Source organism: Schistocerca serialis, chromosome 5 (assembly GCF_023864345.2).
Source record: "Schistocerca serialis cubense isolate TAMUIC-IGC-003099 chromosome 5, iqSchSeri2.2, whole genome shotgun sequence".
NCBI lineage: Eukaryota > Metazoa > Arthropoda > Insecta > Orthoptera > Acrididae > Schistocerca > Schistocerca serialis.
Window position 1 is genome coordinate 115,833,022 of NC_064642.1, and position 72,089 is coordinate 115,905,110.

The following is a 72,089-nucleotide window of genomic DNA, read 5'->3' on the forward strand; positions in this document are numbered from 1 at the left end:
ACCAAAAACGGAATCGTGTGAAGTGTTGCAGCTATTCAGGAAGAATCCGAAGGGCTTCAAGCGTCGTTTCGGCACTGTGGATGAAACACGGATACATTACTATACTCTTGAGGCCAAAAAACAATCCAAACAATGGGTTACCAAGGGAGAATCTGCACCAAAAAAGGCGAAGGCCATTCCTTCTGCCGGAAAGGTTACGGCGACTGTCTTTTGGCATTCGTAGGGGATAATCCTCATCGACTACCTGGAAAAGGGTAAAACTATTACAGCTGCATATTATTCATCGTTATTGGACATTTGAAAACCGAGCTGCAAGAAAAACGCCGGCGATTCGACCGCAAAAAAGTCCATTTGCATCACACCTCAGCAGGTGCGGTCGCAAAATTAATGGAAATAGGTTTCCAACTCGTTTCACATCCCCTCTACTCTCCAGACTTGGCTCCCTCGGATTGCTATTTGTTCCCAAATTTGAAGAAATGGCTGGTGGGACAAAGATTTTATTCAAACGAGGAGGTGATTGCAGCAACTAGTAGCTATTTTGCAGTCTTGGAAAACTCCTAGTATTCGGAAGGGATCAACAAATTAAAACAGCGTTGGATGAAGTGCATAGGTCTAAAAGGAGACTATGTCGAAAAAAAAGGATTTACTCCAAACACGTAAGTAGTTTTATTTTTGCACGAACTTTTCAAACGCCCCTCGTATTTGCACGTTGGAGGCAGGTTGTGGAGAAAATGTACAATAGAAATTAGCTATGATGTTCGATCTAGAAGGCACAGAAAATCGTCATTGGAAGAGAGATGCTTGGTAAAGTCGACATCTTTATACACTGTCAAGTCACATTAACGTGACTACCTGTCAGAAGCCTTAATAACCACCTTTTGTAGCACTACGGACTGCTGCAAGACATGTAGGAAGGGAGTCGGTGAGAGCCTGCAAGGTATCGACAGGGATGTTGAGTCATGTCGGCTCCAATGCTGTGGCCAGCTGCGCTAGGTTTCTCGGTTGAGGATCCGTGGTGGTCCAACAAGGTGTCAACTGGCTTTTAATCCGGAAAGTTTGATAGCTAGGGGAGTACGATAATCTGATAGTAGTGCTCTTTGAGTCGCACACATACACTGCGAGCTGTGTGATACATTGCATTGTCCTGCTGGTAGGTGCCAACGTGCTGAGGAAAAACAAACTGGCATAGGGGTGGACATGGTCCCCAAGGATAGATGAATAATTCTGTTGATCCACTGTGCCTTGCAGAATGATGAGATCATCCAGGGAAACATTCCCCAGACCATTACGTTCCCTCCTCCGCGTGGACCGCTTTACCTTCAGATGTTATACACTGTACACGCAAACAGCCATCTGTCCGATGGAGCATAAAACGTGAGTGAGTGGACGTACAGTTGCGGTACTTGCGTGCAAATACCAGCCTTTGCCGCCGATGAGTGGCAGCCAGCATGGGTGTACGAACCAGACGCCTGTTGCGGAGACCCATACGCCCACATGTCCGCTGAACGGTCGTTGGGGAGACCCCGTTGGTAGCCCCTTGGTTCATCTGGACGGTCAGTTGCTCAACAGTTGCACGTCTATTTTCCCGTACACACCTCTGTTGCCGTCATTCACCCCTACCATCGATTGCTCGTGGTGTACCATAGTTACCTCGGCGCCGGATTTGGTCAGCGCCATGGTGTACTTTAACCACGGCGGTACGTGAACAGTTCACAAACTTTGCCGTTTCGGAAATGATTCCACTCTTGGCCTGAAAGCCAATAGTCATGACTTTTTGGAAGTCGGATAAATCGCTCCCTTCACGCATTACGACAACTGCACTGTTACCGCAATCCCTTAAACGCTTTATATTCCCTTCATTGCTGATGCTAACACCTGTTTTCTGTGAGTGGTTATTGCAGGTTGACGTCGAACGTAGGCTGCGGTTACGTTAATGTGTTTGCACCGTTATATCTTAATAGCGTTTTAGATAAAAAACATGGATACAACAGTTAAAATTTGCACACAAGTTACCCGACTCTGCGTGATCTATGAGAAAATTGTTCCGCTCGAGGGAGTTACTTTGGACAGTCGGAGTTGGCAAGGAAGTAACAGAGAGGAGATGAAGACTGGCCGCAGCCCATCTATTACCCCCGACAGGTTTCGGCAAAAACGACCGCCTCCTCTACTCTTTGAATAAACCCATTGGAGGAATACGTACAAAAAAGATGGTATATCCAAAGAGACAATGGAGACATGCATTGCCTCGAATGTCAGTACAGTAAAAGATATCGGCTGTGAAAATCAGTTGAGACGGAAGAAGGGACGCGAATTGTTTACCGGAAACTTTCACATACACAAAGCGATAGCTCGACAAGAACGTATACTCAATGAACAGACAAGCATCTGCTTCGGTTGTCGAAAGCTTTAGAAGGCGACTGACGTAACCAAATAAACCACGTTTCAGGCACTCGCCACCCTGCTTCTAACAAAACACAAACAGCACTCAGCAGCCCGTCAGAGCCACCAAAACACTAATGAAGCACAACACTTGTCTACCGTTTTACTTATACACACAAAATTGACAAGGAAATAAGTACGCAGTTGTAGATACATAAATGGACAGAAACGAAGCACTCAAATCACTTAATAAAAATACATGAGTGCTATCGAGAGTGGGATAAGCAAGCACCTCGATAACGATGAAGTACCTATGTGAATTATTTCTCATAGCGGTTATATTTGTTTACAGTACCTGACGATGCGGTTAGCCGACACATGTCATACGGAATTTAAAAAAAATCACTAAGCGATCTAGACGAAAAGAAGTTGTTAGAAACATCTTCAATTTCTGTAGTCCTGTCGTCATCAGTTACTTTTAATATTACGGTATGCTGATAATTTTTACTTTCGCACCGTGTAATCCCAACTGAATGAAACACAGTTTTCGTATTTATTCTTTGTAAGCCAGCTTCAGTGGCAGGTTACGTGCGTATAATTCTACATGCGTTTTTTTTTCATTTTTGAAGCTGTTCTCCTTCTTATAATTGCCATTTGAGTTATTGTTTTCCAGACTCACAGCACTACAAACTGAACACTTGTTTTGATGCTACGACCTGACTGGTACTGCTGACAGTCGCCAACACCAACCAGGACGTAGCATCAAAAAAAAGTGTTCGGCTCCTAGTGCAGTGAGTGTGGACAACAACAACTCAAATGGCAATTATAAGATGACGAACAGCGTCAAAAATGGAACAAAAACACAACATGTGTACTCGTACATGCACGGAACCTGCTACTGAAGATGGCTTACAGGGAATAAAGGCGAGACGCGTATTGAACGAATATTGTGTTTCATTCACTTGGGATTCGATGGTCCGAGAGTAAAAATTATCAACATACCGTAAATTTATTACAAGTTTTAAAATTGCCACAGACTCAGTCCTGGAATATTCTCACTTTAGGAATAAATGTGAATTTTCCAGGGTGTACGACTACTGAAATACTCTCGTATTTCCAACCAGCTGTCAGCGTTGAAATTCTACGACAATGTGGAAAATATCATAACTTCATGTTCTGGTGAAGTGACAGGTACGATACAGTACAAAATGTAGAGGGAGTTGTACGCTGACAGCCGAATGGAAGCCCGGGAGCCCTTCATCGATAACAACGCTATATGAAATTTCCTGGCAGATTAAAGCTGTGTGCTGGACCGAGACTCGAACTTGGGACCTTTGCCTTTCGCGGGTAAGTGCTCTACCAGTTTCCCGCGAAAGGCATAGGTCCCGAGTTCGAGTCTCGGTCCGGCAGACTGTTTTAATGTGCCAGGAAGTTTCATATCAGCGCACACTCCGCTGCAGAGTGAAAATCTCATTCTGGAAACGCTATACAACTTCTAAATTTGTCACTACAATCCCACTGACCATCTTTTGGTAAGAAAAGGAAAGGGAAACGTATCTGCTGAATGAAGGAAACATGAAAGCAGATACTTCTGGACATCGTTATGCTGCTGTGGTACTTCGAAACAATGGAATATGCGACTGACTATCTCTGATGCTAAAGTTTTACATATGCTATTACTGAGAATCAATGCGGTATGATATGACCGAGAATTAATGTGAAACACCATTTACAAGTCATCGCTCGTGGTCTCGCGGTATCGATCTCGCTTCCCGAGCACGGGGTCCGGGTTCGATTCCCGGCGGGGCCAGGGACTTTCACCTGCCCCGAGATGACTGGGTGTTGTTGTGTCGTCTTCATCGCCATAATTCAGCCACATTGCGGTCGGAGGAAGGCCACGGCAAACAACCTCCATTAGGACCTTGACTAGTACGGCGGTGCGGGTATCCCGCATCGTTTCCCTACGCTCTATCACGAAGCATGGGACTTCATTTCCACCATATACAAAAGTGGATAATCTTACCGAGCGAGATATTGCATTGTCTAATCCAGATTTAGGTTTATTTGCCGAAATTGCTGAAGGTAAACACCTGGATGATTCCTCTGAAAAGGTTACAACCATCCCCAGCATTCTCCAGTCCGTGTTTGTGCTTCGTCTCTAATGACAACCCCGTTGACATGAAATCATAATATTACTTCCTTGCCGGCCGGTGTGGCCGTGCGGTTCTAGGCAGTTCAGTCTGGAACCGCGTGACCACTACGGTCGCAGGTTCGAATCCTGTCTCGGGCACGGATGTGTGTGATGTCCTCATGTTAGTTAGGTTTAAGTAGTTCTAAGTCTAGGAGACTGATGACCTCTGATGTTAAGTCCCATAGTGCTTAGAGCCATTTGAGCCATTTTGAACAGCGACATTCTGTCAGTGAAGACATAACTGTCGATCTGTATACGCCAGTGTGTCTTCGGAGTGTTCCGTCGTTACTCTTCAGAACAATTTCATATTTTAAACGGTTGGCACTTGATCCTCAACATAAACAAATATAATGTAAACATATTCAACTTTTGCAGCTCTGTCGTCCTCAGTTGCGTGTAACATTACGGTACGTCGATAATTTTTGCTTTTGGACTGTCCAACTACAACTAAATGAAACACAGTATTCGTACCATACAAGTTTCGCCTTTGTTCTTTGAAAGGTATCTTCAGCGGCCTGAACTATGTACAGATTTTTAATACTTAGTTTACATTTTCGGACCGTGTATACAAATAGGTAATAAACAGTTCTAGTGGTTCACACACACACACACACACACACACACACACACACATGCATACACACACAAACAGATCACAGATATCCCAAAAATTATAGTCGAAAGTTCGCAATAACATTCGATCTTTGACAATAACATCCGACAGTCCTCAACACAAACCAAAACATAGAAATCAAAACAATTGTTCAGTTACTAGTGCTGTGAAGTTTGGAAAACTAAAACCTAATCGGCAATTATAGGAAGAAGAAAAAAATAGAACAAAAGCACGACTTGTAGAACATCTTCCACGAATCCTGTAAGTAGAATTTAAAATATTACCACACCACACAAAAGCCACCCACCAGAATTGTCTATAACCTATATACAGGGTGGTCCATTGATCGTGATCAGGCCAAATATCTCACGAAATAAGCGCCAAACGTAAAAACTACAAAGAACGAAACTTGTCTAGCTTGAAGGGGGAAACCAGATGGCGCTATGGTTGGCCCGCTAGATGGAGCTGCCAAAGGTCAAACGGATATCAACTGCGTTTTCTTAAATAGGAACCCCCATTTTTATTACAAAAAAATGGCTCTGAGAACTATGGGACTTAACATCTGTGGTCATCAGTCTCCTAGAACTTAGAACTACTTAAACCTAACTAACCTAAGGACATCACACACATCCATGCCCGAGGCAGGATTCGAACCTGCGACACGCGGTTCCAGACTGAAGCTCCTAGAACCGCACGACCACAACGGCCGGCTTTTATTACATATTTGTGTGGTACGTAAAGAAATATGAATGTTTTAGTTGGACCACTTTTTTCACTTTGTGATAGATGGCGCTGTAATAGTCACAAACATATGGCTCGCAATTCAACAGTTGGTAACAGGTAGGCTTTTTAAATTAAAATACAGAACGTAGGTACGTTTGAACATTTTATTTCGGTTGTTCCAATGTGATACATGTACCTTTGTGAACTTATCATTTCTAAGAACGCATGCAGTTACAGAGTGACTACCTGTAAATACCACATTACAGAGGCCACAATTGTAGAACTAGAACGCCATTGGGAAACTCTGAATACTTCGAAATAAGACAAGGACTTAAGCAAGGAAGTATTCTATCTCCTGCGCTTTTTGATGTTGTGATGGAGGGAATGAATAGGGCAGTTAAAGACATAGTAAAAGAAAAAGACAAAAAGATGATTTTTGCAGATGATATGGTAATATGGGGTGATAAAGAGGTAGATGTACAGTTACAGCTTGATACGTGGAAGGAAATAATGAAAAGGTATGGATTAAAAATAAATAAAGATAAGAGTGAAGTAATGGTATTTGGAAGAGAGAAAGGAATCAACGGAAATATTACCTTGAATGGAGAACCCCTCAAAGTGGTAGAAAGTTTCACTTATTTAGGGAGTGAAATATCTAGGGATGGAAGAATAACTAACGAAATTAATAGGAGGTTACAGAAGGGAGGCAATTTCTACCAAACAATAAAACATCTGATTTGGAATAATGAAGTTTCAGAAAGAGCAGAACTCCTTATGTATAAGAATTATTACATCCCTATTGTCACCTATGGTGGATAAACATGGACAATGACAGAAAGGGACTGGAGCAGACTGCAAGCAGGGGAAATGAAATTTCTTAGAGCAGTTAAGGGAAAAATATGAATGGACAGAGTAAGGAATGTAGAGATTAGAAAGGACCTCAAACAAGAAAGTATGAGAGAAGAAATTGAAAGAAAGAGATTAAGATGGTATGGGCATGTTAAGAGGATGCATCGGCAGAGACTCCCCAAAATTATGGAAGAACTTAAGATGAATGGGAAAAGACCTAGAGGGCGCCCAAGAACGCGGTGGAAAATGGGAGTGAGAATATCTGTTGAAAGGAGAGGTGTGACCTGGCAGCAAGTGGAGGAAGAAAAGTGGTGGGAGGGCCGAGCCAAATGGAGAGGACTCGTCAGCACCCAAACCCGGCAGCAGCTGGAGCGGGATTCGGATATAGATAGATAGATGGACCACATTAATGCAAGAAATGCTCCAAAATGATGTCCGTCAACCTCAATGCATTTGGCAATACGTGTAACGACATTCCTCTCAACAGCGAGTAGTTCGCCTTCCGTAACGTTTGGACATGCATTGACATTGCGCTGACGCATGTTGTCAGGCGTTGTTGGCGGATCACGATAGCAAATATCCTTCAACTTTCCCCACAGAAAGAAATCCGGGGACCCCAGATCCGGTGAACGTGCGGGCCATGGTATGGTGCTTCGACGACCAATCCACCTGTCATGAAATATGCTATTCAATACCGCTTCAACCGCACGCGAGCTATGTGCCGGACGTCCATCATGTTGGAACTACATCGCCATTCTGTCATGCAGTGAAACATCTTGTAGTAACATCGGTAGAACATTACGTAGGAAATCAGCATACACTGCACCATTTAGATTTCCATCGATAAAATGGGGGCCAATTATCCATCCTCCGATAATGCCGCATCATACATTAACCCGACAAGGTCGCTGATGTTCCACTTGTCGTAGCCATCGTAGATTTTCCTTGCCCAGTAGTGCATATTATGACGGTTCACGTTACCACTGTTGGTGAATGACGCTTCGTCGCTAAATAGAACGTGTGCAAAAAATCTGTCTTCGTCCCGTAATTTCTCTTGTGCCCAGTGGCAGAACTGTACACGGCGTTCAACGACGTCGCCATGCAATTCCTGGTGCATAGAAATATGGTACGGGTACAATCGATGTTGATGTACCATTCTCAACACCGACGTTTTTGAGATTCCCGATTCTAGCGCAATTTGTGTGCTACTGATGTGCGGATTAGCCACGACAGCAGCTAAAACACCTACTATGGCATCATCATTTGTTGCAGGTCGTGGTTGACTTTTCACATGTGGCTGAACACTTCCCGTTTCCTTAAATAACGTAACTATCCGGCGAACGGTCCGTACACTTGGATGATGTCGTCCAGGATACCAAGCAGCATACATAGCACACGCCAGTTGGGCATCTTGATCACAATAGCCACACAGCAACACGATATCGACCTTTTCCGCAATTGGTAAACGGTCCATTTTAACACGGGTAATGTATTACGTAGCAAATACCGTCCGCATTGGCGAAATGTTACGTGATACCACGTACTTATACGTTTGTGACTATTACAGCGCCATCTATCACAACGCGAAAAAAGTGGTCCAACTAAAACATTCAAATTTCTTTACGTACCACACGAATATTTAATAAAAAATTGGGGTTCCTATTTTAAAAAACGCAGTTAATATCTGTTTGACCTATGGTAGCGCCATTTAGCGCGCCAACCATAGCACCATCTGGTTTCCCCCTTCAAGCTAGACGAGTTTCGTTCTTTGTAGGTAGGTAGGGGGGGGGGGGGGCGTGTGAATGGAAAAACAAGACTCCCGAAGTGGAGAAATGACACGCCAGTGTGCTATTTCTTCACATCCGCATTTTTCAAAAGCATCTTCTGAGAATAATGAAGAAAAATCTAAATGATATTGGTCTTTATGGTGGCGGAAACGTGTTAGGGGAAATGCTGACGTAATCGGCGCTCGGCGCTACAACAGAAACTGCTATGTTTAGCTTCACCATGCAGTTTGACACTACAACTGCTATGTCGTTGGCACAAATAAATTAAAAAAAAACTTGAATGTCGACATGTAGTGTTCCGGACAAATCCGACATGTGACGAAAACGAACATGCAATTACCATTTTTAGCAATACAGTTATCGCCATGCGTGGACGTGAATATTTTTCCTTTCAGTTCTTACTCTGAGGGGGCAGGCAGGCTGCTAGCTTGTTGATGTACAGAATATCCAACAATGAATCAATACTTAACCGTACAGCTCTAAAACCGGCAATATACTTGCAAGGTGCAACTGATATTTTTATAAGCATGTAAGTCGATATTTTATCCGTTGATATCGATACATTTGTTCAATATATCGAGAGCCTCTACTGATCTCCCTTTTAAAATATAGATATATCGGATTCCCGATGATTTTAAAAATATGAACAGTCCTAGGTTTTCAGAAAAGACACACACACACTGACCGTTATTCTAACCACTACTAAAGACATAAAAGAGGGTTGATTAAAACAGTAATAGATAGGGCGCACAAAATATGTGAACCAGCTCACTTAGATGATGAGATTGAACATCTTAGAGTGACCTTCTAGGAGAATGGGTATTCCAACAGAGAGATAGATCGTGGACTACGCCCTAGACTGACAACCAGGACGGACGAGGATCGACACGAACCCAAGGAGAAAGTGTTCTTACCATTCATCAGTAAGGTCACTGATCGCATTGGAAAAATTTTAAGTTAGTACGATGTGGAAACTATTTTTAGACCCACCAAGAAAATAAAAGAATGTTTAAAGTCCGCATAAGATAAACGACATACTCTAGCTGCATCAGATCTCTATAAATTTCCGTGCAGTTGTGGAAAGGTCTATATAGGCACAACAAAAAGAAGTGTCAACACCTGTCTGGGTGAACATAAAAGGAACTGCCGCCTCGGACATGTTGATAAATCGGTTGTAGCGGAACATGTGTTTCATGGAGGTGATCATGAAACAAAGTGAGGCGACCGTCATAGCAAAGACGTCCCATTATTATGCGTGAATGTACAGAGAGGCCATTGAGATTGCCAAACACTGCAATAATTTTAATAGAAAAGATGAAGGCATTAAGTTGGATAAGATATGGCTGTCAACATCGCAGCAACAGCGTGACAATCGATTAATTTCAATTGAGGAAGTTGGCAATATCAGAGTACATAGCACATCCGACGTCTCGTGATTGACAGCGGCGCCCTCTGGATGGCTTATATATACGGCGCTCACTCGTGCTCTCAATCCAGTTCGCCGATTGTCCTCGGAGGATGCCTTCCGCAGTCGAAGGCGAAACGTCAGGGGAGAGTCTTATGTATGGACCACAGAATCTTAGCCCGGAAGTGCTAAGTGATGACAACACCTGTCGTGAAGGCCTTCATTCTATGATCAGTCGTTCTTAGTTTAATGTTAAAATTTCGACATCACACGATCCCAGAAGAGTCAACAAATATATTGGTTCTTCTTAGGTATAGCTCGCGAAAAGACCATAAAGGCAAAATTAGAGAGATTTGATGTCTCACGGAACCCTACTAGCAATCGCGACTGGAAAAGACAAGGGGGGAGTGACAGTTGTACACAAACTACCGTCCACGACACACCACTGCAGCAAGGTCTGTCTGAACTGTACCTGTTCCTGCAGTTGGGAGCTGGGAAGTACACGTATCACCGATATGCACATGAATAGCAGGAGAAAGGACACATTAGCTGAGCATACTACAGAATGTATGAGGAGGTCCACAAGCACCCAAGGTAAAACCATTGTGTTCACTTGAGCCGCAGTGGTACAGTTTTTATGTTGGAGCCAAGTTATAGACATTCTTGAAAGAAGACATGAAAGGAAGTGCAGACGCTGGCTACGAGTGGGTATTATTTGAAAATTTGTGCCGGACCGGGAGTCTAACCCGGGTCTCCTGCACACTACGATAGTAGTCCGTGGATAAGTTGAGAATTTAGGTCTGACAGGAGGCGTAATAGGATGGTCCGTGCAGTTGCAATGACCACTGTGTCTGGATGACTTACTAGTCAGAGCATATGCCTAGTAAGCAAGAGATCCGGGTTCGAATCCCAATCCAGAACAAATTTTCAACTTTTCCCATTGATTTCAATCAGTGTCCACTCCCAGCCATTGTCTATAATCCCTTTGTGTCTCAATTTATGGCTACTGGATCAAAATATGGAGTCTGCTCTTTTGGTCATGTCCGAAAGAAAAGACACCACATATATATAGTCTCGAAAGAAATTAGAACAGAATAGGACCGGAATATACGCAACAGTTTTCATAAAAGGAAAACTATTTTGTTTCGTGAAAACATCAGGTGGCTGGAAAACGAGACAGTTGAGCTTCTATTATGTTTAAAAGATGTGGAAAATTCCTGTCATAGGTATCCTGCGTTTTTCTGCATGTTATGTAACCACAGGGTTAGAGGTAAGACATCCTTTTGTGTACAGTTAACGTGGAGAAAAAGTAGTTGCAACGTATGTAAAAGTTGGACACGAAGTTCAAAATATTTGAACAAGCAGTTTTTATGTAGGTCAGAACTTAAAAGCATGGTCCTGTGAGTTGTTACTGCACAATACTTCGTTTTCAATGTTATAACAGTGTACATTCTCCTCTAAGAAGCATTCAGCTGTTTATGAGAAATATTGAGGCATTATTGAGCTTCCTGTCAGAAAAGAAGAAGTAGTTAGTAGTTTGTGTAGATTTCAATGAGTATTTATAAAATATTCTGACAGAAAAAAATGAACTGTGATCATTATTTTACCGTTTCAGATTTCAGAAAGGAATTTTACAATTCTTGTGGGCAATATAAGAAGACTGTCATTAATAGTATTTCTAGAGACAGTGCTCAGGCTGCAACAACTAATGTGTACCCAATTGGACTACCTGATCATAATGCACAGTTCATGTAAATAAACAATCTAGCAGCCTCCAGCTCTGAGGCATGTTCATACAAAGCGCTGAGGATTATCAAAGAGACCAGAATACAATGTTTTAAGAATAATTTGAAACAGGTTGTATGGGATGTGGTACTAGTAGATATAGAAGTAGATGGATTTGAAAGTAGCTTTCCTAATAAGTGAAACAGAAAGTGTATTAAACAATAAGTAAGTCGTGTATAACTAAAGGAATTAAAATTTCATGTAAGGGGATAAGGAAAATTCACATAAAAGCCAAAAACATGCACTTACTGGCGTAAATTATAATGCAGACAATAAAATTGAAAGCATATGAGACATTGTGAAGTGAGAGACAGGTCAACCTGACAGCGCACAAAATACCTTCGCTATTTAACTAATGCCTATCTTGTGACCGATATTTCACAAACTGAAAGTATTTTTAGCGGTCACTAGCCAAATGTAGCAGCAAAAATAGGATTAAATGATTCAGTTGAAGGGGCAAGAGAATATTTTTAAAAATTCATTTCACGAAACTTAAAGCAGCTAGAAATAGCACCTTCGTCCTTCACTGAAAGTAACAGAACTATAAAAGTTCTACAAAACAAAAGCTCATTTAATTTGATGGAATTTCAAATAGAATTTTGAAAGTTGTACTAAATTTCTTAGCGATATCTGTAATGTATCACTGGCATAGAAAATTCTTCCACAGAGATTGAAACATGCTGTTGTTAAATCTATAAAAAAGGCGACAAGACAGATTTAAACAATTATTGTCCACATTTACAGATTTCCAGCCTGCCGGAGGTGAAATGGGTCCGCAACATTATATTTAATGAAAGAAACGATTGGAATACCGTCGTAAAATGCATTAAGAATTCGACTCTATTTACTGATGGTGACTAGTTTCGCACTTGCGTCCATTCTCGAACCATCCGTTCTCGTAAACGACTGCATACAGTTGTGTGTCGATGCGTGGAACAACCATAGCAAATAATCCACACAGTAGTACTCGTACTTTGGCATGCAGAAGACAAGTCACAAAGAACAGTGCGAAGAGACAACGTTATGTTCTAACTATGATTGATCATTTTACTCGCTGGCCGGGAGCAGTGCCAGTTTATAACATCTCCACAGAAATATTAGCCTCCGTTTTCGTTTCAAGGTGGCTTTCTCGATTCAGTTGCTCCCTAAACGTCACAACAGATCGCGACCGCTGATTCGAATCAGACCTGTTTGCTCAGCTCAGCAACTTCTGCGACACTGTTCACCACAAGATCATAAGCTACCATCCGGGGAGTAACGGTATAACAGAACGCTGGGACCGCTCTCCAAAGGCAGCACTCACGTGTCTCGGAACAAACTGAACCACAGCTCTGTCAGTGGTTTTACTTGGTCTGAGAAGTACTTCCAACCCAATCCTAGATTCGTCGTCAACGGAACTAGTTTACGGCGAATGGCCGTGGCTTCCAGGAGAGTTTGTAGAGGCGCAGTCCTTCCAGCTTACTGACCACAACTTTTGCGATTTCATTCGTCAGTTAACTGAGCAGATTCCACGGGTTCGCCTTCGCCAAGCCTCGAGACATGGCTCATTACCAGCTATGTAAATCGTGCCGTGGAAACATATACACGCATCACGCTTCGTATGGCGTCAAACCCTCACTTCAGGCACCGTGCACAGGTTCACACCCAGTCCTACAACGAGGAGCACGCACTCTGGACGTATTAGTAAACAGCTAGGCCTCTACCGTCTCTATCATGTCAGACCTGCATATGTTTTCCAGAAAGTATTAGTGAGGGATGCGCCACGGCTACAACCTCCTTCGCCGGAACCAACACCCCCACCGCCACCAGCATCTGCACCGCCCACCACAGACCGTCTTCCAGAACGTACGACACGATCAAGACGACGTAACTTACGCATTTTCCGCCACGCTTGCTGGACGTCGCTCCGCTTCCCGCGATGTTTTGTAGTGTCGCGTGCTGCTGTGTAGCGCGCGCGCATGCCCGCATATGTGTGTGCGTGTGTGTCTGTGTGTATTTGCTCCGCGGCTGTCAAAACATTTTTCGTGCCAGCCGCCAGAGGCGCTGTTTTCTTCTTGAGGAATATGCTTATCCTTAGGCTGGTTCACCATCGTTTTCCGATAACACAAGGATCACTCCAAAAGAAATGCACACTATTTTTGTAAAAATACAGTTTTCATTCTGCATGAGTGGAAGTTTTACAGTGTGTAGGTACATCCTTCCCGCTTGTTTTCAAACTTAGTTCAACCTGTTCCCGTGAGTGGCGCCGTCACAGTATGTCTTCAAGATGGCTGCTACACTTGACGTTCGTCACAAGCGACGTGCTGTCATAGAATTCCTGTGCTGTGCAAACGAAACAGTGGGAAACATCCACAAGAGGTTGAAAAAGGTGTATGGAGATGCTGCTGTCGATCGCAGTACAGTTAGTCGGTGGACAAGTAGGTTACATGATGAAAGCGGGCACGGCAATATTGAGGATTGTGCAGAGAGTTAACGAATTGGTGACTGCTGACAGACGCATCACAGTGAACGAATTGTCACGCTACATTGGGATAGGGGAAGGAAGTGTTTGCAGAATACTGAAAGTGTTGGCTTAAAAAAGGTTTGTGCCAGGTGGGTTCCCAGGATGTTGACAGAGGCTCACAAAGAAACAAGAAAAACGGTATGCAGCGAACTTTTGGAACAGTACAAGAATGGTGGAGATGAGTTTGTCGGAAGAATTGTGACAGGTGATGAAACATGGCTCCATCATTTTTCACCAGAGACGAATAGGCAATCAGTGGAGTGGCATCATGCAAATTCACCCAAGAAAAAAAATTGTAAACCACACCTTCTGCTGGAAAAGTTGTGGCTACGGTGTTTCCCGATTCCGAAGGACTCTTGGTCGTGGACATCATGCCAAGTGGAACCACCATAAATTTTGATGCATATGTGACGACACTGAAGAAACTTCAAGCTCGACTGAGTCGTGTTCGACCATATCGGCAAAAGCAGGATGTTTTGCTGTTGCACGACAATACACGGCCACATGTCAGTCAAAAAACCATGGAAGCGATCACAAAACTCGGATGTACAACACTGAGACACCCGCCTTACAGTTCTGACCTGGCTCCATGTGACTATCATCTCTTTGGGAAACTGAAAGACTCTCTTCGTGGAACAACGTTTGAAGATGATGACTCCCTTGTGCACGCTGCCAAACAGTGGCTCCAACCGATTGGTCCAGAATTTTACCATGCGGGTATACAGGCACTGGTTCCAAGATGTCATAAGGCGGTTGACGGGGATGGAAAGTATGTGGAGAAATGAAAATGTTGTTCCTAAAGGATGTATCTACACAATGTAAAACTTTCAGACTTGTAGAATAAAAGATGAATTTTAAGAAAAATAGTGTGCCTTTCATTTGGAGTGACCCTCGTATATTACTTTACTTGGTTGGTTACGAACTAAATAGAATGTTTCGTGTTGTTACTCAAGAGAAGATTCTACTTTTCTGAAACTTCTCCAAAGCTGGTAAGTCTCAGTAATATCCTTCCTGTTTAAGCAATAAAGTATTTTTCGTTGCTGTGCGAGAGTTTATATTTCGTACGCCAGCCAGGCTAGATCTCGACATGCGAAACTTGTACGGTCGGACAACAGATTCAGCAACCAACCAGCCGTCGACTATATAGTCGCTAAGAAACCGGCTATTCTCGTCAAAGACAGCACACCCCTGTTGATGAACGACTTAGGAGAGTACGGTGCAGTTGAAACGTGTTACAAAACTAGCATTGCCATGTAACTACGAAAGCATGCAAAATATGAGGAAGTGAGTACTTTAGAAATTCTTCCAATCCATCTGTGGCATGAATCAGCAAACTGGTGTTTAGTCGTATTGGTTGCAATTTTAGTTTTTTTATTTATCACCTTCTTTAGGCACCTTCAGGCTGATCTACACAGAAAACAGAGAACAAATACACCTATTTAAGGATCGCGATCGCGTTGTGCAGACATGGATAACCTAAAAGCTTGTGTAAACAGATCAAATACTGCGAGAGCAAATACCTTAATTTGGTATTTCTTAGGACGACCCTTTAGACAGTGTAGCTAAAAGGCATCGTCGAGTACTTCTGTGTATCATTTCTTGTGATGTGTGTGTGTGTGTGTGTGTGTGTGTGTGTGTGTGTGTGTGTGTGTGTGTGTGTGTATGTGCGTGTGTGCGCTCGCGCGCGTGTGTGTGTGTGTATGTATGTGTGTGTGTGTGTGTGTGTGTGTGTGTGTGTTTGTGTGTCTGTGTGTATGAGAGAGAGAGAGAGAGAGAGAATTTTCGGGAGAAGTTCAGTAACGTAAAAGAAAGCCCGCGCAGCAAGCCGCGCGTTCGAAGTGGCTGCTACCCAAGCGGGAAGGCGTGCCGGTCCCCGGCACGAATCCGCCCGGCCTATTAGTGTCGAGGTCCGGTGTGCCAGCCAGAATGTGTATGGTTTTTAAGAAGGTTTTCCATCTACCTCGAAGAATACGGGCTGGTTCCCCTAATTCCGCATCAGCTACGCTGTGTCGGCGATTGCTGCGCAAACACCGTTTCCACACACGGGTACACCGTAATTATTCTAGCACACAAACATTTGGGGTTACACTCGTCTGTTATTAGACGTTCCGGAGTGGGGGTTTCCACTGAGGGGCGAACCGCACAATAACCTTGGGTTCGGTGAGGGGCGGTGGTGGGGTAGGTGGACTGCTGTGGCCTGTTGTGGGGTTGTGAACCACTGAGGGCTATGGCGGGACGAAGCCTCTCCGTCGTTTCTAGGTACAAATGGTTCAAATGGCTCTGAGCACTGTGGGACTAACTTCTGAGGTCATCAGTCCAAATTCAAATGTTCAAATGTGTGTGAAATCTTATGGGACTGCTAAGGTCATCAGTCCCTAAGCTTACACACTACTTAAGCTAAATTATCCTAAGGACCAACACACACACATCCATGCCCCAGGGAGGACTCGAACCTCCGCCGGGACCAGCGGCACAGTCCATGACTGCAGCGGCGCAGACCGCTCGGCTAATCCCGCGCGGTGTCATCAGTCCCCTAGAACTTAGAACTACTTAAACCTAACTAACCTAAGGACATCACACACATCCATGCCCGAGGTAGGATTCGAACCTGCGACCGCAGCGGTAGCGCGGTTCCAGACTGTAGCGCCTAGAACCGCTCGGCCACCCCGGCCGGCTTCGTTCCTAGGCCCCCGGTTTAAAACATGCATATATTGTAACCTCCCCTCAAAAAATTTTAAAGAATGACAATATTATTTAAGAATGGTAATGGACATTGCGCTAAGTGTAACCTCTCCACTGAAATTTTAAAGACAGTTTTTAATAGAAATGGAGCCAAGAAGCATAACCTCCCTGCAATGAAATATACTAACAAAGGCAACAAAAATGTGAAATTCGCAATCTGACTCTGGTGTAAGCTCTTCACAAAAAAATTAAAGTCAATTCAGCGACAACAAAATCTCACCGATAATGTTAATTCAATTACACCGAAATATCGGTCTTTGGCCCTGTGCAAAAATCAGAATTAAATTCTTACCTCATTGTAACTGCTAGTCAAATTTCTGCTCTTATTCTTGCGCACGGCTTGGAGGAACTGCATTGCAAATGATAATACACTTTTTTTTCTTTATTATTTAACTGAAAACTGAAACTTTACTTTAAGGGAAGTGGAACGAAATAGTTACTTCAATTAAATAAAATTTTTATGTAAAATTGCTTTTGAAATCAAAATTATTATTGGGGGCACTTGTTGAAAATTAATTACAATAAATAAACTTTACATTATCTGATGATTACCTTAATTAACAAAATACCTCATTCAGCATCTTGACCAGTGTTGCCGACAGACTACATCACACAACCGCACTGGGCTGCTACTACTGACCTACTGCTCTGCATGACGACTACTACTGTACTGCTCTACATGACGACTACTAGCGTACTGCTGGACGCAACTGAACTGAGCTACTGCTCGCAACGACTACTGACAGAGTACTGCTCTGCATAGCGACAACTAGCGAACTGCTCGCAACACTCGCGCGGTCAAGCGCATACTCTCTGGTCAGAGACGCTACAATGCCTCGCCATCGCTGCTATGTTACATACGTGTTTCAATATACATACAAAGTAAAAGTGCAAGTTATAAGCCAGCCGTTGTGACCAAGAGGTTCTAGGCGCTTCAGTCTGGAACCGCGCTGCTGCTACGGTCACAGGTTCGAATCCTGCCTCGGGCATGGATGTGTGTGATGTCCTTAGGTTAGTTGGGTTTAAGTAGTTGTAAGTCTTGGAGACTGATGTTAAGTCCCATAGTGCTCAGAGCCATTTGAACCATTTGAATTTCGCAAGTTATATTCACACTAATCTCCTCGCTGGTTTATACAGGATGTTTCTGTAAGAGCGTGCAAAACCGTAACGGGACGTACAGAATGTCCCACTGGACAATCTGAGGGAACCTGCGGTCAGAGAAGCCAGCTTACGGAGATACAGGAATAAACTTGTCTACCGCTTTGTCTCGCATTACTGTCTGCCAGCTTATTTACAACCAACATGCGTACAAGTTTACACATACTTTGCTGTTTATTTACATGTATATTCTTTATTCCCTGCAAGGAAACAAGCAGGACGAACCTGATTACTAGGAAGTGCACCTGGCCGTCTGAATGGCCACTTGAGGTTCGTGCAAAGAGTTCTACCAGAGTTGTTAGAAAACGTACCCATCGCTGTTAGCGATAGGATGTTGATACATGATGGTACACTGCATGCATGTCCGCAACCATGTCAATGCTGCAACCTTGGTCGCTGGATTGGAAGGGGAGGTACTGTTCCGTGGCCTGCGGTGTCACCAGACCTGAATCCCCTTGATTATTTGCTATGGGGGTATCTAAAGTCACATGTGTATGAGACCCCTGTAGACACGGAGGTGAAATTAGCTGCCAGAATGTAACCTCCCCGCAGAAATTAATAAAATGTCAATTTGAAATGGAGCCAAGTGTAACCTCCCAACAAAATAATGTTTAATAAAAAATGTGAAATGGAACCATGCGTAAACTCCCCACAAAATTGATAAATGAAAATTGACCAAAAAAACCCACAATAATATCAATTAAACAATGAACCATGAACCAAATGTAACCTCTCAACAGGAATAATAATATCTGGTAAATTTTTAAGGACAGCAGCGCTGACCTTCGGCCCTGTATTCTGAATAACAAAAGCAAAATTCTTACCTCAATAAAAACTGCAACTATATCTGCTCTTATTTATGACACTAGGTAAAATTGCATAATTATGCATAAGATACGTAAGTTTATCTGAAAAAATATGCACGGTCTGATGTGTAACGACAAGAAGAGCGACCTGCTAACCTTACCTTGCCGGGCACTTGCCAAGAAAAAATACGATAATCATCAATAATTGTTCGTGTGAATATAATTGCAGAAATGATCATAAAAATTAGTAATTGGCGTTACGGTGTGATAAATCATAAAGTATGTTCATTCAATAAAGGGTTTAATGTTGGAGACATGGTGATTGCCTTTACTTTTTCTGGTTCTCAAAGTTTCGACGTGTACAACATTGGGGTGAGGAATGCTGCTAATCCGATATGGACCTGCGAATAGAAGTTCAAATTTACTACACCTACCTTTTCCTCTATTGGATAAATAGTATGTACGTACTAATATCTTCTGTCCAATGTGAAAGTCACGGCGTGTACATACCTGTTTTTGCTGTCTTCTCCGGCGCTCTGCGGCACGTTTGATGTTGTTCAGCGTATTGCAATTATTTCATGGTGTCGTAGTCGACGAGATGTAGGAAATGTTACTAATTCTTTAATTTTGTTAGGTGGTTCAACATTTTTCAGTATAACAGACGGAGATAGCATAGTAGATTCATTTGGTATGGAATTAATTACATCTTGGAATGAGAGTATGTGTGTGTCCCAATCAATATGTTTTTTATGGCAGTAAATTCTACACAGTTTACCAATTTCTTTCATTAATCGTTGACAAGGGTTCGAAGAAGCATGGTACCTGGATATATATATCGGAGAAATGTTTGTCGCTCGTAACATACGTGCCCATAGAGCAGATCGAAACTGTGGTCCATTGTCGGAAATTACTTTCAACACATGCCCTACATGAAATAGAAAATGTTTTACAAATGCTTTCGAAACAGTTTTAGCAGTAGCTTTGCGTAACGGAGTGAAGGTAACAAATTTTGAAGTGAGTTCAACAGCGAAAAAGATGTAGAAAAAGCCTCTATTAGTTCTGGGAATCGGACCAAAAATGTCTACATCGGCCATATGTCTTAATTTAACAGGCACAATGGGATGTAATGGAGGAATATGTGAAGTCGTGTCTGATTTAGCTTTCTGACAGATTTTACATGACGCTAAAACTCGTCGAATACGTTTCTCCATGTTGTTAAAATAGCAGTTCTGTCTCAGTATAAGAAAACATTTTCTTGCACCGTAATGTGCGTAACTTAAATGAGTATACCAGATTAATTTGTTAACCAATTCATCAGGAATGCATAATAACCAATTGTTGCTGTCAGGATGAGAGCGGCGAAACAGAATGTCATTGCGTACAGTGTAATGGTTTCTAATGGTAACATTATTCCTATCTTGCCAAAGGTGTTTAATCTCTTTCCATACGTTGTCTTTATTCTGCTCTTGTGCTATGTCTTGTAATGACGACGAAATGAAATTTTCAAATGCAACTTGTTGGATGTACATGACGCTGAAATTTGCTTTGCAGAAGTTGGTTGCGATGTCTTGATGATTGTTGCTGAGAGAACGAGATAGTGCGTCTGCTACAATATTTTGTGTGCCGGGAATGTGAACAATTGTAAAATTAAATTCCTGTAGATAAAGTTTCCATCTGCTTAATCTGTCGTGTGTAAATTTAGCCGAAAGTAAAAATTGTATCGCTCTATGATCTGTCTAAACTGTAGTGTGTCTTCCATAAAGAAAATGCCTAAGTCTGGTAAAAGCCCACACAACACATAATGTTTCAAGTTCTGTAACAGAATAATTTCGTTCAGCAGGTGACAGAATGCGACTTGCAAAAGCGACGTTTTTAATTGCTGTGCAACCATCTTCTTCAATTTCCTGAAAAATATGTACGCCTAAAGCGGTGTTAGAACTGTCGGTGTCAATAGAAAAATTTCTGGTAATATCTGGGTGCGATAATAGTGGTGCATTCAACAAAGCATGTTTCAAATAACATTCTCGTGAACAAGATTCTGCGTGTCAAAAGTATTGCTTGCGTTACTGCAATATGCAACCTGTACTGTATTTAATCAAATTCTATCTGGCGTGTTATTATTTTCAGGAGGATGCTGTGGCATTTCAACTATTTGTACTGTTCTATTATTTCTTCCTGACGTTTTACGTTCTGGATGATACCTACTGCCTGGTTCATTCATGATTATTTGTTGTAGCGGATGTTCTTGCTGCTGATAAGATGGACTGTTATTAAATGTACGCTGAAAATTGTGCTCATTATTTTTACGTCCGTCGTGATAGTCATTTCTGTACGGTGCATTGCGATAGGAATTGAAATAGTGTGTTTTCTGTACGTACTGATCTCCTTGTTGCTGTGCATTACTATTTGTTAGAGCTGAGACTATACGTGCACGCGGCGAAACATTAAAGCTTGGTTGACCTGTACACTGCACTGTTGGTTAGGTATGCTAACCCGCTGGTTTTGTTGCTATTGCAGTGAAAAACCTCTATTATTACTAAAAATGTGGTTCCTGTTGCTGATAATTTTATACATACTGATGATTAAATTTTCGTCTGTTATTAAAGATTACGCTGGTAGTTGTCATTTCGGGAGTGTCTAATGAAAAATTGTCACTTTCGGTAAAAACTGGTCATATCGGGTTTTCTTTACTCATTTCTTAATCCTAGATAGAGCGATAGTTGAAGAGCTGTTTTGATAGATATAAAGGCAGCAGAAGAGAAGGCAGCAGTGGAGAAAACTAAAGATGAAACAGCACTACTACGGCTCGGGGCCCTGTGCACGCTACGGCACATACTCATTAAAGCATAATGAATCCCCTGAGGTTAATTACGCGCTGCAAATACATTTTAGCTTTTGCGTTACGCGCAATGCCGTTAAAAATTCAGAAGCAAATTGCTGTATCCATGCTAATTGTAGTTTCTGCATTACAGGTAATGTTGGTAAAAATTCAAGAGCAAATTGTCGTATCCAGTTCAATGCGTGTACCTGTGCTCTGTCATTTTCAAATACCTTAGATTTTTTTACACATACAAATTGCTTATAATCAACGTTATCCTCTCTGAATGTGTGAACAGGTTCACGATTACATAAGAATCTGTTTGTCTGTGTCTTTTCGTATTTTAAGTCACGTGCTTTCTGTAAATTACTTAAGTTACACTGGCTGTGTGAGTATGACAAATGATCGGAATGTGGCGTCTGCTCGTCTGCTGTGACGTGTTAATGAGTGAAACAATTTTAATTTCTGTCACTTTAAAACATTCGTCAATTTGGCTATTCTGCTGTTCACATTTCTTATCGACTTCCGTATTCACAGTGTGTGAAAGTTCTGGTGACTTTAAATTAAACTCGTCGTGTAACTGTGTCGCATTTTCAGAACATTGTTCAGCGACTGCATCAATTTCATCTCTAAGTGATTCTGTTGTCGCTAAGGCAAAAACTTTTTTCATTTCTGTTACTTTAATACGTTCGTCAATGTGGCTGATCTGTTGTTCAAATTTCTTATCGACTTCCGTATTCAGAGTGTGTGAAACTTCTGGTAACTTTAAAGTAAACTCGTCGCGTCTCTGTGTTGCATTTTCTGAACATTTCATCGCTATGTGATTCTGTTGTGGCTACATGTGTATTAATTAATTCTTGTGCAACAGATCTATTTTCTTCACTACTTTCCCTAGCATGAGCCTTACTTTCTTCACATTATTTTTCTTTCGTGTCGTGACGTTGCACGGTAACAGCTGTAATCTGTTCACTATGTTGTTTGTTCTGTTCGTTAAGGTTGTCGTATTTTTCATTCGACAGATTGAAACTTTCATTAAGTTGTTCATTAAGTTGTTTGAAATGGTTGTCGAAACTTTCATTAAGTTTGTCGTATGTTTCATTAACTTGTTTGAAATGGTTATCTAGTATTTCATTCCGCTGTTTGAAACTTTCGTTAAGTTGTTTGAAATGGTTTTCCTGTTTTTTTATACATTTGTCGTAAAAATGCCAATACTTGATCCACAGTAACCTTACCTACTCTATTCTCTGTGCTGTTTGATGGCGTATCTGCAATTGTCACATTTTGTGTATCCATTTGGATATTCTGTGATTCTTGAAAATGTTCGTCAATCGGATATGCACTGTTAATCACTACACCGGAATTAAATAAATCTATCGTACTGTGATTACTCTGTTCATTTTCATTAGAAAAATTTGTCTGTTCGTCACGTGAATCCTGCAAACCGGGTGTGTCAAGCTCGGCAGCGCTCATTGCGACAGAACGTCCCGCGTCACCAATTGTCGTCAAATTAACAGAGGACACAACTGAATTCATTTGTTCACCATTAGGATAAAAATCATTACAAGTGGTCGGTACGCATTGATTGTCTGTAAATGGAGGATTGTCATCATTACACTGCGTGTCGCAAGTACTATCGGTCATATTATTTGAGTCGGCTATTTCACTCATTACACATCGCGATGTACTATTAACAGTTTTTCGCGGCATTTTTCACAAATCAAAAAAAAAAATCAAAATTACTCACAAATGAAACAAAGACAATGCAAAATGCAAAAAACACAATTACAACAAAGAGCAACAAATTGCCGATGATCTGTGAAAGGAAGAGTGACAAATTAGTAAACGCGTTGCGCCAGATGCAAACTACAATTTAAGTAAATAAGAGCAGATATATGACTACTTCTCAGAAGATTCACAAAGAAATACGATCCTGGTCCGGATGTCGCCAAGTGTAACCTCCCCGCAGAAATTAATAAAATGTTAGTTTGAAATGGAGCCAAGTGTAACCTCCCAACAAAATAATGTTTAATAAAAAATGTGAAATGGAACCATGCGTAAACTCCCCACAAAATTGATAAATGAAAATTGACCAAAAAAACCCACAATAATATCAATTAAATAATGAACCTTGAACCAAATGTAACCTCTCAACAGGAATAATAATATCTGGTAAATTTTATAAGGACAGCAGCGCTGACCTTCGACCCTGTATTCTGAATAACAAAAGCAAAATTCTTACCTCAATAAAAACTGCAACTATATCTGCTCTTATTTATCGACACAGCTTCGTGCAATGCTGGCGTATATATATATATATATATATATATATATATATATATATATATATATATATATATATATTTATTGATTCTTGGAAGGAATGCATAGGAAATATTCTTTAAATTGAAATGAATGCTTTTTCTTCAGAAGAGTTACTTTATAAAAAAATTATTATTGGGGCATTTTTTTCTGAACAAATTAATTACAATTAACATACATTATTAAATATGCGCAATGCTGCTTCTTTACCTTCTACAACCATACTCATCGTCCAGGGTCCTGACCAGAGTCGCGACCAGAGCACACAGCCGACGCATGCCGACACCCGCCGACTACTACCGTCCACTCGCTACTAAAGCCGATTGACTACTACTGCGGACTCGCGCAGACAAGCGCAGACTGACTTCTACTGTCGACTCGTGCAGACTAGAGCAGACTCGCGACAAGCAAAAACTAACGATAAACTACTCTCTGGCCAGAGATTCTGTCATGCCTCGCCCATCGCCGGCGAAGCATACACCTTACAAGAATTATACTGCCTGTGATGTGGTTCGAAACACACCAGGGATATTTGTGAGGGTGCGTCAGAATCTTGTTCACCGATGTCATGCTTGCATTGAGGTTGATGGCCGTCAGTTTCAGCACATTTTGCAAGGTAGACTACAAATGGTACATTCATTGTGTCAATGAAGGTATTTGGAGTCAACTGTAACTAATGTAAATAAAAAGTACACAGTAATGTGATTTTATTCCTATTATCTCCTTAACCTGCTTCTCCGACCACATGTTCCCTACATTTAATTGTTCAGTGGAGCATCCTCTACGTGCTGTTAAATTTTTTCCCCCTTTGACGGGAACACAGTGCATAATGCGTCAATGCTCGTGACATGCTGTATGTGAAAGACTAATGTACCAAGAAGCACAAAAAATTCTTCTTCTTTGACGACACACGTTCTTATCTTCCGATATGCCGCTTCGAGAGTTTCTAAATCTTGCAGTACGACCTCAAAATTGAACTTTGTTCCAGAGGCTATGTATCGCTTGCCGACAACGTGTGGTAAATCAGCAAGTGAGGTGGCTCAGCAACGAGACACTGGAGGACTGTGGGGCGTATCCCCGTTCGGCCATAAATATTTACATTTTCCATTGCATCCATAAGTAGCTTAAGGCAAGAATATTACCGATCTTCCTTCTCCTGCTTCTACTCTTCCTCGTCCGCGTAGTGAATCAAGTGACAGTCTTAGATTAATTGGCATGTTTCAGGGTTCAAGGTTTCTGTATCGAAGAGGATGCTCACAAAATACTTGTACCACCTAAAGTGGAAAACTGCATCAGTGCGTTTGGTCTTTGACGAAGAGGAGACTGGCATGTTGAGCATATAATAAAAAGATTCTACTAGAAGCCGAATGTTCTGCATAAACGAAACACACAATGTGTCCAAGTAAACGTATCAGGACCTCTAATGGTTCAAATGGCTCTGAGCACTATGGGACTTAACATCGAAGATCATCAGTCCCCTAGACTTAGAACTACTTAAACCTAACTATCCTAAAGACACCACACACATCCGTGCCCGAGGCAGGATTCGAACCTGCGACCGTAGCAGCAGCGCGGTTCCGGACTAAAGTGCCTAGAACCGCTCGGCCACAACGGCCGGCGGACCTCTAATGTTCTGACAGTGTATTAACGGTTTTTCAGGTAGGATCGACAGCAATGTAAGATCGCTCGCTGCCGGCGCTATTGTCCACAGGAAAGTGTTGTGGTTGGATGCTCATAAGTAAATACTGGTACACCTACACAAAATTTCCAATAGGTGTAACAAGTAGCAACTATTCTTAAAGGTAGATAAATATAAGATAATGCTCGTAACAAGGCAAGAGAAAAAGATTAAGTGGTGAGTACCTTGAGAACGTCACATCGTTACAAGTTTTCAGAGGCGAAAATGAAAGGGTATATGAAATAGGATGATCACGTAAAAGCAGTATCAGACAAGGCCAACGGAAGACTTAGGTTTGTTGGAAGAGTTCTCGAAAGTGCGCTGTGTCTGTAAATGAGAACGTATACAAGAAGTTAGTCCTGACGACTGTGTTCCAGCGTTTGGAGTTCATATGAAGTAGGAGTGGCAGTAGATATCGAATGAATTCTAAGACGCACTGAAAGGATCGTTACATGAAGAGGTACAGCCCATACGAAATGGTAGCAGAAATACTCGGAAAACTTAAATGGGAATCCTGGGAAGAATGGCGACGTACGAGGCGTGTTTTTTTAAGTAAGTACCGTTTTGAAATTAAAAAAAGACGTGCTAAGATAACTCAATAATTTTATTTTTACATGAAAGTCTGTACCTTAATCCACACACTGACCCCATTACAGTCTGATTCTTCCTTGTTTACGTTGTGTACTGAGTGTTTAAGATGCCACCAATTATCGTGAGTCCCGCCGACTGTGAAGTATGGACTGTTACAAGATTTCTTAGTGCTAAAGGCCTAAAAGTGATCGATATTCATCGTGAGATCTGTGCAGTTTACGGAGAAAACATTATGAGTGATGGAATGGTAAGAAAGTGGGTGAGAGCATTTAAAGAGGGCCGCACAAATGTGCATGATGAACAACGGAGTGGGCGTCCTTCGGTCGTTAATGAAAGTTTGGTGCAGGAAGTGAACAATAAGGTGAGAGAAAACAGACGCTTTACGATTTCCTCCTTGCGGGATGACTTTCCTAATGTTTCTCGTAGTGTTTTGAATAGCATTGTGACCGAGCACTTGAATTACCGAAAACTGTGCACACGTTGGGTACCGAAAATGTTGACAGATCTGCACAAAACCAAACGTTCAGACAGTGCATTGACTTTTCTTGAGCGGTACCACAACGACGGTGATGATTTCTTAAGCGAAATTGTTACGAGCGATGAAACATGGGTGGCCTACGTCACATCAGAATGAAAGCAACAGTCCATGTAAGTTGATCAAGGGCATCGTTTTGCTGCAAGACAATGCCCGTCCGCATGTGGCGAATCAGACCAAAGATCTCATCACATATTTTAGATGGGAAACTCTAGATCATTCTCCGTGCAGCCCCGGCCCAGTGACTACCATCTGTTCCTGCACTTGAAGAAACACCTGGGCGGTAAGCTTCTTCAAGACGATGACGAGGTCAAAACAGTGTTGATGCAGTGGTTAACAAGTCAGGCGGCAGACTTCTGTGAGGAGAGTATTCAAAAACTGGTACAACGAAGGCTTTCACGTAAAAAAAAAAAAAAAAAAAAAAAAAAAAAAAAAAAAAAAAAAAAAGATTATTGAGATATCTTAGCACGTCTTTTTTTAATTTCGAAACGGTACTTACTTAAAAAAAACACGCCTCGTACATCTCGTGTAATTTAGAGAACCTGTGTTTGACGAAGACTGTTCGTTCGACCACACAACTACCTTCTTACGAGGACATTCTGAAAAGTAATGCCTCCGAATCCTTTATGTGAAAATTCTTAAAGCTTCTTTAAATAAATCAAACGGTGTTAATGTTCTACATCTCTGTTCTTCATGTCTACACATTTACTTCGCAACTTAGTCACCCTGGCGACGAACTCACTCCCCAACAAGACACCAGTCCGTTGACACCGTTACTGCACATTATTTGATTCTGTTAACGGAGCGACAACCTCACCTCTGCTTTCACCGCCTCATCCCTATCAAAGTGAAGTCCGCGATTGAGTTCATTAAAATTTGGAAACAGATGAAAATCGGGTGGGGCCAAGTCGGTATTGCATGGAGGTCTAATCGATGCCAGTGGACCCAAGGGATAGTTTCAAACGTTGAAGCGCTCTTGTGTGGTCTGACATTGTCATGCCGAAGTAGATGGTACTCCATGTGTGGATGAACTCCTCGAATTCGAAACTCAAATACAACACGCTATTTCTCACGGACCGACATAGTTATGTTTTACAACGACGTGTTACAAGCTACGATTAGACGCCCTCTAGCGGCAGAGGGCTGGCACAGGTAGACATGAAGAGTGAAGATGTAGAATGTTAATAACGTTTGTTTTATTTAAAAAGCTTTAAGAGTTTTCACATAAAAAAATTCGAAGGCATTACTTTTCAGCACGCCCTCGTGTATCTCTTGCCGGGAACACGTGTATAACGAAGATTAGGACGTGTACAGGTAGAGAGTATACATAACAGCAAAACTCGTATCACCTGGTGAAGGAGGTTGGGTCCATCGTCGAAATATTGTGAACAAAATAGAAACAATAGCTAAGGACAATGCCTGGAAGCATACCAGTATCCATAATGAATCTCCTGTAGAAAACGAGACAGTTAAGTCAACAGAAGGCTTAGTAAACATATCAGACTACTGTCTTTTCAATAGCGTCTTTACTATCAGGACTTACGTTTCTATGGCATAGATTCATCGCCAGAGCTTCCGTTGCTATGTAGAGAACTTCATTACGATATCAACATGCTAGAAGTACAGTATCTTCTTAAATTACAATTCGCGAAACTGTCGTGGAATGTATTATAATACGCTGCAGAATTACAGTGGAATACTTAGAGACTTATCGTCGATAGTTATAGTGCAACTTAGAATTTTGCTGATTTCAGGTTTCAGAAACATCATTTATAACATGGGTATTTCAGCAGAACGAAGACAATAAATAACTTACATGTTGTGCGGCGTAGCAATTACGTTTTTCCACGCTGAAATCCCAAGGGAATTCCCTACGTAGGACTTGAAGCCGTGATGATGAAGCTCTGGCTTAGAAAAGTACATCGACAAAGCAAAGACACTATTGAAGAAACAGTAGACGGGTTGTATTATATTGTTTCTCATTTGGAATGAATAAAGATAAATACAAATCCAGTGTTAGAGCATATGTAATGCGATAACAGAATTCAAAGACGCTTCAGTTGCGACCAACACCAAGTTCGCGAACTGTCACCGCAGATTGTTCTGAAAGTACTTTCCCAGGGTAAAATACACATATCGGAAAGTATACGTTTATGGCAAACTAGGAAACAATATCGCATAGTAGAGTGCATATAGGAAGTTTAATGTCTTACTTATTTATCCCAAACTCTTAAAATTGGTGGCAAGTTGCGTTCCTGATACGATGTTATTTTTATTATATTCAGATGTTGCACTTGCTCACAAACACACACACACACACAAAGAGAGAGAGAGAGAGAGAGAGAGAGAGAGAGAGAGAGAGAGAGCAGCTAATCTACACTACTTAACCACTGGTAGAATTATTACCTGATCCACGACATGTGCTTTATTTCAGAACTCAGTTCATGATCTTTACCTGCATGTTGGGTCTCTTTTATGGAGTATTTTATACAGGTGATTCAAAAAGAATACCACAACTTTAGGAATTTAAAACTCTGCAACGACAAAAGGCAGAGCTAAGCACTATCTGTCGGCGAATTAAGGGAGCTATAAAGTTTCATTTAGTTGTACATTTGTTCGCTTGAGGCGCTGTTGACTAGGCGTCAGCGTCAGTTGATGCTAAGATGGCGACCGCTCAACAGAAAGCTTTTTGTGTTATTGAGTACGGCAGAAGTGAATCGACGACAGTTGTTCAGCGTGCATTTCGAACGAAGTATGGTGTTAAACCTCCTGATAGGTGGTGTATTAAACGTTGGTATAAACAGTTTACAGAGAATGGGTGTTTGTGCAAAGGGAAAAGTTCTGGACGGCCGAGAACGAGTGATTAAAATGTAGCACGCATCCAGCAAGCATTTGTTCGCAGCCCAGGAAAATCGACTCGCAGAGCTAGCAGAGAGCTGCAAATTCCACAATTTCAGCAGGATGGAGCGCCACTACATTGGCACTTATCTGTCCATAACTACCTGAACGTCAACTACCCAAGGCGATGGATCGGCCGCCAGGCAGCCCGTGACAGAGCACTTCATCACTGGCCTCCAAGAAGCCCTGATCTCACCCCCTGCGATTTTTTCTTATAGGGGTATGTTAAGGATATGGTGTTTCGGCCACCTCTCCCAGCCACCATTGATGATTTGAAACGAGAAATAACAGCCGCTATCCAAACTGTTACGCCTGATATGCTACAGAGAGTGTGGAACGAGTTGGAGTATCGGGTTGATATTGCTCGAGTGTCTGGAGGGGGCCATATTGAACATCTCTGAACTTGTTTTTGAGTGAAAAAATACCTTTTTAAATACTCTTTGTAATGATGTATAACAGAAGGTTATATTATGTTTCTTTCATTAAATACACATTTTTAAAGTTGTGGTATTCTTTTTGAATCACCCTGTATTATGAAAATCTGTTGTCATATCAGGCGATACAGAGCTAGTGACTTTGCAATGAAAATTAGATTTTATAGTGACAGTACCAGTCATAATAATCGCACAAATTTATGATGCACGACTTTTAGATCCAATCAATAATCTGTCACAAAATCTATCGTGTTTCAGGTCATCACTAGGCAAGCGTTCGGAATATGTTAGTGTAGGGGCCAATAAAAAAACAAACGCTCCACTTGTTCCGGAATGAAACGTTATCAGTAGTCTGCAGAATATAACCTGTCATTGAACTCTCGACATTTAAATTGTAAACACATTGCAATGAGATACAAACAAGCTCTAAAAGGCATCCGGCCATCTGTGCGCGGCTTCGAAACGTATGACGAAAAATACAACACAGCAGTAACCTTTTTCTATGCTTAGTACCGAAATTATATAACTCTAATTTCAGTCTTTAAATTTGACTTGTCCGTTGTCGATGTTGCTTAATTCGTCCATACTGGTGTGATCTAGAGGAAAGTTATGGGAGGAAACAGGAAGGAAGTGCAGTTTATTCTCTCCAAGGACGAAAGAAAGGAAGATCTGGCTTTAGCGTCCCGTTAATAACGTTGCCATTAGAGACAGAGTGTAAGTTCAAATTCTGCGAGACGGAGAAGGGAATCGTCCAAGACCTTTCCAGAATTACCAACTTGCAGTTTGCCTTAGGAGGTGTATGAATACCACAGAAAAACTAAATGGCCATCTTGTTCGGTTTGAAATGGTTCAAATGGCTCTGAGGACTGTGGGACTTAACATCTACGGTCATCAGTCCCCTAGAACTTAGAACTACTTAAACCTAACTAACCTAAGGACATCACACAACACCCAGTCATCACGAGGCAGAGAAAATCCCTGACCCCGCCGGGAATCGAGCCTCACGACCACGAGCTGCGGACTGTTCGGTTTATTCTCCTAACTTTTCAGATAGTCTGAGTGACATGCTAGAATGCTTTCTCTCTTATTTATCTTGGAGAGCTCACGTGCAATTCTTCGTCGTATTTGTCAAGGTTGTAGTGTAAAAAATCAGTGTGGGGTTTACACTGAAAAAAATTGTAACACTGTGAGATCGTGACGCGACAAACTATCACATATTTTGTACTCGTTGTGCTCCAAGCCTTGTAAATATTTGAAGGAAATCATATTTAAGAGCCACAATGGGCAGCTGATGAAATAAACCTACTACCAGTTTCGATCAGCAGATCAGCAAGAAACACAAAATTATTTACGTCAGCCCCGTACGATGTTCTTACTGTGGTGTCAAGAAAAAAAAAAAAGTTTTATTTTACGTTTTGGCGCCACAGCACAACCGCCGTAATTGGCTAACATAAATAATTTTGTGTTACTTGACGATCTGTTGATCAAAAATAGTAGTGAATAAAGCATTTATTTCATCAGAGGCTCTTTGTGGCTTTTAAATATGATTTCCGTGAATTATCAAGTATCAGGCATCGAACTCTTAGCATTAAACTCACACTACATTATGAGAAAAACTACGTAGTTTTTGGGCATCGTTGATTCAATCTAGTAAGAAGGGTTTTAGGGCAGTTTTATCTGACACAAATTACTTTCTATCACCTCAAAATTTCGTTTAATGTAATTTGTCTGCCTCCTGCTTTAAAAACAGATTCCGTCCAAATGTATATGTTTCACCGAACTCATTTAACTGCGGCGAGAAATGTCACGCGCAGTGCGATGTAATATATGTAACATAAGCAATTTAGGTGAATATAAACGATTTAGGTAGAACGTAGCGCATGGAAACTTGAAATTTCCAGAAAATTAATCGCAGCAGATCGTTGTTCCTCCTAGAATGGTTTTTGACTGTATATGTAACTCGCAGCTGGTAAAAATTACGTACATACGTGCTATGACAGCAGTGTCAAATAACGGCTTACGGTGTAAGAGCCGTGCCTGCGTGCTGTGTGACCGTAGCAGTGCGAACGCTGAGAGCCCGCTTCTAAGACGCTCGCTGCGCTGTTTGCTTGTGCGTGTTGAAGGAGAAAAGACGCCGTTCCAGTGGTGAACGCGCAGTTCGGCGAAATCTCTGAGCGCTCTGCTGCAGCGGCCGTCGCCGAGCTCGGCCGGGGCCGCCGAGCTTCGGGCGCCCTCGGTTCGGCTCGGACGTCTCCGGCGCCGTCACTGGCTGCGAGTCGGCCAGTTGCCGAGAGACAGTCGCGGTGGGAGGTTGCGTTGCGCCACTCAGTTGTCTATATCGATTTGCGACCTCCACCTTTTTCTCGCGTCGGACCATTTCGTGAGTGACTATTAAACGCGTCACGCGGGGACACACTCGTCAGTGCTCGTCGCGCGGTGGCAGATGCTGCGGTCGTCGCGCGTTACCGCTACTTGACACGCAGTGTGAGCTACGCCTCGCTGACCGCTGCGCGGCTACCGCCGAGTCCACTACACTGCAACGCTGGAGGAAGAAGCGGCCGCGACCCACTAGGCGCATGTGAGGCTGCTTGCGGGCCCTGCCGCCGCTATGAGCTGTTTTTAAGGCGACGGCATGCCCCGCTGCGACCGCCGAGCGTGGGCGAGCGCTCCCGCGCTATGCCTGCTTCTCCTGCTGCCGGTGTCTGCCCAGACGTCGACGGCAGCTGCCACGCTATCGCCCGCTGCCCCGACGACGCAGCACGTCTCCGTGACGGGAGGCAAATGCATGACAGGCCTGGACTTCCACGGTTACACCGTCCCCAAAGGCCGGATAGTTGTCGAGTACGGCAGCTCTCTGGAGATTTACTGCTTCATCGATCCTCATTTCGTGGCCACCAAAGGGCGCAACGCCAGCGACATTAGGTTCTACCGCAATGCCACACCGCTACCCGAGGAGTACATCCAAGTTCTCAATGCCACGACGGCGAGACTGCTCGAGCCTCATCCCGAAGTTTCGTCCAGCAAGTATTACTGTAGGCTGCACCAGGGAGGCAAGAAACAGAGCTTACTGTGCCTCAACGAGGTGGTCGTCGCGTATAAACCACAGCCTGTTGACAAGTTCTCGTGCCTGTCCTGGAACTGGGAGAGTCTGAACTGCACATGGACGGCACCCGAAAACCCGCTGAGGACGCGTTACAAAATAATGTACGCCCTATTCGGCCGTGGGACACGCTGGGTGTACAAATGTCCACAAGAGACTGAGGACAGCGGATACTGTTATTGGGACACACGAACCGACCCGATGTTCAGACCGACGCATCAGTACATCGCTTTTATGTTCACAGGAAGCAATGATCTCGGAAATGTGACATTTCCTCGGATAAAATTCCACGTATTTGCTCACGTCTTGCCCGCCAAGCCCCTGTACCTCGTCTCCGAGGATATAACTACAAACAGTGCGCTTCTGCAGTGGGATATCGCGATGAACATGAAGAAGTTCCCACCCGGCCTCGATCGCAAGATACAGTACAAGTCCGTGTGCGACCCGTCTGACGCCTGGGAGACAGCTGATACGTCACAGCTGGAGAAGATGAGCACCAATTACACACTAACCGGACTGCGTTATCCTAATGCGCTGTACGACGTAAGACTGTACCTGAAGTCGCCCATGGCCACCGGCGATCACATGTGGTCGGAACCCGCATCACACACATTCAAAACGCTGCCTACTGTGCCATCTTTCCCTCCAAAGACCGACAGCGGCAGTTTTCATATCATCGGAAGACTGAACCGACGAGACATTATCATCTACTGGCAGCGCATTCCCAGATGCTCTGAGAATGGAGACGACTTCTCGTACGATGTTTCTTCTGTGGAGCAGAATGGCAAGTTGGTGAATATCAAGCCGAACAAAATTGGGAAAAGTTACGCCCAGTTCGATCAGCTGACTACAGACAGCTACACCTTCAGGATCGTGTCGACGAATAAGGAGGGCCCTTCGGAGGAGAGTTCAGTTGTCCACGTGCCTTCCAAGCAGACACTTCCACCAACACCGACAGGCTTTACCAAATACGTCAACGAGAAAGGTGTTATTCAGCTGTCGTGGAATCATCCTTCAGATAAAGAGTGGGCAGGAATGATCGACAGCTACACCGTGTTTTGGTGCCAAAATGATCGCGACGGACCCAATCACTGCTCCGGTTTCTTGAACTGGACTCGTGTGTCTAAAGACGTACGAACCATGAACATTACAGTGCGCGAGGGTAAAGTTTACGAATTCGCAATATCCTCGAATACCAACACTTCGAGCAGCGGCATGATTTGGGCCACATGTACATTGAGACCTAACAGCGGGCTGGAAAAGGTGAAAGAAATCGAGATAAGTAGTGTGGGATCCACGTATATTGAAGTACATTTCGAGATGGAGTGTCAGAATCGGCTGCAGAATGTGTCACAGTACAATATTTACTACTGCCCCATAGTGTCGCCTCACAACGCGACGTGCAGGACAGAGGAGGAGGTTCTGATAGTGCGCGGTCATAACGTGTCTGTACAGGCGAATATTACCAGTCTGCAGCCGTATACTACTTACATGATTTACGTGGCGAGGGAGGCAAATGGAATAATGAGTGATGCGAGTAATCTCAAGTACACTACAACACTGGAAGCGGCGCCCACCATTCCGCTGGATGTGACCGTGACGGGAGTAACAAATGACTCCATGACAGTGTCGTGGGTGCCTCCGCTGTCTATGAATGGTAAACTCAATCATTACGACGTCCTGTACAACCATCATCTCGTCGAGTTAGGGCCCGAGGAAAAGGAATCGGTGACTCTCAGGAACCTGAGCAGTTACACCGTGTACAATGTGTATGTGAGGGCGTGTACGATGCCGCGCAGCTTGGAATGTTCCAATTATACAGAGCCTGTCACGAAGCGAACCGAGATAGGGCTGCCGGGTACGATAGAGAGGCCCGTAGCGCACGTGCAGAACTTTTCCAGGATCGTGTTCAAGTGGAAAGCGCCAGACCACGCTGGCGGGAAACTGGATTACTACCAGGTGTGGGTACAGCCGTCCGACGACGCCAACGCGACCAGGGTGTACAACATAACGGCGACGCAGGCCGCCAACAGGACGGCCGATATAAAGATTCCAGAGTGCCGCGACCCTAACCGCATCTATCGGCTGGCCATCAGGGCCGTGAACGTGAACGACCAACGGCCGAAGCGCTCATTCTTCGGGCCGTGGAGCGAATGGGCCGAGGCGTACTGCAGCTCCGTCGACCCGATCGAAATGACGACTATTGTAACGTGGTGCGTGGTATCGGTCTCGATACTAGTGTTCTTCTTCATAGTGGGATACCTGATGTGGAAGCTCGTCGCGTGGTTCAATGTGGCGCACAAGATAGAGGTGAAGCTGCCGCCCGGACTGGCGCCGCTGACGATCGACAAGGAGAAGGAGGACGGCTACCACATGAACGTGCCGTGGCAGATCTACAGCATCCGCGACGCTGGCAAGGCCGGCGGGGACGCGAGAGGGGAGCCCGACTGCACTCTGCTGGGCAGCGGCGCGCAGCGCAGCCCCAGCGGGGACAGCAGCGGCTGCAGCTCCGACCGCGACTGCCCCTCGTCGTCGCTGACCACGGCCACGCGCGTCTCCTCCGCCACCGACTCCGGCGCAGAGGCGGACGGCGAGCGCTGCCGCCAGACGCGGCCGCTCTCCTGCCTCTTCTCGGCCGACTACCCCGGCGCCAAGGCCGCCCCCGCCGCCGCCTCATGGAGCACCCCCGACCTGACGGCAGCGCTCGCCGGCGCCTGTCTCGCCCCCGCCCCCGCGGTGGCGGCGTCCGCTCTGGGCGGCAGCGCGCGCGACGTGCCTTCCGGGGGCGGCGAGCCCTACTGCCGCGCCGGCTACCTGCCCAGCCCCCCGCCGCCGCCGCCACCGCTCGCCGCCTCCAGGGGCTACGTGAGCGTCGCCAGCGTATCCACCGCCCCCAAGCAGCCGCCGCCGCTCACCGGCAGCGGCAGTGTCGACGACTGGCTCAGCGCCCTCGAGGCGGCGGAGGTGGTCGGCTCGAAGCAACAACCCCTCGGCGCCGAAGTCGACAAGGCTGCGGCTGGCCGCGGGTACGTATCGCTGCCGTTCGCGTCCGGCGTCGCGACGGCCGCCCCCGCCGCCTCCGTCCCGGGCTACGTGACGCTCGCCAGCCTCCCGGCGCGAGGCGACGATCCGCCTCCACCGGCGCCGCCCCCGGCGCAGGAAGACGTGCCGCCGTTCATCCGGCAGAGAATGGCCGACATGAGGGCGCTACGACGGCGCAGGAGGGCGGACCAGCGACCGGAGGCGGCGTCGGACCCGGGAGTAATCATCCCCGCCAAGGACGTGGAGGCCGACGTGCCCGCCTACTACGCGCCCGAGACTGAGGCCGCCCCCGACTACGTCAAGCTGTCCTACGTGCAGTGCCGGCCGGATTCGCACTCTGTGGACAGCGGGACGGCCAACTCTGAGGACTCGTCAGACGAGCGGCCGCAATCGCCACCTGTCAGCCTGTCGGAAACCGCGCAGACGCGGGAGGCGCCCTCGCTACTCATGTCCTTCCGCTGACGCAGACAGCACCTCTAGACGTTCCATCCCCCTCACCACTCCACTCACGATCGTTGATATTTTGTACAAGCACTTTTATAAAGGAGATCTGTTTGTGAAATGTTGTTGTTGTTATTGTTGTCCAAGTGTTTGCTCAGATTGAGCGTTATACCACTAATGTGGCCCCGGTGAAGCTGTTGTGCGTGTGTCTGTGTTTTTGTGTGCTTGTGGTGACTACGGCTGTTAATTTTGTGGCGAATAAATATTTCGTAATAACTCCTCCTGAAACAATATCATTTCGTTGTTCACGTCGGATTAATGTGTTTTCCAGTTGACTCGCTTCTCGGGCTGTGTGTAGCAGAAAGGTATGAAGCCTTCGTTTCCCCCTCAGTGTTTCATGTGTTTTCATTGCATCTGTAATTTGTGTGTGTGCGTGTGCGAGAGAGAGAGAGAGAGAGAGAGAGAGAGAAAAGCAGGTACAATTCTATGTGTAATGACGAGAGGAATGTATATTTTATTACAAATTGCTGTTCAGACTCATTTATATCTTTTCATACAGGTATTGAGTATCTGCTGTCTGTCCAAGGATGGGTAAAAGTATGGACTGTGATAAAATCGGTAGTTAACTTTCCTGCAGTAATTTTTCTAGCGATAAGAAAACATCCATTTTCTTTCGTTGAATTAACTTTTTTGAGTCTTCCATCTGTAGTTGAAATCCTTAAGGTTCCATTGTCCCAGGTTTAGCTTCTGTGCATATGTTTTATGCTTTTCTGGAAAATGCTGATGAATTGCGTTTATTAAATTATACAACAAGTCATCACATTACTGAATCTGTTAGCCTTTTATAAGAGTAAGACCCTAAGTACCTTCAAGTGTTGATGAAAGCATTTAGTGACTGCAGCTGTATGTAAAAGCTTCCCCCCCACAAATTGTTTTGCTGTGTACAGGCCATGCAAACAGCATCTTACAACATATATTGCAGCAGAATGTAAGGAAAGGAAAGAAAGTACCTGCAATGACAGCTCTTTGTAGTAATTACAAATTCATTATGGACATAATTGCAGAAGCTGCTCATTAGATATTCCATTATCTTTCGCTCCTTCACATGTCTGCTCACTCAAGTACTTTGTAAGTCTCGAGCTGCATGAGATCACATCTGTTGTTCGTATGTGTACCTTCTAGTGTTGATAACTGTTTTGTTTGTGTTCCTGTACTGCTTGCCATGATATTTTGTGCTGTTTAGCCCTCACTATTTATGAGAAACCATTTCTAATATGATAGTAAAAACATATAATATTTATAAATGTGCCAAAAATTCTTGTTAGTGTCAATGTTGTAAACTCCTTCACCTTTCAGTTTCCATTATTATGTTATTCAAAGCAAAGTTTGCATCATAAAAATAAACTACTGTTTCTAGAAACTGTGTTAACTGCTAACAACCTTCAACAATAAATCTTTTCCTTTAGTGCCATTCCAAAATTTTCCACATTTTCTGTCACTGATACAATATTAATTTTCATTACAGTCATCCATCAGTTTCACACAATTTAAATGTATTTCTCAGTGTCATTAACTATAAGCTTTGTGCACTATATCTGGCAATGTTTGTGTGATTTACCTGCTGGGAAATGTGAACATTCTGACAGGATATACTCAGTAATCATTATTTTCATTAACATCTGTACTTCATGATCTGCTGCGTATTTCTTTCTCAAGATGGCACAAGTCATCTGTAAAGTGAAATTATGTTACATCAATAAAAGTTTATATAAGACCGACGGTGTGTTTTATCAATAACCAATTTTCTGTTGTATAATTTGATATTTTATGTTGCATGGTACCAGTAAATAAGGTGGTAACTACACTGTTTGTTACATATTCCATGTGTCTCTTGCAAAACAGTGTAATGAAGTGGGTAGAGGCAGTTTATAGGCTTTAACATAGGCCTAATTCAGTGACTTGACAACTTGCTGGTCAGTTGCAGATAAGAATGTACAGTGAAAATACTTAAGGTGTGTTAGCAATTCTTTTACAGTATATATTTTGAAGCTCTAAATCAAAAACAGTCTACACAGTACAAAGTTTAGTCAGAGTGGAATATCAGTCTTTTTATGTTATTTTGCTATCTGTTTACATTGTGGGTGGGCGATGGAAACACTTTAGTTAAAGCACTTGCTTTGCATTCCGAATTAAGACACTGACTGAGGGTAACAGAGACCTCTTTAGGAATATTTAGTTTCCAAGTTGTGAACATTATTCTTATACAGTACTGTCACACATAAAAGGAGAAAAATTTTCTAAAAATTGGCGTTTCTAGGATATTTTCCCATCTACATCAAGTTAGGTGATTCCTCAGAGACGATAGTATTCTAAATGTTTATGTGATGTGTGGTTGTGAATTACATGCAGTAATATGCTGCATGCTTCAAAATTTGTTTTGTTTGATGGGACATAATTGGTAAGTGGGAAACCTGTTACTAGAACGCTGTTATGATGAGACAGTCTTAAGTTGTTTTTATTTTTCTGTAATACAGAATAGTTTTGTGTTTAAGGAACCTGTCAGTATTTGAACCGTAACACTAAAATCTCAGAGTGTAAAGGAAGGGAGCAGAAACAAAGAAAGGCAATAGAAGCAACGAACTTTTCTTTGCGGTGTTGCTCCTTATCATACTGTGAAATGTTTGCCGAGTAGAACAAGCATGGTAAGTGTAGATTAGGTTAGTGGGTCAGTGCCAGTCTTTAACTAACAAAATGACAATTTTTTCCAAATGTCTATCATTGAAAACGTATTTTAATGTTGTCTGAACGTGTTTAGTATTTTTAAATATATGTTTTCAGTAGTAAACTACCTATAATATGCTAACAGTAAACCATGGTTGGAATGGCAAGTACACAACCCAGATGACACCACAACCCAGCTGCATTGGCAAAGGGATTTGTATTTGTGTGTGTGTGTGTGTGTGTGTGTGTGTGTGTGTTTGTGTACCCACTGCGCAAAGAGGCAATGAAATGGGAGACGGAACTCTGATGGAAGGAAAATGCAAGTTGGTGAAATGAACCAGACTGGTGTTCTGTTTCTCATGTACATGCCTAAACACTGTCAACTCCTCGTCTATTCGATGATAATGTGTTCTGACTCCAAGACAGGTCCATCACTGCAAGTTTCAGCACTATCTTGCCCTCTTGGTTCTCTGGCACCCTTCTTGTAGCTGTGTGTGATGCAGTTATGTTTATGTTGTCAGTTAGCTTGTGTCTTCTTTTCATCTGGTCTTCTTCCCACTCACCCTTCCTCCTAGTATATCCTTTGTTATGCAATGTATTCTCATCCACTGTTATAACAAATTTATTTTCCTCCTCCTAATTGTTTCCGGTATTTATCTTTACTAGTTCACCTAGTACAACACAACCTTTTTCGTTGTGCAGTTCATTTAAATTGCATATTTTATGCATTGCTGAGTGTATAAATCAGATTTTCTCATTGGTGCGAGACAGCTTCTAAGAGCTATTTCAAAGTTGGTCTCTTGCTGTTTTATTATTTCAGTGCTTAGGATGTAACACTTACAATCTCATAAGCAGTTCTGTAGAACAGTTCTAATTAATGTACATATGAATATATCAGTCAAAATGAGGCAAATTTTTGCTTTGACAAGTGACAAAGTATGCTAAAATTTTGGCAGGATATTATTAAAACAGGAACATAATTTTTTCTCATTTTCTTCATTTAAAAAGTACACAGAAACATTCTCCACGTAATATACAGAATATGATAATTTGAAACACTGACATATCTGTTCCAGCAAGTACAATAGGAATTTGTTGGGGTGGGATCACATTACATACAGAAACTTACTTTTGAGTGACAGTGGTATTTACTATTATAAACTTCTGAGAACTCAGTGAATTGGACACTTCTATGTATACACAGGAATTCAGTTTTTTTTTATACAGTGTGTAATACTGCCGCATGTAGTCTTCCTCCCTCAGGATGACAAAATTTTTTTCTTAAACTATAGCTTATCAAACAATCATTTTTATATAAAACCTGACATTTGAACTGGCTGTTTTGGCTTTGGCCAAACTATGACAAATATTACTAGGTACCAAAATACACAAAATGAAAGTAAGCTGTTGATGATATCCTTCAATTCCATGAAGCATGATGAATAATTGTACTTCCTCTGTCAGGTGGATTCACTTAATGCTACTTTCTCACAAATTCTGTTGCAAACACTATTTTAAGGCCAACCTCTATCTGTGTTCACAGGCTATTTAAAAGAAACACATGCTTTACTTTTATAAGGAAATATGACAGAGGAAAACAGTCTGGTGTCTACAAAACCATAACAAAACTATTTTGATAGCAGTCTAGCATTATTTGAATGCATCTGGTGATGTGTAATACTCTGAAATGTGTTAACTGAACTGAATCATATATCATTTAATTCAAAAACTGATTTGCCTGCTCATTCTGTCTGTATTTGGTGAACATTACTGTGTTAGTATCATTGTCAGAGGGTGTTAAAAATATTCCATGTTTTTAGAGGTGGTATGAGGAGTGAAACAATGAAAATAGTCCAGTAAACATTGTCTCTAAAGTGGATACCCGAAGAGCTATGAGCACTTGTCCATCTTTGCTATTGTGAAACATGTCCCTTCTTACTGCAAACTCTTTGCTAATATGAATGACCTACAGAAAGCAGTATAGAAATGACTAAATAAATGAGAACATTATTCTGTTAAACAGCAGATTTTCGTATGTACTAGAGTGTGTTAAGTATGATGTGAACATAAACATCAGATTACACTACAGTTCAGTCTGCAACCACAACGTGTATTTCGCATTCACTTTCATTGGTTTTGGCAGTTCATAATAACACAAGATTGTGTCCTCGTTTGTTTAGTGCACTCTGCAGATCTTTCATGATAACAAAGAATTTTCAGTAGAAAAAAAATTGATTCACACTAGCAAAGGTGAAAAACCATGTGTAACCGTATGAAAATTGACGCATGTAATCACTTCTGAACTTAAATTCTGATGTACCCAAGGAGCTTCTTCTCTTTCCTGTACTGATCCATTTATATCCATATTACTGAACTGCTATCCTAGAACCATTTGCAGATTTCTTATCCAAACTGCTTCCTGGAGCAACAAAAATTTGATTTTCAATATTTCGCTTGGTTAATAGCAGAATTTAAGAATTTTAAGTTGCTATCATAATCCATTCAATAAGAGCTATAATCATACGTTGAAAGTCTTCACACAAGAAGACAATTGTTGAGTTATAGACTCTGTATTCTCCAAGGTACCGTAACTGAGGGGTCGCAAATGACTGGACTCTGTTCATACAGTATTTGAGAGTAGCTGCACTTAGCCTCTTGCGATAAACATTACATATAATTTCAAACCTTTACGAAACTTTTGCTCGCTGACCCCCAACCCACCCACCTACAAAATGATGAAAGGAGAGCTCATCGCTTACCACATTTTCAGTGTTCACACAGTCAAGCGTCAGGCATGACGTTTTCGTCTATAACTTCTTTACGAAAGACTCTATTCGCAAAACGTTTTGCAGTCAGTATTCACACGTATCACTGTTTTTACCTGCAAAATTACGTCATTGTACAAGTAACTCAGGAGGTGTGACGTCATAAACATTTAGATGCTTGGAAAACTACCTTCTTGCTTAAATTGGCGCGTAGTAAAACTTAAAACATCATGTAAGAAGTTATAATTCATTACTTCTTTACTACTGTTTCTATTCGCAATGCACTTTACGGACCGTATCTCGGCTAATCAGTGAACGTACCTACAATTTGAGATAAGTGGTCAGTGCGTCTGGTTGCCAAGCAGCAGGTCCGGGTTCGATACTTTGGTGGGGACTCCCGGTCTTCAGTGCCTTACGATCACTTCATTTCATAGCTGAATAACCATACTTCAGCGGATATTATGTCCTAAACACTGAGACGCTCGAGAAACTAGCTTTTACTTAAAATGGAGCACAAATTCCCTTGGCTAATTTTATCGGCAATTACTGGCTGTGAAATAGATTTTTTTGTGTTCTTTTTCTTTTTTTTTTTTTTTAATGATCACTTTCGATGAGCCATTCTCAGATCAGTAGAACACAGTAAGTCATACCATACTATCATTAAACATCAAATGTACAAGAACATCCGTGAAAGTATTGGTTACAGTGGTAGCCCGTCTAGCTATCAGCAAAATTTGCTTGCTACGTCACAGGGTAAAGTGGTTGGGGGGAAACAACGAAGCGGACAAGATTTATAACTTTCGGATACTTATTTTCTTAACAAATTACGTATGACTCTGCCTTTTTGCAGGTGCATTAATTACTGTTTTGCTTTAACAGCCAAACACGTTTCACCACATTTGTGGTCCTGAGCTGTGACAAGTTTGTTTTTGTGTGCCAAATGTGTTTTTGTTCTTTTCGTGTAGTTGAACTGACGTCTTCTCTCGTTCATTTGTGAATACAGCTTCTTGCTATGTTGCTATGGTTCGGACACAAGTTTCACTGCGCGGATTTATGTTTCTGTGTACTTGAAAGAATGGGGACCGATCCTCAATTCGTTATTATTTTCTGCGAGCACGGAAACTGAGCTCAAAACTTCAATATGATACTTATTTTCTAGTTGCCAATTTTCAGTTCATTTCAAGTGGGGGTGTAGAAGCTAGACTTCTATAATTACGTTACAAAATGTTGATCGCAACTAGTCAGTAATGGATGTGGATGCAGTCCACGCCTTCCGCATGCTCTGCCAACAAAGTCTTCCAACGCTGTCTAACATTATCTCGCTGACTAGTGAACATTGAACACTAACCTTCCTCTCGTCCTTTCTTGTAATGCTGGGCCGTTAAGAAAATCAATGGTTAACTCCCTCAATGGCAGCTCTACAAACATGAAAACCAAATACCCGTGTATGCAGTTGCCCATTTTCTGTTAGCAGAGTGTAAGCTATAAACTGAAAGAAAAGACGGAAAAGTAAATCGACCGTGTCGTATACATAGAAACCATCCTGGCATTTGCCTTAAATAATGTAGGGGACATCTCACTCTGGATGAGCGGATTGGTATTTGAACAGCTGTCATCTCGAATACTAGTCCAGTACCTTCTCGCTACCTCACCCTACTCAGCTTTAAACGGGCATGTTAGATTTCAAATGAAGCAAGTGGCAGACTTCACAGAAATCACTGGAAGCGGCGAAGTCTTTTACACATGAAGCAGAGACTGTGTAGTATTTTTTAAGAACTGACTTATCGTCAAATGGAAGCATGTGACCTTGTAAACATTCATATAATAATTTATTGCGTCAAGCTCGCCTATTTGCCATAGACATTCAAATTACCGGTTTCAGCATCATACTGTCATCTTCAGGTGCCATAATTAATCCACAAGCACTTATGTCATGAGATGCTTTTAGTGTCGTGTGCACATTTGCAGTCAACCATGCAATATTTTTTTTACGCCGTCAATTCTAGTAGTTAGTAAGCAGCACGTTGTTTTCACAGTGTTCCTTAAAAGCTACTATAGATAAAATGAAACACAACTGCATTCTAGAAAGCTGTATGTCTGAACAAAGACCCTCGGATTTTATATTGTATCTGACAAAGGGTTAACTCACAGAGCTCATTAGACAAATTTTAGCGAACGGTCTTGGTTATTGACTTTAGAAACACGTTATTAAAATGGATTAACATCAGATTACTCGTTAAGTAAATCATTTGTGCTTCATAATACTTGCTTTGTGGACTGACTATGTTCTTGCGGATCTAGATTCGAGCTGCTGAATAAAAAACGTGGCGAGAGTGGCTTATTACTATTATGAGTAACAGTAGTAGTTTCACACAACCACGGGTCACTTTTACAAGAATTTTGGACATACTATAATATTATAGATAACTTAGTTAGTATTTATAGACATTTACATAATTACGTATATACAGTTGTAGCTTGACAAGGATAGGACAGCTGATCGGCCATAGTCTGTAGAAAAAATTCCGGCATTTGTACGAAATAATTTAAAGAAACCCTAATTCAGAGTGGATGAAAGAGGATTAAAGCCATCATTCTACAGAATATAATCCCTGTCTGTTAACTACACATCATTCGGTTGTTCCATAGTCTATAACGCTGTTTTGTATACGTTTTTCTAAAATAGCTATTTCATAATGTAAAAAGGTAGTGCTTCAGTGTACATTCAGTTTTCAACACCAGTCACTGGGCACACTACATGCAATATCAGGACCACGACGAAATACTTGGTTTCCATTTTGTGTACTCCAACTTCTCAGCCGCTTGTTTGAAAAACTGGAGAACCATCCTTCTCCATGATGACATGTCAAGCTCGGAGAAGGGCTAAGATGTTAGTATTATCAGCATCGTGATTAAACTTGCTCTTTGTAAAATTTGAAACTGTTTCTTCCAAATCTGCTATTTAAGACAAAGAATGAACATGGGGAATTTTTAGTTCATTTTGCCATGCATCTGCAACTGTGTACGTAAAAGTGCAATGTAATGAACTGGTGTTGGGCTGAACTTGAGATTTATTTTAATAGACAAGAGACCTGCACCTCCGAGAAGGAATATGTAAGGGAAAGACCAAAAATTTCATTCTGCACCGTGGTGCTATCATATATGTTCAAATATTTCTGTAGTTTTCAAAGTAACCTTTGCGCTACGATTGCTTTAGACACTTTTTGAAGAGGCGATTTTTATCGCAATTGGAAGGTTTGAGAGACTAGAAGGAGGAAAAACTTAATGAACTTTCTTAAGTTTGCTCGAGGTCTGTGAAGTCCACGATAGCTCTCTATCGATTTCGGTACAAGATTGAAAAACACTTTGAAGAACGAAACGTACCAAACGTTGACTGAAGTTATTTCATTTTTAACACTTAAGGTATAAATAAGGTACGTTACGGACATCAATTGTTCTCCACCCTTTAACTTTGAAGCGTTTTATGACGTCACATGAACACGAAAAATCCAAGCATAGAAATTAAATATCATTTTCTGCCTCACAAAAATTGTGTGTAACAAGGAGACAGCCCAAGGAAGTGATTTTTCGCTAAGTTTTCTGTTCGGTATTCGTAGCAAGACGTTCGTTACACTACAGTCTTGTTTTCTCCCGTAGCAGCGAGCTTCGTATGTTGAAGTCGCTTGCACGGCTGGTTTACAGAGCCTCGCGGCTCAGCACCTCCTGAGCGACATCTGTGAACAGAAACGCACACTACATGCGCTTGCGACCGATTCAGCCGAACTTAACCCGACCTACATTACGACGCGGCGGAAGCCATATCTGTTTTCAGATGCACAAACATCTGCAAAATGCATGGCACCATATTTACGAGGAATAAATCTTGTTTCGAGAGTGCAAGAATGATAACCTTCTGGTGACTGACTATGTGCCGCTTGTGTGTACTGGACGTGTATTTTTTTCCAATGCCTTCAGCGTTCAAGCCGGAAGGTCACTGGGATTGCAACAGATTTTACTTGACAAAATACTGTTTTTTAAATAGTCATTGCACTTCTCAGCTACACTTCACATTTAACGTCCCGGTACACACTATAGAAAACACTCCACGTCACAAGAAAGGAGGGGATTGTTCAGTACGAATCAGATAATATGTAACAGCCTTACAAGACCGGTAGACAAGTGCATTTCAGTAACCTTCAAGGAATGAAGTGGCTTACTTCTCCACAGCAGCAAGCATGGATTCCGTAAATACAGGTCACGCGAAATACGTACAACTTGCTCTCTTCACCCATGTCCTCAAGCTTTGTAACGATATGGATTCGGTATGTCAATGCACTTAAAGACGTTTCGATTCTACACCAGACAGAAATTTGATTAACACGTTGGTATGTCATAAATAGCCATGTTACCACTTACCTGACGATTAGTTGACAGGTATAGGTAACCTCATCTTGCACGACGTGTCGTTTACATGGGTGTATTCCACGGAAGTGTGGTAGGGTCGTTGCTGCTTCAGTGATAAGTTACTAATGTATTTGTCAGTTAGTTGTATTCCCAGATTATCGGGTTATGTGCAAGGAAACGCTGCCCAATACAAAACTGTGGCTTCATTAATCAGGCCTTGACAAAACTTATGAAGTAAGCTATCCAACTTTTAATGTAGAAATATGAAAAAATGCATACTATACGTAGTGCCGAAATACAACAGCTTTTTAAACTACAATTAATTGGTAGCAAATAGCATCTGTCAGTGCAATAGTCACATAGTGTAAAGGTTGCATAATGGTGATGTGAGGCTCCCATTTATTGACTGATAGGATACTGCGAAACTGCTGTTTGTCGGAAAAGATTTCGTTCACATAAAATACACACGGACAATAAAGCAATAGTGATCGAGTGCGTGGTACCCATGTAAGACAAAGGAAATTTAAGGAAAATTTGGAAATTTGTGGTAAGGGCTTATGGAACCAAACTGCTTAGATCCTCGGTCCCTAAGCTTACACACTACCTAATCTAACTTAAACTAACTTACGCTAAGGACGACACACACACCCATGCCCGAAGGAGGACTCAAACCTCCGACGGGGAGGGGGGGGGGTAATTATGACATACCAACGTGTTAAATCAAATTTCTGTCTGGTATAGAATCGAAACGTCTTTAAGTGTATTGACATACCGAATCCATATCGTTACAAAGCTTGAGGGGTCCTTAACAGCTTGAATTGTCAGGGAACATACAAAGGAACACACTGCGAATGGCCATAGCCCTGTCTGTTTCGCTAGAAATTATAGAAGAAATGTCGTAAGATCGGAACTTTTAGACGATCCAAAAGGCAAGTTTTAGAGTGGAAATCTAGTAATGTTAGTTTGCCTTCTAGATATCAAAATCGTAGGGACCGTGAAAATAAATAAGACCAATAAAAGCTTTCACAGAGGCATTACATACGCCATTTGAGCAGAAAACACAATGAAAAGGATCTACAAGATATAATAAGAAGCAAATCTCAGAATTATACATCTCTCCGCGAATGAAATTTTCACTCTGCAGCGGATTGTGCGCTGATATGCAACTTCCTGGCCCATTAAAACTGTTTGCCGGACCGATACTCGAACTGTGAAGTTGGGAAAGTAGATGACGAGGTACTGGCGGAATTGAAGCCGTGAGGACGTCCCGTGAATCGTGCTTGGATATCTCAGTCGGCAGCGTAAAGTCTCTGGATCCAATCTCGCTACTGCGATTTTTATGCTGGCGAGTTAGCTCAGCGTTTTCGTTCAGAGAGCTAGCTGATCACTATAATAATAAAAAAAAAATGCGTGAAGGGATTAAAAAAAAAAGTCGGCAGACCACTTGGCCGCGTAAGGCAAAGGTCCCGGGTTCTAGTCTCGGCCCAGCAGACACACTTAATCTGCCATGAAGTTATATATATCTCTTCATTTTGTTATTGTATCCAAACAAGGCAAGTTAAGACAGGCACCAGCGCCAGCCACGTTACCATGGTTTGCATCCTCGCCCTAGGGTGGATACACTGGCTTACACCAATTTTCCCCATGCTGCAGTAGGTCGTCTGCTTTGAGTTTCATTTTGCTACAAATACGGCCCTTGTTTTTGAGTACGTGGGTCTGAGCCTTAATTATAAAAATAGTAGGAGAACTTGTAAAGAAACTGGTTCTCTACTTCTAAAAAAAACTTTTAAATAATAAAACATGACCTATACAAGGAATCTGATTACCCCTGTTAGTCATGGACGAAAAAGAAAAAAATAATAAATTAGGTAATTCAGTACAATTATTATATAGATGCGATGAATCACTTTAATGGGGGCCAAATGAACAATTAAAGTCAATATAATTCCAGTAAACCTGCAAAAGTAATAAGAAATTATCATATTGTAATGCCCACGAAATACGTAATTTTGTTTTGAAGCTGACAGCCAATGAGAAAATAGGTGCAGTTTTCAAGCAGTAATGGTGGATAGCATTAGCTGGTAATATACATAATTTTGTGATAGCTAATTTTACTACACAAAAAATAAAATATGTACTTCCTCCAAAAGAAGTTACAAACAAACATTAAAATAAAATTATAATGAGCAGCAAAATGTCTGAGGTGAATTTTGAAATAAAATTATTAATTGAACTTTAATTTGGCGGGTTTTCAACACTGTCAACAAGAAGAAATAATGGAAAGAATATTTATTGGAACTAAACAAAATTGAGATACTGTGACAGTATTTTTAAAATAGATAGTTTAACTGCAATTGTCTTTAATTTTGAAATTAGAGAGAGCGTAATAATTTTCTTTTAGTGTCTCAATTGTAGCTGCAGGCAGTGAGATGACGTCAGCGGTGGTCCGCGCGGACGATGTGTGAAATAAACCCTGGTTCGTGGCGTGAAGATGATGGATCCTCCTGTTTCATTAATATTCCAGTTAAGGCGGTGGTCCACGTCTCCGTTGTAGTCGAATCAGCTGGCAGCACTGGCGCGTAATAATACTTCCAGTGTGTGCGCTGTCGTTACGTGCGCAACGTTTTATTATTAAAAGTTTATTAATCACGCGGTGCCGGTAGGTCGGAATTATGCAATGTCTTTAGTATTTACGATATATATCCGGTTAAGGCCAATACTTCGCACAGTTCTTTCGCCGTGTTGCCACATGAAAACAGTCACGTGTTTATCACTATAACAGTCCGTTAAACATCAGTTCACTTTACGTCGTCGTCTTTAAGACAGTCTGGACGATATAATAAATGTTTCTTGGTCAAATCACAGCATTGTTCTTCTACTTAACATTTTGGTTTGTTCCACTTTCACGCAGCTCTAACAGTTAGTGTCTCCATACGACAGTGGTGTCTGATTCATGGCTAATTGTCACAAGTTCACACAGTTTGTAAAGTCGTCACCGCAAACACTCGATATACTTTTCAGGTTTTACTGTTCACTTAATAATGCACGATCTCCTATTAACACAGAAGACGCACTGTAATTAATTGTTCCTCCGCGTATCACCGTCTTTCACGCCGAACTTCTCCACATTTTTTCTACCCGCGAACCGACCACGTACCACAACAACTCGCACGCTCTCTATCGATAGTAGTCGTTCGCTCTCTCTCTGACACAGTGCTTCCTCAAGCCTAACCAAAGATTTACAAAGCATATGAAACCAGAGCGTTCATATTCGTACAATATGAAATATAAAACAGTAGCAAAATGAATGAACAAACAATGTGACATATTAACAAATAAAGACTAGTTGAAATAAATGAGACATACGTACTATGACAAGGTGATGCACAAAAGAAAAAATATATTATCGACTTTCGGGGAATGCAATGTCTTTACAAACTATATTCATGTTTTTCCAGAAAGATGCATGCTGTAGACCATTAATTACCCCCATTATATCACCGAATCCATGTAAAATGAACAGAGTAGTAATAGCTAGGAGTGAGCATTCAGATACGCAGAACAGAATTTCTGTCGCGCGCGCGCGAGCACACACAAAACCTCCAAAGTCACGTGTTCATTATGGTACTCACCTACGAGAAGTAATTTATACCTCTCATGCATTTCGATTTGCATTCACAGCAGCAACAATTACTCAACATAACTGTTACTAATAAAGATATAAAAACAATACAAATACCCATCATATTGAGGCTTCAGCCGTTTACTCAAAAACTAATCAACAGCTGCTTACCCAAAGTCGCGTTACATTTATCGTTTTATGTCGCTGGCCATGTGCAACTCTGTGATAAAAACAGTATAGCAGGAATTTCTAACGAATGAGCATGGCGTACTGCACATGTCGTCGACATCCAACCGGGTGTGTGATGTGACCCCCGTGAAGTGAAGTTTGTTTACATTTTGTATTAAGACCGAAACTTTAACATTACAGGTTGTTGTTGTTGTGGTCTTCAGTCCTGAGACTGGTTTGATGCAGCTTTCCATGCTACTCTATCCTGTGCAAGCTTCTTCATCTCCCAGTACCTACTGCAACCTACATCCTTCTGAATCTGCTTAGTGTATTCATCTCTTGGTCTCCCCCTATGATTTTTACCCTCCACGCTGCCCTCCAATACTAAATTGGTGATCCCTTGATGCCTCAGAACATGTCCTACCAACCGATCCCTTCTTCTGGTCAAGTTGTGCCACAAACTTCTCTTCTCCCCAATCCTATTCAATACTTCATCATTAGTTATGTGATCTACCCATATAATCTTCAGCATTCTTCTGTAGCACCACATTTCAAAAGCTTCTATTCTCTTCTTGTCCAAACTATTTACCGTCCATGTTTCACTTCCATACATGGCTACACTCCATACAAATACTTTCAGAAATAACTTCCTGACACTTAAATCTATACTCGAAGTTAACAAATTTCTCTTCTTCAGAAACGCTTTCCTTGCCATCGCCAGTCTACATTTTATATCCTCTCTACTTCGTCCATCATCAGTTATTTTGCTCCCCAAATAGCAAAACTCCTTTACTACTTTAAGTGTCTCATTTCCTAATCTAATACCCTCAGCATCATCCGACTTAACTCGACTACATTCCATTATCCTCGTTTTGCTTTTGTTGATGTTCATCTTATATCCTCCCTTCAAGACACCATCCATTCCGTTCAACTACTCTTCCAAGTCCTTTGCTGTCTCTGACAGAATTACAATGTCATCGGCGAACGTCAAAGTTTTTATTTCTTCTCCATGGATTTTAATACCTACTCCAAATTTTTCTTTTGTTTCCTTTACTGCTTGCTCAATATAGAGATTGAATAACATCGGGGAGAGGCTACAACCCTGTCTTACTCCCTTCCCAACCACTGCTTCCCTTTCATGTCCCTCAACTCTTATAACTGCCATCTGGTTTCTGTACAAGTTGTAAATAGCCTTTCGCTCCCTGTACATTACAGGTCTTTGCCATGAAACACATTTATGTATTACTAGCAGCAGCGATGAATAACTGTTGCTGCTACGGGTGGAAACGGAAATATGTCAAAGGAGGAAAAGTAACTTTTAACAATAAATACCACAAGGTGTAATTGTGGTTACAATGAAATGAAAACCCTTAGCTGCTTACAGGCGTTGACATACGTCAACGGCGACAGATGAAAATTGTGTGACCCGACCGGGACTCGAACCCGGGACCTCCTGCTTACATGGCAGACGCTCTATCCATCTGAGTCACCGAAGACACAGAAGATAGTGCGCCTGCAGGGATTTATCTCTGGCAAACCTCCGGCGAAACCCACATTCTCAACGTATTGTCCCGCACTACATTCGTAGTGCCACCGCCCATTATACTCAGTACTCGCGGTGCGTTGCCGATTCCCGTAAGATACCATCTTAATATGTATATGTAATTATAGTTGTCATGCTGCTCCGATTAAAATTTATATTTCGGTCTGACTGAGTCATTTCTTCCAGGTTATAGAGATCTTCAAACTACTGTTATTTTAAGGTAGGCAACCACCTATGACGTGAAGAATGATTACATGTGATTAATATTTTAGTTTGTCTAAGGATGAAAAAAGTTAAAAAGGTTTTTCAACTAAATAAAAGCGGACGAATTTCGTTCCCAAAAACATGTAAAAGTGTGTGATAAAATAATAATATGCTACATGTCACAGTTCCAAATTCGCAGTTTTGTAGGCTTTTTGCCTTGTCATATCACAAAGTCATGTCACAGCTGCAAATTCGTAGTTTTGTAGGACCCTTTACCTTTTTTCACTTGCTGCAGTTATTTATTACTATCTACCTAACTTCGTAAGGTGGGTCATATCACCTCCAAGCCGCTTTGTCTGGCTGCGGGAATTGAAAGAACTAGTATACCTATCCAGTGATTCCCACTACTATACACACCATTGGCTGGCTCCCACCAGCTTGTGTTGAGCGTGCTCCTTATTATGCGTTCTTATTATGCACCTGGAAATATAAACGTTGAAGGAAACAGCAAACAGTAAAAACATGAATGATATAAGTTCCAAGAAGAAAAACAGATAATAGGAGAGAATGAGAAATGTAAGAACCATCACTTTAATTCCATTTGCAATTTGCTGATACATATCAAAATTTTCTTAACAACGTAATAAGGTGGCATCTTAATTTTTACGGATTATACTGTCTATTCATCTACGGATGCCAAATATTTTTAATCTAATCATAATGTGTACTTGTAAATTCTAATTGATGTTATACTTTCTCGTTCATCACTGCTGTTTTAATACAAAATATTCTAAACTAAAATTGACACTGTCCTATGTAATCCAGTTGGTCTTCGCTGTAGAAGTATACAACTATACAGTGACTTCTGTATCAATTCACAGTAATTTTTACTTGATATGTTAATAGCACTTATAGACAGACTTGCATTTTGTTTATTGCCGGCTGCGGTGACCGAGCGGTTCTAGGCACTTCAGTCCGGAACCGCGCGACCGCTATGGTCGCAGGTTCGAATCCTGCCTCGGGCATGGATTGTGGGATGTCCTTAAGTTTAAGTAGTTCTAAGTTCTAGGGGACTGATGACCTCAGATGTTAAGTACCATAGTGCTCAGAGCCATTTGAGCCATTTTTTGTTTATTAGTAATATTTTTTGCTTACAACAATTAGAGATGATAATTTAGAATCTAAATATTTTAAAGTTGATGCTTTCATAGACTAATTGATGCTTTAGTATAAAATACAGCCAGTCTAACATTAATACTAGTGAAATACCTGGCATTGCCTGGTATCTATTTATTCCAGTCTTCTATTAGCCCATCTCCTCTTATTTATTTACCGTGTCAAAAGTACACATATATATATATATATATATATATATATATATATATATATAGACATAATTTTACACAAAAGAAGACCAAAAATTGGACACTACAAGTGCATTTGGTGTAGCTCTCATAAGGTCTTGCATGGTGCAGGTGGTTGGTGATGAGGAACACTGAAGGAAATGGCTGTTAGTCTGCGCAACGCAATACTGGATAAGAACTGAGTTCACAGAGAAACCCTAAGTCCGCAGATTGGTCTTGCATCTCGCTGTGTTTGATCGTAATCTATTGAGAGACCTCCATATTGACCACTTCTCCGAGTGTCCAGGGGGAAGTTCTTCCTTTGGAGCCATCCGTTCTCCCGAATACTGCCATTTCTCCCGCCATCGTGAGATCCTTGCCGCATGTGGATTCTCTATGAGAGCCTTAGTAGTTGTCAAGAAGCTCTTTCCTGATTTCATCCTAGGATGTGCGGGCTGACGACCCTATAGTGGATGGGATTCCTTCGTTTTGGTCTTACTTTTCTCGCAGCTACCTCACCTCTGGTCTCAGGAGGAGCTGTGCCAGCGAGACAATGGACTTTGTCCACAGGAGCAGGTGTTAAGCAACCCATGATAATCCCGCAAGACTCATTTAGAGCCACATCTACGTTCCTGGCATGACTGGACTTGTACCATACCGAACATGCATACTCAGCAGTGGAATAACATAGAGCAAGCGCGCTTGAGCGCACAGTGCATGGATTAGCACCCCATGATGTACCTGTCCATTTTCGCACTATGTTATTTCTGGCTGCTGCTTTCTGTTTTTTTTCTTCTTTTGTTTTTTTTGTTTTGTTTAGGCAATGCTTTTTACATGTTAGCGCGCGATCCAGAGTTACTCCAAGATATTTGGGAGTAGGATTATATTCGAGCATGATGCCTCCCCAGGATATATTCGAGGATCTATTTGCTTATTTATTCTTCAGGTGGAAAGCGCAGGTCTGAGTCTTAGCAGGATTACGTTTCAAGTTATTCCCATGATATTAAACAGTGAATTCTTCCAAAGGTTTTGCTGGAGTATCTTCTACAGTCTCAAAACAGTAAGCCTGAGTTGTGATAGCGCATTCATCAGCATAAATAAAAGTTTCGAGTTCCTTCAGGGATACGTTGATCGTTGGTAAAGATGCTGAATAATAGCGGCTCAAGCACGCTGCCTTGTGGTAGCCCATTTTTCTGAGTTCTCCATCTACTTTTCTTACCCTGAAAGATCTGCGGTTCTGGAGAAGGTTTCTAATATTGGACATCAGTGTGAAGTCTTTAGTTATATCATAAACTTTATTCAGAAGGAGTCAATGGTTGATCTTACGGTAAGACGCGGATAGATCGATAAAGACAGCACCTGTAATGAGCCGTTTCTCATATCCATCTTCGATGTGTTGTGTTGAGTTTAATATTTGAGACGTGCAACTTTTCCCTTCTCTGAAACCTGCTTGCTGTGTTATTAGAAGAGGCTCCACCTTTCTAATCATTCTCTGAAGAATGAGCCTCTGCAGTATTTTGTAGAGGTGACAGAGTAGAGAGGTAGGTCTATAATTTTTGGGATCTTTCCTATCCTTTCCTGGTTTCGGTATGGCAATTACTCTGGCTTTTCGCCATACTTTAGGGATCCTGCATTCTCGAATACATTCTCATCTCCCCTTATCTCTGTCCATCTCATCCTCCGCCCCCTCTCTGTCCATTTCCTCCTTCCCCCCCCCCCCCCCCCCCACACACACACACATTCTATCACTTCCTGCTCCTCTCTCTGCCCATCTGATCCTGCCTAGTGTCTCTAACCATCTGCTCTCCTCCGCTCTCTCGGACCATCCGCTATTTTCCGATCTGTCCACATCCTCTTCCCCCTCAAAGTCCTTCTCCTTCTGCCTCTCCTCCTCACTCATTTTAAGTCCTCTCATCCTCCCGCCCCTCTTTGTCCATCCTCTCCTTTCCCCTCTGTCTATCTATCTCCTCCCATTTCTCTGTCCATCTCGTCTTCCATCCTCTATCTCTGTCCATCCCCTCCTCCTACCCTCTCTCTTCCATCCCCTCTCCCCATCTATCTGCCCATCTCCTCCTCTACCCTTTCTCTGTCCATCTCCTTCTTCCTCTCTCTCTCTATCCTTGCCCCCCCCCCCTTTTCTCTGTCAAAATTCCACATAGTGAATAAAATCTTGCGCACTGGCAGTTGAAATATTTTTTATTGAAAAGTCACGACCGGTTTCGCATCAGTAGAGCTGCATCTTCGAGTGATCTGTGCAAGAAATCAAAACACTACAAAATTACAGTTGCTATAAAATAGATGTGTACTACCGTCAGGCGCCATATATCAATGAGAGCTGAGTACCCACAGTTTTTTTAAACAGCCAATGCGAGGAAAAGTGATTGTTTAGGGCCAAGTCCCATCGTTCACCGTCAAGATAAAACCGACAGCACGCTAAAAGTTGTTGTCCAAGCTTAAACTGACTGTGATCGCGCAGCAACTGTAAGTGACAGGAAGCTAGATAAACCTATTTCAATTTCTGGCTCCCGTATAATTATGAGAACTAACTGAAAACAGCACATTAACATGTCTTAAGTTAGGTAAGTATAATAGATCCTTGAATGTCTTACCATGCCACAGACAGCTGTAATGGCACTTCCTCGGACTAAAAACGACAAAAGAAAGAATAGCAACCAATACCCCAAAAATTTCCCCAAAACAAGTTCCATGAAAAGTGAACAATTAACCAAAGTGCCATTTAACACTATTATTTGGATAATAACCAGTCATTGAAACAAGAACCTTATACTTAGTAATTTATCAACTTACAAAAGAAAAATAGAATCTCAGTAAACTCAAACTCAATTTTTTTTTCTTTTTTTGTCATCAGTGTACCGACTGGTTTGATGCGGCCCGCCACGAATTCCTTTCCTGTGCTAACCTCTTCATCTCAGAGTAGCACCTGCAACCTACGTCCTCAATTATTTGCTTGACGTATTCCAGTCTCTGTCTTCCTCTACAGTTTTTGCCCTCTACAGCTCCCTCTAGTACCGTGGAAGTCATTCCCTCATGTCTTAGCAGATGTCCTATCATCCTGTCCCTTCTCCTTATCAGTGTTTTCCACATATTCCTTTCCTCTCCGATTCTGCGTAGAACCTCCTCATTCCTTACCTTATCAGTCCACCTAATTTTCAACATTCGTCTATAGCACCACATCTCAAATGCTTCGATTCTCTTCTGTTCCGGTTTTCCCACAGTCCATGTTTCACTACCATACAATGCTGTATTCCAGACGTACATCCTCAGAAATTTCTTCCTCAAATTAAGGCCGGTATTTGATATTAGTAGACTTCTCTTGGCCAGAAATGCCTTTTTTGCAATAACGAGTCTGCTTTTGATGTCGTCCTTGCTCCTTCCGTCATTGGTTATTTTACTGCCTAGGTAGCAGAATTCCTTAACTTCATTGACTTCGTGACCATCAATCCTGATGTTAAGTTTCTCGCTGTTCTCATTTCTACTACTTCTCATGACCTTCGTCTTTCTCCGATTTACTCTCAAACCATACTGTGTACTCATTAGACTGTTCATTCCTTTCAGCAGATCATTTAATTCTTCATCACTTTCACTCAGGATAGCAATGTCATCAACGAATCGTATCATTGATTTCCGTCATTGCTTCCTCGATGTACAGATTGAAGAGGAGGGGCGAAAGGCTACAGCCTTGTCTTACACCCTTCTTAATACGAGCACTTCGTTCTTGATCGTCCACTCTTATTATTCCCTCTTGGTTGTTGTACATATTGTATATGACCCGTCTCTCGCTATAGCTTACCCCTACTTCTTTCAGAATCTCGAACAGCTTGCACATTTTTCCAGGTCGACAAATTTTTCTTTAGCCTTGCTTCCATTATTAGCCGTAACGTCAGAATTGCCTCTCTCGTCCTTTTACTTTTCCTAAAGCCAAACTGATCGTCACCTATCGCATTCTCAATTTTCTTTTCCATTCTTCTGTATATTATTCTCGTAAGCAGCTTCGATGCATGAGCTGTTAAGCTGATTGTCCGATAATTCTCGCACTTGTCAGCTCTTGCCGTCTTCGGAATTGTGTGGATGATGCTTTTCCGAAAGTCAGATGGTATGTCGCCAGACTCATATATTTTACACACCACTGTGAATAGTCGTTTTGTTGCCACTTCCCCCAATGATTTTAGAAATTCTGATGGAATGTTATCGATCCCTTCTGCCTTATTTGACCGTAAGTAGTCCAAAGCTCTTTTAAATTCCGATTCTAATACGGGATCCCCTATCTCTCCTAAATCGACTCCTGTTTCTTCTTCTATCACATCAGACAAATCTTCACCCTCATAGAGGCTTTCAATGTATTCTTTCCACCTATCTGCTCTCTCCTCTGCATTTAACAGTGGAATTCCCGTTGCACTCTTAATGTTACCACCGTTGCTTTTAATGCCACCAAAGGTTGTTTTGACTTTCCTGTATGCTGAGTCTGTCCTTCCGACAATCATATCTTTTTCGATGTCTTCACATTTTTCCTGCAGCCATTTCGTCTTAGCTTCCTTGCACTTCCTATTTATTTCATTCCTCCGCGACTTGTATTTCTGTATTCCTGATTTTCCCGGAACATGTTTGTACTTCCTCCTTTCATCAATCACCTGAAGTACACTTCTGGAAATTGAAATAAGAACACCGTGAATTCATTGTCCCAGGAAGGAGAAACTTTATTGACACATTCCTGGGGTAAGATACATCACATGATCACACTGACAGAACCACAGGCACATAGACACAGGCAACAGAGCACGCACAATGTCGGCACTAGTACAGTGTATATCCACCTTTCGCAGCAATGCAGGCTGCTATTCTCCTATGGAGACGATCGTAGAGATGCTGGATGTAGTCCTGTGGAACGGCTTGCCATGCCATTTCCACCTGGCGCCGCAGTTGGACCAGCGTTCGTGCTGGACGTGCAGACCGCGTGAGACGACGCTTCATCCAGTCCCAAACATGCTCAATGGGGGACAGATCCGGAGATCTTGCTGGCCAGGGTAGTTGACTTACACCTTCTAGAGCACATTGGGTGGCACGGGATACATGCGGACGTGCATTGCCCTGTTGGAACAGCAAGTTCCCTTGCCGGTCTAGGAATGGTAGAACGATGGGTTCTATGACGGTTTGGATGTACCGTGCACTATTCAGTGTCCCCTCGACGATCACCAGTGGTGTACGGCCAGTGTAGGAGATCGCTCCCCACACCATGATGCCGGGTGTTGGCCCTGTGTGCCTCGGTCGTATGCAGTCCTGATTGTGGCGCTCACCTGCACGGCGCCAAACACGCATACGACCATCATTGGCACCAAGGCAGAAGCGACTCTCATCGCTGAAGACGACACTTCTCCATTCGTCCCTCCATTCACGCCTGTCGCGACACCACTGGAGGCGGGCTGCACGATGTTGGGGCGTGAGCGGAAGACGGTCTAACGGTGTGCGGGACCGTAGCCCAGCTTCATGGAGACGGTTGTGAATGGTCCTCGCCGATACCCCAGGAGCAACAGTGTCCCTAATTTGCTGGGAAGTGGCGGTGCGGTCCCCAACGGCACTGCGTAGGATCCTACGGTCTTGGCGTGCATCCGTGCGTCGCTGCGGTCCGGTCCCAGGTCGACGGGCACGTGCACCTTCCGCCGACCACTGGCGACAACATCGATGTACTGTGGAGACCTCACGCCCCACGTGTTGAGCAATTCGGCGGTACGTCCACCCGGCCTCCCGCATGCCCACTATACGCCCTCGCTCAAAGTCCGACAGCTGCACATACGGTTCATGTCCACGCTGTCGCGGCATGCTACCAGTGTTAAAGACTGCGATGGAGCTCCGTATGCCACGGCAAACTGGCTGACACTGACGGCGGCGGTGCACAAATGCTGCGCAGCTAGCGCCATTCGACGGCCAACACCGCGGTTCCTGGTGTGTCCGCTGTGCCGTGCGTGTGATCATTGCTTGTACAGCCCTCTCGCAGTGTCCGGAGCAAGTATGGTGGGTCTGACACACCGGTGTCAATGTGTTCTTTTTTCCATTTCCAGGAGTGTATTTCTTCTGTTACCCATGGTTTCTTCGCAGCTACCTTCTTTGTACCTATGTTTTCCTTCCCAACTTCTGTGATGGCCCTTTTTATAGATGTCCATTCCTCTTCAACTGTACTGCCTACTGAGCTATTCTATAGCGTTAGAGAACTTCAAACGTATCTCGTCATTCCTTAGCACTTCCGTATCCCAATTCTTTGCGTATTGGTTCTTCCTGACTAATGTCTTGAACTTCAGCCTACTCTTCATCACTACTATATTGTGATCTGAGTCTATATCTAATCCTGGGTACGCCTTACAATCCAGTATCTGATTTCGGAATCTCTGTCTGACCATGATGTAATCTAATTGAAATCTTCCCGTATCTCCCGGCCTTTTCCAAGTATACCTCCTCCTCTTGTGATTCTTGAACAGGGTTTTCGCTATTACTAGCTGAAACTTGATACAGAACTCAATTAGTCTTTCTCCTCTTTCATTCCTTGTCCCAAGCCCATATTCTCCTGTAACCTTTTCTTCTACTCCTTCCCCTACAACTGCATTCCAGTCGTCCGTGACTATTAGATTTTCGTCCCCCTTTACATACTGCATTACCCTTTCAATATCCTCATACCCTTTCTCTATCTGTTCATCTTCAGCTTGTGACGTCGGCATGTATACCTGAACTATCGTTCTCGGTGTTTGTCTGCTGTCGATTCTGATTAGAACAACCCGGTCACTGAACTGTTCACAGTAACACACCCTCTGCCCTACCTTCCTATTCATAACGAATCCTACACCTGTTATACCATTTTCTGCTGCTGTTGATATTACCCGATACTCATCTGACCAGAAATCCTTGTATTCCTTCCACTTCACTTCACTGACCCCTACTATATCTAGATTGAGCCTTTGCATTTCCCTTTTCAGATTTTCTAGTTTCCCTACCACGTTCAAGCTTCTGACATTCCACGCCCCGACTCGTAGAACGTTATCCTTTCGTTGATTATTCAATCTTTTTCTCATGGTAACCTCCCCTTTGGCAGTCCCCTCCCGGAGATCCGAACGGGGGACTATTCCGGAATCTTTTGCCAATGGAGAGATCATCATGACACTTCTTCAATTACAGGCCACATGTCCTGTGGATAGACGTTACGTGTCTTTAATGCAGTGGTTTCCATTGCCTTCTGCATCCTCATGTCGTTTATCATTGCTGATTCTTCCGCCTTTAGGGGCAATTTCCCACCCCTAGGACAAAGAGAGTGCCCTGAACCTCTATCCGCTGCTCCGCCCTCTTTGACAAGGCCGTTGGCAGAATGAGGCTGACTTCTTATGCCGGAAGTTTCGACCGCCAATGCTGATTATTTATCAAAATTTAGGCAGTGGCGGGGATCGAACCCGGGACCGAAGACGTTTTGATTATGAATCAAAGACCACGGGTACAGATCCTCAAAATCATTATAATGATTTTGCGATTTACTACTACTACTACTCAAAATCATAGTAAATCGCAAAATCATTATAATTAAAATTAGCAAAGTAGAATCAACGATCTTAAATAATACTTCGTGTGAGTACTCTTTGAGAATTGTGAGTAATGACTAAGGAAAATTTGATCCATTGTCACTACGTTACGAGAGTTAGCCGAAGCTGGTCAGACTTGTTTGAATACTCGTATATGTAGGCGCGGTTAGATTGTTTTTCGAGGATTGATAATTGCGATATACTATGACGCAGTGAAACGAAACATTGCCTACAACTATAACATCGTTTAGAATTCAGATAGAGGACTACCTTATATTAAACTGAAGCGAACTTTTTAATTAGTTAACTCTAACTCAACTCTAGTTAGGCATTGAACAGAGATGGACAATTAACTTCATTCGTAATTGCAAATGGACTCTGGAACTTGACAATAGTTTTAAAGCAGATAATTTATAAATTCCCCCCCCCTCCACCTGTGAAAGTTCTTCCTCACGGCCTTGTTAGGAAGTGATTGTTATTGTGAAATAAGCCACCCTTTCGTGCCAATTTAAGCATTTGTGATTCCAAATTACAAAATTGTGTAGAGACATAACTGGTATCTTTTGCGTGCTGCGATAATATTTGACTGAAGCGCTCGGCGCAAATATAGAAACTCTTTGACGTTAGGAAGCAATCGCAATGTTACGACTTATTAGAGATTTGAAATTACAACCAAACTATGGGGAGGTTGGTGTCGGTGGAATTAAATTGAACTTATCATTAATATTTTTATAGCAACTGTTACACCATCGAATATAAACGAGTTAATTACGACGAGTAGCGTATTATTGGTCACGATTGTAAATATCACGCACACGTCGAGAGTTCAGTTCAGGACTGTTTTTTTGTACCGTCGTCTTTACCTAATAACAGTATCATCGCTCTACCGACTTCGCCGAATTTTAGCCAGGGCCGATCAATACTAACCAATCAACTACCAACTAAAAAAACAGGTGACGTTACACAGCATAGAAATGTGCACGGCGCTAGCGTAAACTGTATTGACGGAACTGATGCAGTCTATGACTAAAAAGGTGGCGGCTGGTTTGAAGTATGTCTAATCTACGTACTGTTATGTGCTATATGGTCATTAAGAATTTCTTTTTTAAAACATTAGTAGTAAAAAAAGGTTAAAAACTTTAAAATACAAGTTGACACAACTCAGACGAAACCTACCTAGTAACATGATTTATTTTTAATGCTGTATTGCAATATTTTTTAGAACCATCAAGCATATAGTGTAAGCATAGCATCGCAGGATACATAAGGAATCGTGTTTTTAATGTTCAGTTACATCAGTTGAGAATGAAACTAGATAAAACCAAGTCTTACGAAAACGGGAAACAACAAAGAATAACAGTGTGCTGTAAGGATGCATCATTTACCTTTATGGGTAGGCTGACTGTTACCTATCTGGACAATTACAACTTGGTAGCAGACTTTTGTGGCACAGCTCGGTCTCTGCATTAAGAGTAATTTTGCAGAAGTTTTTTAGTGACCGATAAATTTCGACCTCCTCTAATATGTTGTGTATAATACTCTTATTTTTATAATACAGCACCTGCAAATCTGAATGGAGGTTAGCAAGTGAATGGCCTGTTTCATGTATATGGACGCTTAAAGCTGAGCTTGAGCCCTAGTTGTTACTGTGTTATCTAAAACGAACCTCAAAGCTTCTTCCTGTCCGGCCTAAATACCTCGAATCACAGTCGTCACACGTGATGCAGTACACTCCTGATGACTTAAACTTATCCCGCTTTGTCTCCTCCCTACGCCTAAATTTTAGGCCATTATTTTTTTGAGGCGAAATAGGCCGGAACTGTATTCTTATAGATCAGACGCTTACCAATCGTACTAGAAATATTAGGCCGGCCGCGGTGGCCGAGCGGTTCTAGGCGATTCAGTCCGGAACCGGCATGGATGTGTGTGATGTCCTTAGGTTAGTTAGGTTTAAGTAGTTCTAAGTTATGGGGGACTTATGACCTCAGATGTTTAAGTCCCATAGTGCTCAGAGCCATTTGAACTAGAAATATTACCATAATAAGATATCGTATGATATTTGCTATCAGTATAAGCCTCGTTACATGTTGGGACGAGCGTAACTGACGTACTAGACGACGCAGGGGTGCCCACATTATTACGTATACATTCATTTTCCGCATCACATTTCTGTTAATGCTACGACTAAAGTCTGCACCGTATCCATTAGAATACGCTATAAACTGGATTATCCTAAATCCTCCGCTCGTGAGCTTCGTATGACAAGGGGAAACGGTATAATCTGTGAAGTAACGCCGTGAAGGCTGTCTTTCTGACTGTATTGCCATTAATCCTAATGGACAAATCCAAAAAGGGAGGAACCTCATCAACACTCTCCTCCGTGATGAGTTGGATATTATCATGCCTTTTATTCAACTACCTCAGAAAATCACTACAATGCTAAAAGGAACCCTTTTATAACAAATGTATCATCCACATATCTAGCTCAAAAAACCGTCTTCCTGGAATAACAAAGTCAACCGTGATATTCTGTTCAAAAACGTTATAAAATGTTGCCTAGGCAATACGGAAGTGGCGAGCCCATTGCGAAGCCATGTCTTTGTATACGTTATCCCAAAAAGTTTAAATAGTTAAAACGCACTTCAGCAGCTGAAGCACATCTTAGGTCTCCTTGGAAAATCTTCAACTGTGTTCCTTAACATTCTCATTATTACTTTACCTGATCTGTCAGAATATTTGTATACATTCTTTTTATGTCGAAGGAAACAATTGCCACGCCGGACATTTGCCACGATTTTACCTGCTCCGAAGGGTTGGGTCCGTTGTCTCCCCCTCCACCTCCTCCTCCTCCTCCTATATTATGTTGGCAGCTGTTCTCATTTCGAATTCTTGAATATTTACTTCGTCTTCTCTGGTGAAGTAATTTCGGAAAACTGCATTTAGTAATTCCACTTCAGTGGCGCTGTCATCAGTAACATTACCGTTGCCGTCGCGCAGTAAAGGTACTTACTGAGCCTTTCCGCTGGTTTACGTAACATAGGACCAGACTCTCTTTGGATTTTCCGACACATTACTAGAGAGAGTTTCGTTGTGGAAACTATTAAATGCATCTCGCATTGAAATCCACAGCAAATTTCGAGCCTCAGTGAAACTTCGCCAATCTTGTAGATTCTGCGTTCGTCTAAATTATACGTGCCTTTTTCGGTGCTCCAGCAGCAGCTTTTTGTCGTGTTTTGTGTACCAAGGGGGATCAGTTCCGTCTCTTATTAATTTATTTAGTATGAATCTCTCGAGTGCTGTTGATAATAATTTTTGAACTTAAGTCGCATATGGTCTTAACTTACATAGTTTGAAAGGATTGGAGACTGTCTCTTAGAAAGACGTCAAGAAATTTTAGCTGCTTTTATAAATAGACATAGTTCGCCGTTAGTTTTGGTGAATTTCTTTGTTACGGAACGGAGCCTCGCTACGACTGTATGTTCACTAATCCCTGTATCCGTCGTGATGCTCAGGATTATTTGTGGCTAAGAGGTCAAGTGTGTTTTCGTAACCATGTACAATTTGAATGGCCTCGTGAGCAAACTGTTCAAAATAATTTAAAAAAGAAGCATTTAAAACAATTACGGTAGTTGTTTTCTATCTACAATAGGGTCTGAAAATGTATTTTTGTCAACATACGGAAGGTAGATGGAAGTCACTGCCAACTATAATTGTATAAGTAGGGTACCTATTTGTGATGATACTCAAGTTTTCTTTGAACTGTTCAGCAATTGTTTCATCTGAGACCGGGGGTCGGTAAAAGGAGCCAGTTGTTAATTTATTCCGGTTGTCGACTATAACCTCTGCCCATCACAGGAACTATCTGCTTTAATGTCGCTTGTGAGCTGGAACACACATTACATTATGTTTCCGTAATTTGTGCTTCTTCTTTCTGTTGTACTTCAGATCATTACAATTACGGCTTTTCCCTGCAAAACCTAGGACGCTTTCTCTGTGACCTTGTAAATACCAGAGGTAAACAATGTAGAACAACAACGTAAGTTACAAGCATAGCACTCTGTATTACTTCATTTCCTTATTTCTAACATTTTAAAATTCTACGTCGACCTTAGATGACATCTCAATGATAGATGTTCTTATTTCTATTTAGTGAACGTATTTTCAATCATGTTTTTGAACATTGTCCCGCTACACCTTATTAACTAATGTTTCGCCACAAGGGATATCGGATTTTAGAGAGTAAATTAATATGGAGTATGTCGTTCTTCTTTTCAAACATTCACATACCCATTTCTTCGTTTCTTATTGTCTTTTGGGTATGCAGTTGTGGTAATTAAAGTAGGCACAAATGCAGTGATAAAAAATAAATGATTACATCGTTCCTTTCTTGTTGCTCCCATGGCGATGGACTGTTTGTATCGCAATCGGCAAGCGTGAAAGGAAGCTACAGTACAGACAGAGGGATCTATATTTATACTTGATAGAACTGATTACATACTGACATAATCGTCGGTATTGCTTTCGTTTCCCAAAAGCTATAAATATTTCGATTTCGGAAAAGAAGCACTGTATTTCGCCAAGATGTCGAAGAAGGAGGTCCCTTACGTACTGGCTGTGTCAAGTTACATGTGGGGAAGGCGGTTTGAAAGCGGACAGTAGAAGTTCGAGGAAGGGCGTCCCGTATCTGAGGGATCGCTATTCAAGCTACCTGCAGAAGGGGCAAGCGTGGCAAATGTCCGGCATTCGTTCCTTCAGGGGCTGGATAAATTCATTCCTATTTGCTAGGCTGTATTTTACAGGAGACCTTCTCAAGTTGATAACCGGAACCACGTCTTTCATTAATAATTGGGCAGAGAAGCATACATTATTTGTGAATCTTAACAACTCCTCGAAGTCTAGGGGCAGCTATTTGGTTCTTCGCTATGTCTTCGCACATGTCTTAAAATGCAACTGTCCCGACAGCTACATTTTAAGACATGTTAGCCTTGTTTATCTGCTTTGGACTGCCTTAACAGACAAACCTAATAATAGCCTAACAACTTTTAACATTGTACTTCATAAGATATAAAAGCCGGAAACTGGATAGTACAAAAGATAAATCCAATAACACGCAGTCAAATAGCAATTTACACTTTTTAAATGTATTACCTGACTGTGTCTCAACGCCACAGAAATCTTTTTGTAAAAATACTGTTTTGTTCATCTGAATAATCGCTTCATAGATAATCGTATACTATGGTAAAAATCTGTTTTAGCCTTTTAGGTCATCACTGACAGAAACAAAAACCGTCCAGAGACAGTACAAATACTTATAGACAGTTCCTTGTAATTCAGGGAGCATTGCATTACAGTTCAAAGATACTGTTGACATGTCAAGCAGCATTATGTTTCGTTCATTTGTTTTTTTCTTGATATTTTGTTGAATTGGGCTATACAATCAAACAACGTTTCAGTACAAAATACTTGATAAATTTGTAATAAAATACCTATAGATATGTTTATAACAGGAATAAAATCTGTGCAAAATAATCATTTTAGGCTTGAATACTTTTTCCAACGGCGAAACTAAAACACCAATTAAATTGCGGAATATTAAACATAATAATGAGCAAGGGATATGTCTTGTTGAGTTAGCATTGTTATAAATGAATGTAGTTTTTCTTTAGGAAATCACCGAGTTCTCGCTCCGTACGTCTGGATATCATTTTGAGAAGTCGCTGATGTAAGGAGTTGATGTTCCAGTTAAATGATGAAGAACTGATAACGAGCGTTTTCAATTTCCAGCAGGCAAACAGCATTTGATTTGCACCTTCAAAAGATGTGGTATGACAGTCGCAGAACGGGGTGTATGAGGTAGAGATGGGAAAGGAAATTGTAGTGACTGAAACTCGGACAAGTTGTCCTTTTTCTGACAAAGCAGCCTTGGAGTATCTGGCTCGCTGAGGGCATAACATTCTAGAATTTTTGTAAGGTTGCAGATTTCTTACCTTCTTCTCGTCTTTTCCTTTATTTGGGTAAAAAAGTCTCTCCAAGGAACTTTAAATTTATGTTGATTGTTGCTGAAATTACGTTTTTCTAGTATTCTTCTTAAAATCCCTTGAGATGTAATTTAATTAATCGATTATCGAGTATGGGGGCAACGTCAATCGCAACGTAACCAGATGATACGGAAATTCTATTTTTGTTATGCACAAGCCATGTTTCTAACACAAAAAAAACGCCACTGACCGTTCGGTGATTCCCTAGCTACCAAACAAACTTTCTTAAATTGTATTGTCAGATTTCTGTAAAAAAAACAAAAACATATTTCGAATGTTATCCTCAGATAAATCCATTACCCCACATTTTGTTACCCTAACTGAGGATTTAACACAACTAAAGATCGCGATAGGATAACAGGTTTCATGCGAGACCTACTCTTTAGGCTAACTGCAGATAGTAGGGAAAGGGACAAAAGTAGTAGGTGAAAATGGACTGGGGGTAAGGAATGAAAGAGGAAGCCGCCTGGTAGAACTTTGCGCAGAGCATAACTTAATCATAGCTAACACTTGGTTCAAGAATAATCATGAGAGGAGGTTATATACGTGGAAGAGGCCTGTAGAAATTGGAAGATTTCAGATAGATAATATATTGGCAAGACAGGGATTTAGGAACTAGGTTTTAAATTGTAAGACATTTCCAGGGTCAGATGTGGACTCTGACCACAATTTATTGGTTATGAACTGTAAATTAAAACTGAAGAAACTGCAAAAAGGCAGGAATTTAAGGAGATGGGACCTGGATACACTGAGAGAACCAGAGTTTGTAGAGAGTTTCAGAGAGAGCATTAGAGAACGAATGACAAGTACATGGGAAGGAAATACAGTAGAAGAAAAATGGGTAGCTTTGAGAAATGAAATAGTGAAGTTCACAGAGGATCAAGTAGGTAAAACGGCTAGTAGAAATCCTTAGGTAACAGAAGAGATATTGAATTTGACTGATGAAAGGAGAAAATATAAAAATGCAATAAATGAAGCAGGCGAAAAGGAATACAAACGTCGCTAAGATTAGATCGACAGGAAGTGTAAAATGGCTGAGCAAGGATGGCTAGAGGAGAAACGTAAGGAGGCAGAGGCATATATCACTAGGGGTAAGATAGATATGGCCTAAAGGAAAATTAAAGAGACCTTTGGAGTAAGGAGAACCACCTGTGTGAATATCAAAAGCTCAGATGGAAAGCCAGTCCTAAGCAAAGATGGGAAAGTAGAAAGATGTACTTGAGGGCGATATTATGGAAATGGAAGAGAACGTAGGTGAAGATGAGATGGGAGATATGATACTGCGTGAAGAATTTGACAGAGCACTGAAAGACCTAAATCTAAAAAAGGCTCCAGGAATAGACAAATTTCCATTAGATCTACTAATAGCCTTGGGAGAGCCAGCCATGACAAAACTACCATCTGGTGAGCAAGATGTATGAGACAGGCGAAATACCTTCAGACTTCAAGAAGAATATAATAATTCCAATCCCAAAGAAAGCAGTTGTCGAGACGTGTGAAAATTACGGAACTATCAGTTTACTAAGTCATGGCTACAAAATACTAAAACAAATTCTTTACAAACGAACGGAAAAACTGGTAGAAGCCGAACTTGAGGAAGATCAGTTTGGATTCCACAGAAATGTTGGATCACGAGAAACAATACTAACCCTACGACTTATCTTAGAAGATAGATTAAGGGAAGGCAAACGTACGTGTCTAGTATTTGTAGACTTGGGGAAATCTTTTGACAATGTTGAGTGGAATATTCTCTTTAAAATGCTGAAGGTGGCATGTGTAAAATACGGGGAGCGAAAGGTTATTTACAGTTTGTACAAAAACCAGATGAAGAGTCGAGAGGCATGAAAGGGAAGGAGCGGTTGAGAAGAGAGTGAGACAGGGTTGTAACCTATACCCGATGTTATTCAATCTATATATTGAGCAAACAGTAAAGGGAACAAAAGGGAAATTTGTAGTAGGATTTAAAATCAATGGAGAAGAAACAAAAATTTCGAGATTTGTCGATGACATTGTAATTCTGTCAGAGTAACAAAGGACCTGGAAGGCAGTTGAACGGAATGGACAGTGTCTTGAAAGGAGAATATAAGATGAACATCAACAAAAGCAAAGCGAGGATAACGGAACGTAGTCGACTGAAGTCATTTGATGCTGATGGAATTAGATTAGGAAATGAGACACTTAAAGTAGTAAATGAGTTTATTTGGGGAGGAAAATAACTGATGATGGTCGAAGTAGAGAGGATATAAAATGTAGATTGGCTGTGGCAAGGAAAGTGTTTCTGAAGATGTTAACATCTAGTATAGCTTTCTCAGGAAGTCTTTTCTGAAAGTATTTGTATGGAGTGTAGCCATGTATGGAAGTGAAACGTGGATGATAAATAGTTTAGACAAGGAGAGAATAGAAGCTTTCGGAATGTGGTGCTACAGAAGAATGCTGATGATTAGGTTGGTAGATCACGTAACTAATGAGGAGGTACTGAATAGAACTTGGGAGAAGAGGAAACTGTGGCACAATCTTCACTACAAAAAGGGACCAGTTAGTAGGACACGTTCTGAGGCACCAAGGGATCACCAATTTAGTATTGGAGGGAATCGTTGAGAGTAAAAATTGTAGAAGTAGACCAAGAGATGAATACTTTAAGCAGATTCAGAAGGATGTAGGTGGCAATAGTTATTCGGAGATGAAGAAGCTTGTACAGGATAGAGTAGCATGGAAAGCTGCATCAAACCAGTCTCTGGACTGAAGACCACAACAACAACAATAGTAGTAGAACAGTACAGACAAACTGTAACCAGTGGAACAGACTGGGGTATGTAAAATCACTTACAAACAGTGTGAAAAAGCGTATATTGGTCAGTCAGTCCGAGCTAAGGCACTTGGGACTACATGAGCAAGATAGGAGTTGGGGATGAAGGAAGAAAAATCAACATTTGCTGATCTTTTAACAGACAGCCATTCATATGGTGTAGATCTACATTCTCTTAAGAAAAGCTGGAAGATGATCCTACTGGAAATCAACAGACACGTGATACGGAATGACAGCCTAGAATTAAATGATCACACTCAATTGCGATTTTTCTCTTTGTTAAATTAAGTTTTTGTTATAAATACTAGATTCAAACTGTAAATTAATCTTGTTTCTGATCATTTTATTTAATGTAATTATTTCTATGTGACAAAAATGTAAAGTTTTCCTATGTAAACACTCGGTAATTTTTGAGTCTTCTGTACAAATAATACACCATCTATGTAAGTCGCACATCATGTTTATCCGTGTTTGCGATATTCAGTTGTCACCTGAAGATGGCCTGAGAAGGCGAAAGGCGGTTCGTGACCAAAATAAATATTAATTATTATGTAGAACATTAGGAAGTGTTTCTCCTATTTAAAGCTGTTATCATGTTCTGCCAAGCACCGACGGAAAATTCAGTTGATGTCATCAAATACATAACACATTTGTATATATTCCAAGTGATTTAATTTGCAAATGACAATGTATTCTGTGTTGAAAGAATTAACCTATAAATTAAAATATTGCTTAGGGAGCTTACTTCTACTGCGAAGTACATATTTAAACTTTGTTTTCGTGACCACTCATCCTCTAATCTGCTGGGGACAGGCATCGCCTACAGCAGTTCAATGTGGGACGTGACTGGGGTAGGTCGTGTGGATTACCATTCCTTTAGTTTTTGTGAATGGTTGCCAAAATTAAGTTGGTAACTCTGAAACTACTTGGCCGATGTTTTGTTATTGCGGATCTTATGTGAAATGTGGTATCTGAAAATGGTTGGCGTGGCCATATTTTGGATGACAAATGGCGACTCGTAAGCAGCCATAAAAAAGTTCTAGTTTCGGTTCCGTTAAAAACCGGCCAAAGACCGATTTTTGAATTATTTTCTTGAAAGGAAAACGTCTCACTGCCCTATATTTTTTTCCTTTCCCTGCTCCTTGCCCCTGGGTATGGGTGCCCTTAGTGTTTATCAATAAAAAACGTACTCAGCATTAATATTTCTAGTTATTTATTAATATTTGGAACATAGCACAAGTGAACCCAGCGACCAATCTCCTGGAATCGTCTGCATCCAAAATTAATCATCGTTGTAATTGATAACATCCGTTGCTGTATGTGGATCAGCGGCCTCATTTAACTTACAGGGGCTCGGATTTTGACAGATTTTAGACTTTCAGTGACAGGAAACACCACAACCTTTACCATATTCTTGGAGTCTATTACGATTTGTTCTATGTCCAACTTCTCTTTTGGCCAAAAAGACTGACTTCTCTTATTGTGACTGCTTATGTTTTGTATATGGAAGCAGCTTTTAACTATGCTTACCGTCCCACATAGTTGTGAGTAGTCAGACCAAAATACGGTACACTCTAGCTGCCATTTTATTGGCTCTCTGGCTCTGTCAGCAGCATTGAATATCTGAATTACATAGCAAATTTAGGGTACAGCTAATACTCGAATATACAGGGTGATTCAAAAAGAATACCACAACTTTAAAAATGTGTATTTAATGAAAGAAACATAATATAACCTTCTGTTATACATCATTACAAAGAGTATTTAAAAAGGTTTTTTTTCACTCAAAAACAAGTTCAGAGATGTTCAATATGGCCCCCTCCAGACACTCGAGCAATATCAACCCGATACTCCAACTCGTTCCACACTCTCTGTAGCATATCAGGCATAACAGTTTGGATAACTGTTGTTATTTCTCGTTTCAAATCATCAATGGTGGCTGGGAGAGGTGGCCGAAACACAATATCCTTAACATACCCCCGTAAGAAAAAATCGCAGGGGGTAAGATCAGGGCTTCTTGGAGGCCAGTGATGAAGTGCTCTGTCACGGGCTGCCTGGCGGCCGATCCATCGCCTCGGGTAGTTGACGTTCAGGTAGTTACGGA

General features: G+C 41.9%; 1 protein-coding gene across 1 annotated transcript; it reads left to right on the forward strand.

Moving 5' to 3' along the window:
* The first annotated feature begins 32,509 nt into the window (after positions 1–32,509).
* LOC126480735 (cytokine receptor-like) lies at positions 32,510–38,575 on the forward strand. The gene has a single exon (XM_050104007.1). It carries the CDS (start codon positions 32,847–32,849, stop codon positions 36,816–36,818), a length of 3,972 nt encoding a protein of 1,323 aa, XP_049959964.1. The 5' UTR covers positions 32,510–32,846; the 3' UTR covers positions 36,819–38,575.
* Positions 38,576–72,089: the final 33,514 nt, after the last annotated feature.

Excerpts from the sequence above, each read along its gene's own strand:
- LOC126480735 (XM_050104007.1), top strand. The coding sequence starts at position 32,847 with ATGCCCCGCTGCGACCGCCGAGCGTGGGCGAGCGCTCCCGCGCTATGC.